Source organism: Falco biarmicus, chromosome 7 (assembly GCF_023638135.1).
Source record: "Falco biarmicus isolate bFalBia1 chromosome 7, bFalBia1.pri, whole genome shotgun sequence".
In the NCBI taxonomy this organism is placed as follows: domain Eukaryota; kingdom Metazoa; phylum Chordata; class Aves; order Falconiformes; family Falconidae; genus Falco; species Falco biarmicus.
Window position 1 is genome coordinate 490831 of NC_079294.1, and position 71669 is coordinate 562499.

General features: G+C 51.5%; 1 pseudogene; it reads right to left on the reverse strand.

Moving 5' to 3' along the window:
• Positions 1-5959: 5959 nt before the first annotated feature.
• Positions 5960-54481, reverse strand: LOC130152375 (hydrocephalus-inducing protein homolog; annotated as a pseudogene).
• Between the last annotated feature and the right edge of the window lie 17188 nt (positions 54482-71669).

Genomic DNA, 71669 nt, shown 5'->3' on the forward strand with positions numbered 1-71669 from the left:
CTTGGGATGCCAGAAACCTCAACGTTGAGGAGACAAGTGGTGTAGGGCTTGGCTGGGCTTTGCTTAGGTGTTCTTGACTTCCAAGAAGTCACGCTGCTGCACGTGCTTTTGCTTTCCAGAGCTGCGGTGCGAAGAGCAAAGTGGCCCTGCAGGCACAGCAGAGACCCAGCGTCCAGCAAAAGCCTTTCTGGATGCAGCCGCCTCTCTGCTGGACATCGACAGCGGAGCTGGGGGAGACACAGGGGCAGGGCCCAAAGCGGCAGAGGTACGGCAGCTCCACAGACGCTGGGGCAACATGTCTCAAGTGGTAACAGTAATTTCCCAGGAGGCCGAGCAGCCGCTGGGCCTCCTCCTGGCAGCCGCTCTCTTGTGCCTTTGGGGTTCCTCCTCTCCCCCCAGAGTGGTGCGTGTTAAGGAAAACTGGAAAGGCTGTTTCTGGAATGCACTTCATTAAGTATGATCTGCTTCATCAAACAAAACATACCTACAAAATACCCACAAAAGGACAGAAAGGAGTAGCTGCCACCTTGAGAGGGCTTTTGCTCAAATCCTACTCCGTCGCAGCTTCATCAAGTCTAGGCTGCGTTGGCTGGACTGTGCAAAATGTGCACGATGCAAACCAGCATCTCCTCTGTAGAGCTCATACAGCAATTTGGCAGTCAGGCCCTCACTACACCAGGCTGTCACTTGCCACCCGCTACCTCCCAAATTTCTGGTTTAGGCACCTCCAGATTTGCCTCCAGGCACCCCCGAGGGCACGGCAGAGTCCCTGGCACGCCTGCCACAACTGACCAGCCTGCCCCAGGAAACCAGGTAGGAAGAGCTCCCCTTGCCTGACCTGAGAGCTCACTGCAGGGGCTTGGGGCTTTCCCCATCTCATCACGCTGTGGGATGGAAAGGTTTGCAGGCTCCCACCAGGAGAAGAAAAAGCCAAGGAAAAGGAAGAGAAAAGAAGCCTGGGCAGAGGAGAGGGACAGCCAAGCACAAATAAAAAGGAGAAGAGAGGAAATGACTTCGTGGACCCAAACCTGAGAAAATGCAGGAAGCTGCAGCACGTCAGGAAGGCCAGGTGCGTACCACGCGCTGCTGCCCATCTGTCCCAGCTCTGAACACAGCCCTAAGTCAGCCCAGCTGGCTGGCAAGGGCCGGCGAGGGCTGGTGCTGAGCAGGGTTTGGGATGAGCCCCACGGCAGCTCCCCAGGGGCTCCCCGCCGAGCCCTGCTGAGCAGCACAGGGGCACTGTCAGCATCCCTGCGCACGCACAGCTCCCTAGGGACATCACCCCTGGGGAGAAGGCACCGGAGCCGGCCTCGAGTGGAGGCCAGCAAGAGCTGTCCCTTCTGGGCCATGAGGAATTCCTCGGAAACAGCATCCCCCAAAGAGGGGGGAACCAAATCCTGCCTCTTCCTGCCTCTGGGGGCTTATCAGAGCTTTCTGACTCTGTCCTTGCAGGTGCTGACTGATTTTCACCGGCTGAACATCTGTGACTCCTGGGCCCCCGCAGCTGCTGTTGACAATAAAAGAATCTTTTCCCTCTCCTGACTGTGTCTGCCATAGGGTCTTGTGGAGTGGGGAGCGCTTGTGCTGGGAAGGACCCTCGGGGAGGAGATTGGGATCGTCCCTTGCCCCAGCACCCTTTCCAGCGGGCATCGGGGCTGAGCTGAGGGACTTTAGGAGGAAAAGCAAAGCACAGAGCCACGTGGGAGGGTGGGGTTGGAAGGGACCCGTGGAGGTCCTCTGGGCCAAGCCCTCTGCTCCAGCACGCTCACCTCGAGCAGGTCGCAGAGAACTGTGTGCCCTTGGCCTTTGAAGATCTCCAAGGACAGAGACTCCACAACCTCCTTGGGCAACCTCTGCCAGCATTTGACCGCCCCGAGGGGGAAAATTTGCCATTTCTATCTCTCCTTTCACTGTACTGCATTCCAGAACAGCCATGACATGACCAGCTCCCTACAGCTCTGGCAAAACCAAACTGGGTGGAAATCAGAAACTGGTACTGCTGTATAAGCAGCACAGCCTTTAAACCCAAACCATGGGTTTTATTCTAAAGGTCAGCTTTTGGAGCACCATGAGGCTCTGGTGGGACAGCTCTGGAAAGAGTTAAGCCTACGCATCTTCAAAAGTTCTGCTCGCCTTGGAAGAGGCCACATATGCAGGGCTAGCGCTGCCCGTACCCTGGAAGGTTAATTTAACCCTGATTTCTAAATAGCACTGCAGATACCATTTGAAGGGCACAGCACTGTCTCCCTCTGTCTCACTATGAGCAAACACTGACCCGCTGGCTAATTATTCAGCTGCTTTGGGGGTGCGGGGTGGTGGTGGTGGTGGTGGTGGTGGTAATTTGCAGTAGATTTAAAAACCACCCTCTTGCCAATTCATGTCTGCTCCGACTTCAGTGAGAGCAGCTGGGGAGAACTGCAGTCAATGCTGACATGCTCTTCAAAGCCTTCACTGCCCGCAGACTGCACGGTTTGCTCAGAGAGCAACAGAATCGCATGTCAGCCAGAACAAGGAACAGAATCACTAAAGCAGCATCCCCTCATCAGAACTGTTTTTATTTCCTCCGTGTTTTGCTGTCTCTCCATATGGCGGTTTTGTTAATAAAGGCAGTGTCGCCAAAAGCTTGAGGTAATAAACAATTAAATTAGTAAATGAAAAAAATTGTGTGCTAGAGGGGAGAAGCCAGTATGGGAATGGGAACTGCGTGTTCTGCCCTTGCTTACATCACACCTGACCAAGAGCCTTTATACATTGCCTGAAAAATCAGTTATCTGCAGTGAATCCCAGTTACAAGACAAATAGTTACGGCTTTTTTTCTTTTTTTAAAAAACATACAAAACCTGGTCTCTTCTTCAAGGTCAGCTCCAGTTGAATGTGACAGCAGCACATCCCTGGGATCACCGAAGGGGATCTGCATTGAGCCACCAGGCACCCTCCTGAAGATGACGCAGCTGGCTGTACGACCGCTGCTGGAAACCAGGCAGCAGCGAGCTTCACCTGGAGCACAGGGCTCTGGATCAGGGAGGTCAGAGACCAGGCTGAAGGAGACAGGACCCCGCATTACGACTGTCATGAGAAGAGGAAATCCCAAGGAAGGTCTTCTGCCTCCTCCCTCATTACAAGGCACTGGGAAACCATTTGCGCCCTGTGGCAGCACATAACAGACCCAGCACGGGGGTTATGCAGGCAGAAAAAAGCTGCCACTGACTAAGAAAACTTACACCCTAGGCCTATCTTTTCTTTCCTGATCACAGAGACGTGACATGCAGCTGCCTTCTGTGATGCCAAGAGATGTCAGCCTTAGCAGCCACACAAAAGATCCCTGAGAAGACAGCATGACAAAGAACAAGTAGGAAATGATCTAAGAATGATGCTTTTTCCTTTCTGCAGGGAGAGCAAACACTTCCATCAGTCCATAACAAGCCTTTGGCACTTGTCAATATGGCAAAAATCAGGCACTTAGGGAGGCAGGAAAAGAAGATGACAGTGGAGCAAGGAGAAGACACAGCCACTTTTGTCAGCAGGTTACATCAGCCCCCAGCTAAGCTGCAACAGCTCCTTCATGTTGACCCATTGCTCCAGTCTTTTTTTACACAAGACAGACACAAATCCTCCCCTTGCTGGATCCAGAGGATTCCCTAACAGGCTGGGCTGCCTGGCAGCTGGGAAAGCAATCTGACAGGGAAAAGCACAGATTTTCCTGTCCGACAGACACAGGATTTGACAGTGTGAGCACAGAACGACACACTGGTCCCAAGGGTCGCAGATCTGCAGACACCCTGGCAAGCAGGGATAAGCCAACTGAGGACGCAGGTATGCAGTCCCTACACCCCTCTTCCAACCCAAAAAGCCCCGTCTCAACACACAGATTTGGCGGGGTTTTACTTATTTTCTTCTGGTGGCAGAGATACTCCCTCCCTGCTGCTCCCTGCAACTGAGAATAGAACAGACACAACTCACCCAGCAGAGAGGAGAGGGGTACAGAGAAGCTGGTGCCTGAGGGGTACTGCAAGTAATTCCTGAAGTCACTATCCCAAAGTGAAGTTCACCACAAATCATGCTGGCTTGCTCAGGTAATGATCTTGTCTCCCACAAAGCCAGCAGCAAGCTTGCCTTAACAGGAAGAGCAATTATCACTCGAGGGTTAAGAGTACCATCGGGGTGGCAGCACGGCCACCTGCATTACAGCATTTTCCTTTTCTGTTTCAAACAAGACACCAGCCTTTCATTTGCCCTGTTGCTGCCCCTTAAATTAACCTCATTCAGTTTGTCAAGCTGCCGGTCAGTGCGCATAACATTCCTGATGCAACGCTCCTGTGAAAATTTCAGTCAATAACTCGCTCTTTCAAGTGGAGACCATGATCTCTGAGCCTCACAGCCACCGTTTGCAGATTGGCCAACAAATGGGAGACAGGGAAATGATGGCTCACCACCCTGCAGCAACCTCCAAGCAGGAATCAGAGCAGCGGCTTTGGCGCTTTACAGGACACAAGGCTTGGGTTCAGGGACACGGGGGAATGAAGGATGCCTGTGTCACCCATCAGCTGGGTTAAGGCACAGCGCAGCCTGCTCCGCTCTCAGATGGACACGTGCACGTCACCCTGACACCCGACTGCATCTTAGGCTTTATCTCCACAATTATTCAGTCCCCTCTGCTTCCCGTCAAGGAGCTGCCAGGCAGCGTAAGGCAGCCAAGGGCAAAACTTCAACTGGGGCAGCAAAAGAGCAGCAGAGCAGGCAGCTGCTGAGGGCCAGGGCACAGCTCGGGCACATCTCGCCCATGCCCGCGCTGCTCCCATCAGGCAGCCTCAGCAGCACCGTGCCCGGAGTCTGTCTGAAGAGCCCTTGGTGAAGCGGCTGATGGAGCAGGTTCCCAGGACCTGCCTCCTGGCACGTCTCCATGAGAGCAGCAGCTGCCCTGAAAAGCAGAGATGCTCACCATGGGGGAACTCAGCCCCGTGGAGTCAGCAGGGGGGAGCATCACACACACAGAGTCACAGAGCAGCTGGGGCTGGCGAGACCTCTGGAGATCATCTGGTCCAAGCCACTGCTCAAGTTTCTTTAATGCAGGGAAAGAAACCGTCCCTGAGCCGCCTCGTATTACTGCTCTAGTGATCGATCAGCCCCAGGATTTGCAGAGATGGCGGTGAAGCACGACAGGCTTTATTGCCCAGTCCCATGGGTTAGGGCCCTGAGGCAACGGAGGGGCAGATGTACCCTGCAAGCCCCCTGGCTACACCGCGAGCTGCCCGGGGAGGAGGGAAGGCATTGCACCGGGACAGCAGGACCCAAACAGCTCTGCGGGTCACTGCCTGCTACAGGCATGCAAACCCATCATTTCAACACCAGTACCAGCCATCCCTGGTGGCTTGCTCTCACCACAGATGGAAAGTGGGTTTTCATGGTGGATTCAAAGAAAGCTGCCCTGGGAATCCCTCCCCCACTTGGAGGTTACCTTTGCCCCCCAAACAGCTGGAAAAGCAGCAAGGAGGAAATTCACCCCCCTCCTCCTTGGCCCAGGAGGCTGAGCCTGGCCTCTCGCACGCTGCCTGATGCTTTACCCGCAGACCCAACCAAGCCCACAAAGCCAGGCCTGGGTGAACCAGCTCCACAAATCCAACCCACCTAGCGTGGAGCAGAACAAACCTCCCCCCAACCCTGTTTTTAAGCCCCTCACAGATCCCACCTCCAGTGAGCGGCACATCCCACCCAGCCTCCGCACAGGAGCCCTCCCTGGCTGCACCAGCCCTGCCCCTCCTGCCAGGGCAGCGACCCAACCGCCTCCTGCCACGCAGCTTGTCAGCTGCAGCCTCCATCAGTTCAACGGCCTTTCCCTGCGGCTGGCCTCCGGAGATGCTCTGCAACGTGACGGAGCCCACACACTCTGTAGCTACACAACCCTTACTGTTATATTTTTGTGCAACACCACAGCTGGTTGGGCCCCCAGCAGGTGTGAAATTTACCTCACCACAAGCAGGCTGAGGACAAACTTCACACCCCAGACTCTGTCACAAACAGCAGTCTGACACAAAGCAAACGCAGACCTAATGGGGAAAGTGTCGGGAAATCCATGCCCTTCCAGGAGCAAAGGGCCACAGGGGCCTCTTGATCTCAGAGCTCCAAAGACACGACTCTCCGTTAGATACCGTCCCGAAAACAAAGGGAAAACCTGTAAAGATGATCCAGACTCATTTCTGCACAAACGTCTATGCAAGCTGTCTATTTTACTGAGGGGTGCCCCAGCTAAAACTGTCCCCAGAGCCAGGCTCCTCTCGCTGCGTTGGGACGGAATATCTTGCTTTCTCTCTGAGACAGCAATATGGAAATGTTGCATGTAAAAATCAGGCCACAGGCTGCTACAGACCAGTCAATTTTCATTGGGAAATAGCCCCACAGATACTTACCATCTCTACACAGAAGGATGCAGGGATGACAGCCTGATTGGAGAGGTGGAGAGTTTTGGACACATCTTGTAGAACTTCAATACTGCTGGAATTTATCTCATTCAGATGCACGTAGACAACCCGTCCTTCTCCAACGCTCGCTAAACAGATATTCTGCTCCAGGAAGCAGGTAGGAAAGAAAAAAGAAAAGCAGGGGAAGTTAAAAAATATGTGACAGCTCTAAGTGCCCTCCTCAACGGGGCGATAAGTACGGCTGTTGGAAGTTTTCAGTGTTGCAAGGCTGAAACAGAAGGCCTGGGGCAAGTGCAGGCTCGGGAGTGACCCCATCTGAAAGCCTCAAGCTCCCGTTCTCAGAGGACAGAGAAACCCTGGGTCCCACACTTTCCTTTCCAGACCTCCTCCACAGTTACCTCTCCTTTCTCTGCCTTGTGCCTGCTCCCACTCCTTCTGCCGCTCAGCCTTGCCCCAAACCACCCTGACCGCTGCTGCTGCTGCACAGTGACACTTGGACAGTTACTTCTCTGACATTCCCAAAAATGCACCTCTGAAAACCAGCAGAAGCCAGAAGCGAAGCAGGCTCTTCAGAGCAGAGATCGTGCAAGTTATGGCCTCTGATGTGTGCTTATGTGTATTCCTGGTATGACACGAATAACAGGCATTAATTATTAATTACATCATTCAAGAGGTATTTTTTCTCTTGACAGTCAGACCCAAAAGCTTTCTCCTTGCAGAACTGGCACAGACTACTGGAGGAGGAACACAGATCCCTTTGCTAAACCACCTTCCCACATCATTAAAAACAACAAGTATTTGTCCAGTCTTGCGGTGGATTTCACTGGTTCCAAACACCTCAACACTTCAACAGGATCTGAATGCATAAAACTCCCAACACTGACCAGACGCCGTATGATTCACTGGAGGGCACAGAGTACGATTTAACAGAAAAAGAAACCAGCCTCCATGATGAAAAACCTTTAATGATGTCTGGCTCAAGGAAGTGGTATTGACAGCTGTCAGAATCACCAGACCAACTCAGCCAGAAGCAGCAGCATCCAGAAATGCTCACCCCTTGACAGGGCACTGCTGCGTGCAACTAAGAGCCAAAAAACTCACCTACCAAGGCTGGGGCCTCAAAAATAAGGAACTGAAGCCACACATGATGATGCATGTCTGGGTGATGCTGCCCAAAGCTCCCAGGAAGGAGGAGCTGCAGGGAAGAGCTGTGCCTCGCCAGCCAGCTCAGCTTCCCGGTGACAGCGGGACAGCAGCAGCAAAGGCAGGGCAGAGCCCTTTGGAGATGAGCAGAACAACACCTGGAGGATGCCCAGGAGAGCTGCCTTCTGTCAGCCTGTGTACTAACACCACGCATCCTCACCACCAAGGAGAGGGCTTCAAAACCCCCAACGCCTTCATCTACAGGGTTCTAAAAGGGACAAGGAAAATGCCATTCAACAGCGTTACAGGCAACATGGCACAGGGAAAGGCAGCAAGAAGCGATGGCAGCTCTGCCATCGGCAATATTGCCACAGCTACAGACACAGCCGCCCCCCCCAGCACCGCTGGCTTTGTCAATAGGTAGGTCATGTCACATTTGATCACTTAGGAACAAAGAGCATCTGACCCTGGCGGACAGCTGTGCTCGAGTGCCCGCTTATTCTGACAGCAGCCAGCTGCCAAACCCCCTGCCCGCGGCGCCCGAGGCTGCCTTGCCACCAGTAACGCCAGCGCTGGGATTTACCAGCTCCTTCATGCAGATGCCACACGCCAAACTGGAGCGGGCACGTGGTCACCTGCAAACCAAATACCTGACAACAGAGCTGTGGAGGGACTCTGCACAACCTGGATGAAAGATCTGTACCATGTTCCGCCTGAAACGGTGGTAAAGACCAGGCATCAACACTGGGCACCGCAGCCTAAGGCAAGAACGAGCTTTGAAGTTCTATTGGAACACGCAGCAATTCCCAAGGTCAGACTTGCATCCGTACGGGTAGGATCTGCCACCAGCGCAGGACACGTAACAAGACAGCCAGCTCTTCTGCCAGCCCAGAAAGCTTTGGGTGCGTCAGCTACCAGGGAACTACTGGAACTGCACTGCAACCTGAAGACAGACCTATAGAAAATGCAACGCAGCTAGTCCTTTCTTTAGAGACAGCTACGCTTCTCCAGCTGAAATGCTCGCCCTTTGGGCAAAACACTGACACGTTCACGTCCAAATAGAAAAGATCAAGGTAAGGTCAACTTTCAATTTATAAATTGTTAGCCCAAGGGTAAAAGCTTTTCAAGGAACCTGTAGTTTAAAAACCAGCTGACATTTAAACAACTGGTTATTCCAGTGGGGAGAAACCCTCCTCTTTCAGGGAAGCATGCCTTCTGTTTGCAAGCAACTGTTTTGTCAAACCTGACACTTCCCTGCAAAGCCTGCATTGCCTGGCCTTGCTGTTGACTGGTTTACATGCACATCCCCAGCAGCCAGGGTTGAGATGATCAGTGGCATCCAGGGGATTTGGCATCATCGTTTCAATTCGGTTTATAAAAAGTTTATATCCCTGCAATTGTTTTCAAAATGTCAGCCTTCCTTTCTGTTACAGAAAGCTTCAGGTTCTCGGGAATCCTCTGATATCCCCTTCCGTGCTCAGAGAGAGGACAAGACATTTTAAAACAGCTGCTTCAAAAGTTAGTATCCTTTTAAATTAAAGTTTAATTAACTATATTTGTTCTCGATTTCAGCCAGTGGAAGCCAGGACACCACATACAACATTCTCTTGCCTACACTTTGTTGTTGCTGCTGTATATGGCTGAATGCAAATGTCTTGTAGGAGCCTTTAGTCCAGGAATGCTTTTTGCCTCACCCCTTTCCAAGCTTGGTAGGGAAAAAAAAAAAAAAAAAGGAGCAAAAAGCCTGTGCTCCAGATGCCAGCAGTGTGGAGTCTCATGCGTCTTTGGCTGGGGCTTTTGGCAAAGAAATACGATGGATATTTCTCAGGCGGGATGGACTTGACTTTCAGGAAAGCTTAAATCCAGCTTTACAGAAATCATCATTTCAGCACGGTCTCTTACACCGCTCCTGCTTTTAGCGGCATTCAGCGATGTCCCCGTGAGCTCCTGAACAAGAGTTCTAATGAAGCAGCAGTTGTTGCTCATCTCATAATACACGAGAGAGAGAGACCCAGGAATTGCTCTGGGTTTCAGACTGGGCTTGTTATCCCGCCTCACACGTCTGTAATTAAACACCATCTCAGACACTTAGATTTCCACCTAAGAGGACACTACCCTTCTCTAGGCATTAGCTGCTACTTATGCCATGAATCCCTTCTTTCCATGTCCGCACCAGCCACATATTATGACCTTCTCCTTTTCCCTGGCAGAACCCCTGTACACTTTATGCCCACCAAGATGAGTCACACAAAGGCACGCATCTCGCCTAGCACTCACCAGCGGGGATCTTTCATTCCCAAACACTGAGACACTAGCCATAGTGTCCTGCCTTCCTATCGCCTGGGCTTCCAGCGTAAACGGGATCTCCACCAAGCTGTGAGGCTGGATAATCCCACACGGCACAGGGCTGGAGTACCACACAGCAGCATCTTCCTTGTGCTCCTATAAGGGACAGAATCAAAGACAACTTCAGAGTGACCTCTGAGGAAACTTCAAGCTCCTTAACATCTACCACAACGGCAATTCGCCCACATTTTTAAAAATCCCTAGGAGAAAGCAGAAAGGTGCAACACAAAGTGCAAGATTTATATAGGTCTAATTAGCATCCTCGCAGGGTCTAAAAGCTGCTGCACTCACAAACACCCACTCTGGTGCTGGTGGCCTCCTTGCAGCAGCTTTTCACAACCCTCAAAGTTCTCCTGCATGAAAGCACCCCAAAGACTAGAACCGAAACTGCTTCCTGAAGAGTTCAAACCGCTCCTGAAGTTCATATTCAGGTACCTTCCCGTTCTCTCCAAAACTTTAGGTTTGAATATAAAACAGCAAGGTCTTATCCAAACCCTATTTTTTTTCCTAATAAACCCCTCAATAACGACGTTTGAGGGCAGGAGGCGAACACGACGCCAAGCCTGAGGAAGGACTCCATAGCAGCCTGGAAGATCACTGTCATTCACAAGGGTCAGCATCCACTCGTAAGGGAACTTCAGACAGCACCGTCCAAATGTCAGAACAGGGCTGAGCACGTGCAGCGGAGGAACGACACATCCAGGTGAAGAGATGACCAAAGGGAATTAGAGACACTGAGAGAATGTAGAAGTTGTTTACTCCCCAAACAGCATGAAACAGACACAATGCATTTGTCTCTGCCAGATAGACATTTCCTACCTCTACGGCAATCGATCACCTCTAACTTCTTTTTACTCAACAGCCTCTTGTAAAGGAGGGGCAGCCCCAGACTCCCGTGGCAGAGGCTGCCCAGTGCCCTGCCCCAGTGCTCTCTCATCAAGCTTTGCCCCTCCCTTGCCCCAGGAGGCCGGCAAGGACCCTCCCACAGTCCCAGCAAGGCACGAGCTCTGCGGGAGCCTTCCCGCTGAGGACCAGCGCTCCCCAAAGCTCAAGGAAAACAAGACTCCCGCATCTCAGTAAAAGCAACTCCCTCCTCTCCCATACCGCTCTCGCCCTGCCTGAAACCTCAGCCGCTTGCCCCCGCGATGGAGGGCACCAGCACCGCCTGCCTCTCGCAGTGGGTGACCAGCCCCTCCCAGCTCCTGCAGCTGCCTGGGTCCTCCACCCACCAGCCCACACACTGACTCTTCCCATTCCCACTCGTTTTATAAAATTGCAGCGCAGGCACCCAGTGGGTGACTCTGCCGGGGAGAGGGAACAGCGCCAGCGAACTGCATCCCTCTCGTCATTAAACTGGCACCCGCTGTGGCGCAACGGCATTGAACGACGCTGGAGCTTTTGCCTTAAGTCTGGGAACGTTCATGCTCAAGAGAACCAGAGAAACCTGAGCTCACCTGCCACACCAAGGACTAGTTTCCCCTCAGCAGTCCTGCTGTAAGCCCCTTTCCCATTTGCACATGCCTTCACTAACTGAGCCAGACCCCAGCTTTCAGCAGGCTGCTCGCCGCCTTCTAAACAAATGCTGCATTTTGGGCCAACCCAGCACAAGCCCACCGCTTGCAGGGAGAAGCAGGGGCAGCCCTTTGGAGATTTGTTACTTCTCAAGTCCCAGACAACAGGCCAACAGTGAATATAATCACTGCTCCCTTAAAAAAATATAAAATAAAAATAAGACAGAGACATGGCCCCGAGCACTGAGCACAGGTGCTTCTCATTATGGGCTGCTTTCAAAGCACGGCTGTGCTCACAGCGAGCTGGGCAGAACTAGCTCGCTAAGCAACATTTCTCATTTGGAGCTGAAGCCAGGACACCCCACGCCAGGCAGCGTGCTGGGCATGGGTATGCGGGGAAAGGTGGCCAGCTGCAAGGAAAGCGCTGGTACCTGGCTGTGAGAGGCAGCGCCAACACCTCCTGGCCAACACCATCCACGTCCACCACCAGTGCCAGCTCGTATCGCCTCACCGTGTTGGAACACAGGGTGACCTGGTAGAGGAGAAGAACGTCAAATACTTAATCACTGCCAGAAGCCATCAGCCACGCGTGGTGTCCTCTGGCTCTCACCCACGGTCAGGAAAGGGAGCGATATTTTGCCTTAGTTCTTCTGCTGGTCCACGTGTAGACCACTGTCTTTCCGAGTAACAGAACTCTTCTGGCGATATCCAATTTATTAAGTACGCCTTGCATACCAGGGCATATGTAAGCTAAATTAAAGCACAATTCATGTTCTACTTGCCACCGGGACCAATTTTTACTCTCAACTACAATAGCATAAATCCAGAGGAAATCTGTTGACTTTCACAGAATGAATCCAGCTTTACAGTGGGAAGCTGAGGGCAAAACATGGCCCAGCAGCAGCTGTGCAGTTCACGGCTGCTGGAGCTTTTCCAGTCCTCGCTGCAGTGGATGCAACCATTCTGCTCAACACGAGAGGAAAGATAAGACCGGGAAGAATAGCAAACTGCTTTATGTAATGACATCTTCCTTTTAACAGTCACCTTCTGTCCTCATCCTTCCTCAGCCCACTTTAAATCAAATTGCTCTAAGCAGCTCAGACACACACGCATGGCTTCTGTGCTTGACCGTACGGTACATGATCCTTGGCTTACAACTTTGGAAACAAAACGGTGCTCCGCCCCAGAGTACCCCAGCTCACAAAAACCTAACACGAACACTGATCTCTTACTTGCGTTATGCCCAAAGCCAGCAGCACTACAGCCCTCCTGCGCACCAGTGAAGCTTCAGCTCCACCTGTTGAAGCATGTATGGCCGGGCTCGTGCCATACCTGGATACCCAGGGTTCCTTGGGAGCAGATGGTCCCCTTGCAGGGCATTATGGTGAATTCAATTGGCTTGATGTGATGTTGGGCTCCCTTTCTCCAGGACGGGCAAGTGTTGTCTGATATCTGAGCAAAACTGGTGATGCTGCGCTGTCCTGAGCCATCGCCAGGGATGCGAAGGTTGAAAGTCATGGGAACCAAGGAGGTGTTAGTGAGGCGACACGGCAGGGTGCGAGGAAAGCCTGGAAAGGTGAGACAAATATCAGTTAAGTCCCCGGTTATCCCGTGATTCCTGGTGTGACTCTCCTGTTAGGATAGACCGGTGCTTGTTGTTTATCTCTTTTCAGTGTGAATGAGAGGTAATGGAGAAGCTCAGGGAGGAGTGAGTTGTGACTGGAGTTCTTTTTCCATGGATGGCACAGCTTGCTTCCTTGGCAATGGGCAGTGCCGTTGGTGCTGAAGAGCTGTCTCTACCTGTGAGGAGCTCTCTCACCTGCCCCCAAACCAGCCCCAACTCTTTCTCACTGATCAGTGTGCATCCAGACAGAGCATTTATTCTGAAAATTCAGTCTGTAAAATCCCCCATTAACTCCATGAACATTCCCCCAGTTTTCAATATATGAAAGTAGGGCATTGTCATGTAAGGAAAAGGAAGGATGAAACTGGGCACTACAACATGATGCATTGCACTTTAATGCAGTTTCTCTAGGCAGGACCCTTAAGGCATCTCCTCTTTTGGGGCAACCAGACTGAGCACATGACAACTCAGCCCACCTCACTGCAGGCAAACCTGATGCTTCCTTAGGAATGAGCAGGAACTGTGTCTCACCTTACCTAACAAACGGGGACATCACATCCACACTGCCTTTGATTACTGGCTACAAAGCCTGACATCACTTTAGCTCTGACACTTGCTTTCCACAATGGAAAACCAGTGGTACAACCACACTGGGTGAGGGGGTGGCTGTTCTGCAGAGGCAGGACACCAGCCCGCAGCTTGGTCTGGAGCAGACACCAGCTCTGCCAGAAGAAGACACCTCCCATGCCCTGCTTACCAAGTGCTATTTGAATAAAGACAGGGAGGAAAACCACCTGCAGACACAGCAGATAGTTTCTCTGTGCCCAGCAGCAGTGACCATTGCCCACCGCCAGCAATTACTCCGGCAGGGAGGCGGGGGTGGGGCACAGAAAGGACATGCACTGACTGACCCACTGCACAGCCCCAAATGGGACCGAAGTCACCAGATGCAGACAACAGCCAGAAGCACAGTGACAAGAAGCAAAAATACAATAGCTGCCTTCAGCTGAAAAGGCCTTGTTAATGAAATCAGATTAAAGTAGGATGAATCTCCTATTACACAACCGCATTTCTGCTGGTGCGTTTCTTGTGGGTTTATTTACTCAAAAGGAAGCAGAGAAGGGGCCGAGTGGTGACGCAGGGAGAGGGGGAAGTGGCTCAGGGAAAGTATCGAGTTTTCCTAGAAAGTCCACGAACAGCATGAAACCACAGAGGCATCCTGGGCACAGAATGGTCATGGCCCTTCAATCAATCCACAATTGATTTCACATGTAAACTTTAGATCATCTCAGTACAAAGCCTTTTCTCTGAGACTCGAGATGGAGAATCAGAATCTGCATTTCAGTGGAGATGCTCTGGGTGCTCAGCCACCAGCTCCACAGTGCTTCGGCTGGGGAAGGAGAAGGAGCCCACATCTCTGGAGACATCACTGCCCAATCCAATGCCGAGCTACTGCCCGGGCTTATTACCAGGCAGGTGATAACAAGGAGCCCTCACAGCACAAATTAACAGCTCACACTAAAGGTCAAGTGGGTAAGTGGTGTCCTCGCCTTGCAACAGGAACGTTCACCCTGAGCAGCCACAGGCTAGCGTGTGGCTCCAACTCCCTTCTCCTGCAGCCCCATCCCCTGGGCCCTTCTGGGACAAGGGCTTTCACCATCATTCTGCCGCCAAGGATTGGGAGGCTGGGGCTGAGCAGGCTCTGAGGGCACCAAAAAAATACTGACTTTCTATTCCTTTGGTCCTGTTTGATCTCACGGCAGCAAAATACCACCTGAGCAAGCGGCAGCCCTGGTTTTAACACCCTGAAGGCTGCTGTGGAGGAACACAAGCGACAGACGCTCCCAAAGCGCTTCATTTCAGTAAGGCACAGACCTCCCCACCAGCGGTCCAAGCCCAGGGCACACTCACCAAAGGAGATGTCGCCGAAGTGGAGGGAAGGTACATTGAAAGGGAAAGTCGGTCCGATGACACAGCCCCTGTAAGGACAAAGGCAGAGGAGGAACTGGCTTGGTTGAAAAGAACTGCAAAGCGTTCAGCTTTTGTTACCACCGGGACAGACAGAAGCTGGGCTCAGCAGCACAGTGGGTTTCAAACCAACCTGTCACCCTTGCGCTCGGCACAGCATCCCTGTGCACAGGAGGCAGCCAAAGCAACGTGGTCAGCAGGTGGCAGCTGCTGAGGTGGCTCAGGGCACCAGGGCAGGCAGGGTACACCCCCAGGTTGCTGCTGGCCCAGTGAAGGACCCTGAACAAGTGATGGCTCTGTGCCTCAGTTTCCCCATCTGTCATGTGGCGGGCAGAGCTGTCCATGCAGAAGCAGGTTCATTGTAACTAGCCCTCTCAGCCACAGGTTCCCTGCTTTGGTATCTCTTTGCTGGAACTGGCCTTTCCATGGGCTATATGGACATCTTCCTCAGATCTTATTCAACACTACCATTATGCGTGCAGGATTTTGAGGCACGAATCCACAGGAGCCCCAGACATCTACTGAGAAATGCAGCACAAGTTCTACACAGCGGATGGCTGAATCTTGGAGGAAAGTATCAGCTTGTCACCAGTGCACCAGCTGACACATCCAAGAGCAAGACTGTTTGCACCACCGAACATGAGTGTCCTGAAGCCACCACACCAGCTCACCCATCCCTAAATTCAGAGAGGTTCCAAACTCCAAAACTCACCAACATCCACTGAAATCAGCACTTGAAGCTGCACAACATTCATTAATTTCATGGTTGATGCCAATCAATGCCAGCTCTGCCTCTTGCTGAAAAAAACAAATACAGATCAAGGACCACAGTGACCTGTGCCTTCTAGTTTTATTCACAGGACTGCCACCGGGTCTCTCGTACACATGAACAGACCCCAGCCTCCCGCAGGAGGGAACTGCACTCACCTGTGGTGTCCCAGTTCTAGCATCCCTTTCTAAACAGCAAAAGAACAAGCGTTCAGGACCTCATCAGGTCTGTTTCCAAGTAAAGAGCGATCACCTATGGTTTGGGCATCTTCTGACTGCACAATCAAAAAGCACTCAAAATCTGACTTTCAGGAGTTTCAATCCCATGCTAATTCTCGATTCCTGGAGCTGAATCAGTTCCTGAGAACAAGTTAGGTAGCAAATCCCTTCTGACAATGAGGTTCCCTCTCCAAGGACCTCACGTAATCAGACTTAACCTCCCAAGCCCCAGCATCCTACTCTGGATGGAACAAAGGGAGCAGACACGCTTTCCGTAATAGCACTTGCCAAAAGACGATAGAAAACTGCCTCCAAACCAGCCACAACTGGGTCTCACACTGGGAAACTGCCAAGGGTGAGCCTTGCAGCGAGGGGGGAAATAACTGCCGTTTCTGCTGAGCACACAGGAGCTGTGCTCAAGGAAGTCAGACCTGAAGGACTGCCCAGACGGCTCAGCCAAGGAGCCAGCCCAGAGCCCTGTGCACTACAGCTGGTAACAGCACAGCTTGCAAGAGAACGGGGGAAGAGGGCAGTCTTTATGGCAACAGCCACATCTTCCAATAGTGCTTCTGAAGAGAGATCGGGGTCCTCGCAGAACAGGAAGGAGCGCAAGGTAGGAGAGGAACCACCTGCACTCCCACCGCTGTTCCTTCCTCTGCAGCCCCGTGTCCCACCAGCCAGCTCACCTCCACTCAAAAGAACCGGGAGTTTTTCCCTCCCTGGAGAACTAAATCCAGTGCACAACCCCCCCGAAGAGGGAGGCTCGGCTTGCCCCGGTGGGTGGGCATCTCAAAAGCATTTGAAACAAACAGCTTGAGTTGTGGGGCTGGAGAATGAGAGATAAGGGCTGGACAGGGATCCTTGAAACAAAGGCAAGACAGAAAGCAAGGAGGCAGATGCCATCTCGAGGAGAGGAGTCTGCAGTGGGAATTACTGTGGAGGCACCCACCAGGCTCCTGTAACCTTCCTCACCTGATGGTCAAGGTCAGGGGCTCAGGGGACCCATCCACACTGAACCGGAATCCTTCTGTGAACTGCCCCAGGGCGGTGGAACTGAAGGAGATCTGGATGACTTGGAGGACATCTGGTAAAACGATGCCCTCCTGGGGGAGAAAGGAGAAGCAGGAGCCCAGAGCGGTTGCTGGAGGGACCAACTTGAAGGGGGCATCGATGACTCCTTTGTTAAACAGGATCACCTGCAGCAGCAAGAAAGCAAAATGGAAATACATGAGGAATCTTCTTTCCTTACAGAAGGCTGATTTGTTTTCTAATTAAACATCTACAAAAGGCAGAAGATGCTGTGTGCTGCTGCTTGGCTGAAGCCAAAGAAAACACAACAGGACAGTTTCTGCCTTTGGGGTTTTGCATGCAAAAAAACCCAGTGGTAACTTCACATAAACAGAGTCACTCTGGGTTTATTCCACTGACACAGAGCAGTCCGCTTGGACTTGCAGGGCTGAGGATGTGCTCAGCATCACCAAGGCGATGCAGACCTGCCCCAAAGAGCAGCAAAGGGCGGTCGCAGCATTACTAGCGAATCATCACCTAACTGCTCCCGCTCCAGATGAGCCCAGTCCTGCCAAGGGCAAAACACATTCAGCTCCCATTACAGCCAGCAAGTTTATTGGATGTAGAAAATACCTCGGGACAGCCCCATAACCAGCTTCAGCAGCACTCCCCGACTCTGCTAGGGTACGTCAGTGAGGTGCATTTTATTCTTTTCTTTAATCTGAGAGTCTCTTTGTCTTTGCTCAACCAGACATGTCAAGAAAGGATGAGAGTGAGGTGCATAGCAGCTCCACCTGCTCTAAAGAATCTCTTTCATAAATATTCACAGCCATCATCTACTAATTTACCATTATTTACTGTTCCAACAAGCTACACAATCCTGCAGCATTTGCTGAGACTCAGCAAGAAATGCCCACACCTGCCTGTGAGTATCAGCACACTGGTGGTCACCAAACCTACCCAAAGCAAAGCTCTACAGTTTCCGAAGGCTGCAGGTGAAATCCTGCCATTTCTGTGGACCTATCTACCTGCTTGGCAGTTATTTTCCCTAAGTTTTGTCCTCGCAAAACCTGTCAGAAAAACTGAGACAGAAGCAGAGGTACAGCCCTTATTTTTTTAATTTTGCAGCCGCTGTTGAAAACATTCATGTATTCAAATTCTGCACTGGTAACTTGGAAACTACTCATATGTTTTACACCTTAATTACAAATGCACTTAGGGATCCTACACGGAGGTTTACCTCCAGTCTGGCTACTTATTACAGCACTTACAGTATCATCTACTTATTCGCATTTTCTCCAGTAATGAAACCAATACATTGATATATATAGAATCAATAAAGAATCAGCATTAAAAATGCATACAGTGCACAATATTTTGGCAAGAAAACACCTTAACATGTCCTTCCCTGCAACAGTCAAGCTTTTGAAAGTGTCTGGCATGATGTATTGCCTCATTTTCTACCTCTTCCAGTCACTGTATTTTTTTTTATTTTTTTTGGGGGGGGAAAACTTGCCACCATCGGTGGGGGGAGGCAAATACCCAGAAAGCTCCTTTGCTTCATTTCCAGAACTGCTCTGCTCTGTTCATAGAGCCAGAGGGGCACCAGGTCTGAAGGGTGGCAGGAGGCTGGTCAGCAGGGACAGCGCTCCCGGTGCCTGCGCGGGCAGCTGTGCGTGGGGAGACTGGCCGGCTTCCCTCCGGCGCCAGGAACCAGCAGGATGTGCTTCACTGAAAGGTGTTTGCAACGGACTCGAGTCGGAACACAACACGTTTGTTCCAGCTGCTTTTTAACCGCCAGGGTATACCAGGGTGCAGTGCATCTAGGGCTGAAACAAAAGCCTCTGGATACTGACCTTTTTGACCCGGTGTTGCTTTCATGTGTCAAGGGCTGGATTTTCTGCATGAAGCCTCCCAGCTGATCTCAAAGGGAGGTTGCCAAAATGCAGGGATCGGGGCTTTGTGGACAACATACACACCTTTCAGACCCCATCAAAACTATCCAGATTCTGCAAAAACTCCCACATTTAACTTACATCAAATAATGCGTGCACATAACTGCCTGTGTTGCCAGAAATCCAGCAGGTCCACAAAGCTCACTGCTGCCCCAGGAGCCATCAGGATCCACCCCAACCCCAGCAAACCCCACTGCTCACCTCATAGCTGTGGGCTGATGCAACAAAAACCTTCCTGATGTCCAGCTGGTCAAAGCTGAAGCGGAGCTGGGGCCCTATGCCGCTCCCTTTGATGCACAGGGGCAGCCTGGTCTCACGGCCTGGGGAGAGGTTGCCATGTCAGTACAGAATTCCTTTGGTTCGCCTGGATTTTCCAGGCAGCCTCAGAGCCAGTCCCTGACTCCAGGCTGGGTGGCACCAGCACTAGATGCTCCGCGAGAAGATACGGGACCCTTCTCTTCCCTCAGCAGATCAACTTTGCGGCTGGTTTCTAACTTCTGACGGAGCCCTTCGGCTGGTTTGTAACTTAGCAATCAGTTTGCACCCTCAGAAAGTGATGCTGCATATAAAACATGATTTCTGAATTCCTTCCCATGCACTTAAACGAGCTTTGAAATCCATTCAGAGAAGGCACAAAGCTCACAAAACAGAACCAGAGAGAAAAATCTGCTGTCTGTATTGCTGCAATCGGAGATGACTGCACAGGAGCTGAGAAGTATGAGCCCAAGCAAGGCAAAGCAGCCTGCTGACAGCGATACCCCAGCAGCCTGCTGACAGCGACGCGCGCACCCGAGCGCTGCCTCAAGCAGGCAGAGCATCTCAGCCACCACCTGCGCCTAACGTAGGGCTCTGTACCGGGGTGCTCCAGGGCTCACCGCCTGCAGCAGCGCCTTGTTAAGACAGGGCTTTACGGTCTCCAGAGAGCAGCACTCACCTGTTCCCACCATCAAACCAAGAGCTCAGCTTTGTAAAGACGCCCCACCTGAAGCATGCCGAGCAGTTACGGAAAACCAGCCTCCTCGCTACTGAAACCAGATAAGCTCTAAGTGTACTGCTAACACACATATCCCTTGCTGCAAAGGCAACTGAGACCACAAGGCTTACAGCTGAACTCCAAGATGCTGATTTTCTTCCTTAAGTCTGAGATGGCATACTGCAGGATCTTTCAGTCTGAAGGCCTTCTAGAACCACTGGAGCAGCCTAAAGTGCCTGAATTCTAGCTCAGATTTTGGCTTAGGTCACCCTGCCATCCCATTCTACTCTTGTACGGAAAGCGAGTAGCACAAGGAGCAGAAGAAAGCCCCAGAAGTTGTACACAACCGTCACTGTGGCTTTTGTGCAAAACTATGCCTCTATCCTTTGAGCTCCTTTTGTGTGACACCCAGCATTAACTAAAGCTTAGGGACTGAAAGTTGATTTCTTTTTTTATAAAAGTCTGCTGCTTAGTCATTCCAGAATGTCCAAACCAACTTCTTATTGCAAAGAGCAGCCCACGTGTGACTAGATCACAACTCGGAAAAAACCCTCCTGGAACAGCCTTTTCAGTGATCGCTGACTGGGCTTGCAACCGTGGCATGGGGATTTTTGATCACATCCAAAGCCAGAAAGGAAGAGCTAGGGTTCTTTTGCTGAATTCAGTGGTTTTTAAGTGGATCCAGCCGAAGCCCAGCTGACAGCAGAGATGAGTTACACTTCACAGCTCAGGCATGCATCAGAGGGCTGTGTACTTCTATTGCACAGACACCTGAAAAGAGGCAGTACTGGGTGCTCACTGTTCAGAAGATTTTTCCATCTTGCATCATATGTGGCTTAATTTTCATTAAAAACTTGACGTTCTAAACCATCAGAGCTCTTAGGAAATGACAAAGATTTCCAAGGGACAAGTTTTGTCCATAATCATGGGTGAGGCATGTCCATGGCCACAATCATCAAAAAAATATCAGTGGCAATTCTTTCCCTTCTGCAGCAGGCCCTCAGCCTCTCCTGGAAGGTCTGCGGAAGCTATCCTTTCTTCTACCCCTACATTGATGCTGGAACTTTAGGAAACCCTGGGAGTTTTACGCTCTCTCCTTCCAGGTGAACCTCAGAGAGTGCTCTCCTGAAAGGAGGAGGAGCAGAGTAAAATACAGACCATTCAGGACAGCCGAGAGAAAAAGAAAGAAAAAAGAGAGTACATCCTGCTCCCCGCTAGCAGCTGGGGCTTCCAGGAGCACCCAGCCGCTGGCCAAGGCCTGGGTGCCCCAGGCTGGGACTGTGTGATGCTCCCACCACAGCATGTCCCAGAGCACATGGACCAGGGCATGGAGGGGCCACAGCCTCCTTGTCCTCAGTCCCAAAGCCACACCTGGTTGTGTGGAGTGAGAATTCGGATCTCAGTCGGGTTAACACCTTGGCACATCATGGAGGGATTACAACTCGGCATTCAAAGAAATAGGGGTGTGGGTGGCCCAACAGCACAGAACTGTTTCCCAGGTCCGTAACTTCTGCTGCTTTCTGGCACTCATTTTTTTGCCCACAGAACGTCCCCAGGTTTTGAGATTGGTTTTGAATGTGATTCTCATCCAACCACATCAACACAGAGATCCAGTTTTACACGATGTAGGACGCGGCAAGGTGAAGAAGTGATCAGCATTTAGGATTTTGCTTCTCCCTGCAAAAGTGGCTTAGAAATGGGTTTTGGAAGAAATCAGATGTAACCCAGTACATTTCCATATCCAGAAAAAAACAACAAAAAAAAGAATTTTAGGTGATTGAGCCCCCCCACCATGTGCTTCCTTCCAGCACTCAAGAGCCATGGCTTTATTTGCATGAATAACTAAGAAAGTTCATTTTGAGCTTAAACAAAACAAATTTCAAACCACTTCTTAACTGCTGGCTTTGCAAGTTGCACAGTGCTGATGAGTTCTGTAAATCACCTGACCCAGAAGTGTTCGGCTAAGCAATTTATGGAGGCAACTGCAAAAAAACGTGGAGGCCAGCCACTTCCCCATGGGGCTCGAGATCCAACTGCACATTTCACAGTGCTGCACTAGGGCAAAGCTTCTAAATATTCCCTGCAAGGGGCACACACTGTCTGCAAATTGTCCTCCAAAGGGATCTGTGACTGGCATGCAAATGCACGAGGAAGGCAGTCACACTGCTCAGAGTCATCAAGAAGCAAAATTATTGACTCCCTAGTTAAATATCACTGGTTTCTTCTTTAAACTCTTTTTGCACCCTGGGACAGTTTCCACCCTGACGATACAGTGGCTCAGCTCTGTTTTGTGAGGGATGGGGGGTAGGTGACCTCCTTGAGGTCCTCTCCCAAGGGGCCCATGGAAGAGTTCAGACCTCCTGAGGGACCATGAGGGTTTTTCCAGAGCAGGCTCCTCTTTCTAAACACCGATCGCTTGCCCAGCTCTGTTTCCTGTAACTCCCAGGTTGCATGTAAGTAATTTTCCTTTTTCTCTGCCACAACAACAACAACAACAAAAGCTCTCCAGGCACAACCCCTGGAGATCCCTGCAGCAAAGTGATGGACAGCCCCACCACCGGAGCAAAAATCCCAGGGCCAGGAGCACAGCGCTGAGCCAGGATTCCCTTGGGAGCAACTTTTTAAATCAATCCTTTCCTTCCACAGCTCTAACAACTGCAGCTGGTGGCCAGGAAGGCGGTTTGTTAACATGAGCCCTGGTTAATTACTGTAGGTGGCATTTGCCAAGTAAACCCTGCGCAATTACCGTATAAATAAAAAGCTGTTTCACGGCCTTTGTATCTGTCAGCTTGGAGCAGTAAGGAATGGCTCGAAGCAGCTGGGTTAGTGATCTCAGCACCCTCCAGAACAGGAGCCTGGCTGCTGGGGACCACGGGCCTCGCACCTCCTTCCTCTTAGATGGGGAAAACCAGAGTGTTCCCTGGATGGAAATCTGACAGGGACCTCCCACTCTTGAAAAACACCTCAAACAGCACCACACAGACGGAGAGGAAGGACAAGGTAACCTGAACCACGGAGCTTGCTGCAAGCATTCCCTGCCCCGTGCCAGCACAGCAAGGCCATCACCTCTATAAGGGCAAAGGCGGCATAACTCGGTGGGTCAGTGATAACCGCTCCCAGAAAAAGATGTGACAGCACTTCTGTAAGTCGGGAGGAGCATAAAGCTTGTCTAGCAGACTGCTCACACTCTGACTTCTGGGGAGGGTACTCACCCTGCTGAGGACAGCGAGCCCTGTAACACGCGACCCAGATGAAGCATAGACTTGAGCCACGAGGTGACGATTCCCACGCAGGGACAGCAGCACACGTGTGGTACTTTCACAGACACCCTGCGCTCAGCAGGGCTCAGCCACCTACGGTCTGGCAGTGCCTGGAGAGCGGGAGGTGACCCAGGGGCAGGGAGCACGATTCACTCAGCTCCTACCACCTCAGGAGCCCGATGGTGCATCCACGTAATAAAGGCTCATCCTGGAGGTCTATAGGGGCTTAGTGCTCGTCCACCAAAGCTCTTCTGCTGTGTACCTCTCTGCCTTTACAAACACCTTGCAGCACAACGAAATGCATGGTATGAAAGCTCGTTGCTTTGGCTGCTCTGGGATCAGCGGTCGGAGCCCTGGCTCTGCACAGACCAGCTGGAAGCCACAGGGACAGCAGGAAGGTGCTGGCACTGCCCTGCTGACCACCGGCCCTGACTAGAAATTCCACGGGAACCAACTGGGCTGGAAGAGTATTTGTGCCTCACCTTTGCTGTGGGTAGCAGAAGGAGGAAAAAGGAGCTGTACCTGAAATGTCGCAGTAGATTGTTTGTTGATACACTCTGGCTTCTCGGGGTTTGAAGATCACGTAAATTTCAACTGAAGAATCTGGCCAGACATCTCTCTCCTGACAGGAGACAACAAACCATTTATCTTCAAACATTACATTTCTTGTTTTCAACCACAGCCCTGTAAGCCTTTATTTAGAGCATCAATGACAAGCAAGGAGCAAACAACACTTACAAAATTTGTAAGACTTTGGAGGCAGCTGTGAAAAAATGTAAGTCCCTTACCTTTACTAGCACCTGGTAAAGGCTTGGTTTTTGGTTTTTTTTTTAATTAGGGCTATAATAAAGGACCTAAACTGGCTGGCTTCAGCATATCAAGGATCTCTTCAGAAGTGCCAGCTGACCTAAAGAAAAGATACGGTTTCCCTCCAAACCTTCCCTTATATCCCTGTGTCACTACAGCCATGTGAACACGTTTACTCAGACCAAAAGAGATTTAGCAAGTCAAATGGATTTTTCCATTCTTAGTTACAAAGAAAGAAAGAAAGAAAACCATGCCTGCCTTCATCATTGCAGAAGAGATCTGTAAACCAGCTCACAAACAAAGGCAAGGTCCCATCAGAGCTGGCTACCCCGGCCAGGGCCCACTGTCCAAGCCTCCCTCTGCTTGCAGGCAACAACTGGCAGAAGAGGAATATCAGGGCTTTGCAATCTGCTCCGGCTGCCTGCGGGTCTCCACAGGGGGTATGAGACATCGCCCATGACACAAAGCCCTAGTTGTCCTGGCCTCCTCCCGTTCCTGCATCACCGCTGCTGTCGGAAGCAGAACCGGAGCTGGGTCAGTGCCCACGTGGCATTTCTCTGACACTAGAATGTGATCCTGGCTCAAAATAACCCAAACCGAACACCAAAATGGTGAACTTCCACCGCACAAAAAAAATCCAGCTTCAGCAAGAACCTGGGAGAACCCTGCAAGTGTAAATCTTCAAACAGCGAGGGAGTGGCGATGGGTCCCTGCAGGTGTTATTCCCAGCAGCCAAGGCCCCAGCGGGATGATTTGCCCAACACCACCAAGACCACGGTGATTGCTGCACTGTTGCTGGGATCTCTCTGTACGCTGTATAATTCACCAGATGTCCTGCCATGCTCCAGGAAGCCAGTCAGTGATGCAATAAGATCCTGGTAAGGGACATATCTCCCTACATCCAGGGTGCTGCTGGATCCCAAGGCACAGTCAGATGAGACTGCTCTAAGGCATCAGAGGAAACAAGCCTACAGACGAGCAACACAACCCATCCATTCACATGCATCCGCACAGCTCTCTGCAACAATCCTGATGCAGCATTATTGATGGAGCCTTGCACTCATATCCTCACTCCCAAGAAAACCTGCACCAGCAGTTAATAGACTCAAATCTCTGACATGAAATCACCGTTCTCCAGGATTCAATGTATTTGGACAGAAACTTCGGTCAGTACATCCACAATCAGCTTCCCTGTATTGTCAGTGAAGCTACACACCAGACTGACTCAAAGGGAGAGGGCAAGAAGAAATCATCAGTTACACATTATTATACTATTCTGTGGCTAAAAAATAATTGTTAAGGACATGACTGTTTTGGGAAACCTTTGTCATTTCTCCCTTCATTACTGCTGTATGTCAGACCATAAAACTGGAAAATATTGTGAGTTATTTCTCCTGGGAAATGAAAATAGGCTGTTGGAAAGGTTCCTCACATTCCTGCTACCCCACGGGGAAGAAAGAATTGCTGGTTAAAAGGATACACTTCACTACTCACCCTTGCGGGCTACTGCTACATACGTGTACCAGCCCTAGAACACGGCAGGAGCCAGCGGTCTGCCACGGCTAGCATATTCTCCATAAGATGGCAGTTGAGTCAGATCATGGAAAACTACCATGGATGCTTGCCAGGACAGAAATGCAACTATGCAGTGCTGTGAACACGATATTGCAACACTTCTGGCTTAATGTCAGCCTCAGGCAGGCTGCAGCTGGCAGGTGGCATAAAATACCTGTGGATGTATGATGATCCAGCACAAAAACTCCTGCTGTTGCGGCTTGGCTTTGCTACAGCATACGGCAACGTGATACAGGAGGGGACGGCACACCATGACTCACCACTACAGAAGTGATCTCAATAAGGAGACCAACCATAAATAGATGCAGATCCTATTTCCCCTCCCTCAGCCCCTAAATAATGAGAATCTCCTCCATCTCCACCAGCCTGAAAAGGAAAAAGCTGGTCTTGGAAAGCGGGGCACCACCAACTGTCGGCCTGCTTTGTTTGGTGGAGGGAGAAGGTGATCCATGGAAAGGAAATCACTGCTCAAAGCACAACAAAACCCCCAAAGACAGAGCTGGCAACACAAGTACTGAAGTGACTCCCCAAAGTGCATCCTGTTAGTTCAGGGCACTCAGGGAAAAGGCAACGCCAAAACCAATATCTGCCCCTTCCCATAAATAACCGAACCCGCAGCGAGTGGGGGGATGGACCATAGCTCCCACTGGAGATGGCGCCCTCTGCCAGAAACCAAAGTGCTCCGCAGTCCCCTCTCATTTGGATGGGGACCAGCTGGGCACCTCAGCTGAGGTGGAGGTTTGCAGGAACAAATATCGCTGTTATCTCCTGGCCCAACCTCTGCACCAACAGCAGCAGCACTTTCGTAACCTGCACATCTTGAAGACCACCTCCATTGGCTCAGAGCTGACACGTGGCACTGAGGAGTCGCTACCAGGCAATGACAAGACAGTGATGACTTGTCAAGGTAAGAGCAATGATTACAAATCCTTTTCCTCCCTTTCCTCTGGTTTCCATTTCCAAGGAGTCAGCTCCCATGTGTCTGTACTGTGACTTACAGCTAAGCTGTGGTGGGGAAGGGGCAGCAAAGGACTTTGTCCTTTGAGAGCCACCTGGGCTTCTACCACAGATGCTTCTGCTGACATACCATGTGTCTTTGCAAAAATAAATCAAATCTGAGACGCACTCAGAAAGTCAGAGTTACAGAACAGCTTGTTTCCCACAGGCTTGGACGACTGCTCAAAATGTTCATGGTCACAGGCTGACTGCAAAACCGCTCCTCCTCTTTTTTCTTATTATTTTCATCAGCAAGTTAACCTTATACAGGCTGAAATAGCCTGCTGCAGCTTCCACTGAGAGCAACACCTGGCAGCTAACAGCCCGCTTACACAGCAAAGCTGCTGCACAAACCCTGCAAAGCCACCCTGCCCAGAGAGCCTTTCCAAGGCTATCATCCCTCCAGCGGCCTCCTAACCTCTGGAAACCTCCAGCCACTTGTTCCAAGGGTTTGATTCTTTCTATAGGGTGCTCCCAGGCACCACAGGTGATAGGTGGGAAGAGCAGCCACCACTTTTGGCCAGGAGGTCTGAGGCAGCAAGGTCTCAGCTCTGGTGGGGCCCCTCCAGCAGATTTACACGGCGCTGCAAGAAGGGTCTCTGTCCACGCCTAGAAGTTACGGGACTCTCACGGGGAGAAGGTTGTGGAAGTCAGCAGCAGTGGATTTTTAGATTTTACATTTGATAGGAAAAAACCCTAACATTTGATGTGAAAACACCCGTACGCCAGGGAGGAAGACAAACATCAGCAAAACTATGAATTTGAAACCCATTGTTCCATAAATCATGGATTTAATGGAAATCTAAAGACTGATAATGCTGAACAGGACAGGAGGGGAACGACTCCTGTAGTACCGCACTTACACCCAGTCCTAAGCAAACTGTAACATCAACACAGCCCTTTAGGAAAGGTTTCCACTCAAGACTTGAGGCCAGGCTACACTCTGGGTCCGTACAGTGCTACACGGAGCACCAGGACTCGGCGGGCAGCCAGGCTGCTGGACCTCACCCTAATGCACTTCAGGAGCCCAAGAGCAGGTTAAGCTCGTTATGGAGACCTAGCCCAGTTGTAATGAAGCAGGAGCCCTGGGACATGTTCCAAAACCAGCTGGCACAGCTCAGGCGATCGGCTCCCGCTCTCTGCAATACCCCTGCTGCTCTGACACAGGCTCTTGGTCCCATCATGCTGCTCTCAGCTGCAGTGGTGTGAAACTGCAGCTGTGCTGACATGGGGGGCTCTCAGCCTCATTCGGGCTATAGGAGTAACAAAGAAGAGAACAAGATCCCCTTCCTTAAAAAAAAAATAAATAGTTTCACCTACTATAAAAGAAAGAAGAGGCTCAGATTATTCTAGGGTTTGCAACAAGATGAGAAGGGATTTTGCATTGCTCAGGCAGCAGGCATTCTTCATCTCAGACCATGCAAATACTCAGAGTCAGGGCTCTGTTTCATTGAAGGACATGAGGTTTTGATTGCACAACGCTGCGGTCCCTGAGCAGCTGAAACACTGCTTTTGGCCCACGGGGAAAAACAGGGCAGGAACCTTCATTCTGATTGCCTGGCAAAGGCATGCTTAATACGCCACTTCATAAATCAATCACCCTTCAAGCTACTCTTCTGCTTCTCAGCAGACATTGATTGATCCATGAGGAAAGGAGACTAATGAATGGTCAGTTCTGCCCCGAAATGCATCCAGGGTTCATGGCACCTAAGAACATACTAGTGATTTCCACTGATGATAGAAGAGACAAGCTGCAGTCCAGGATGCCCCGCAAAGAGCTGAAAACTACATTCTTCCAGAAATCCTTCACAGGCTAAGAACAGGATAGGCAGCGTCACATGGAAGTCTGCTTCTGGGGATGAACAAAACATCCAAAAGGAGACTTTTAACTCCAAATAACCCTCCTAGCACCCACCCCACAGCCGTGCTCATGCAGTCAACTCCACGGGTTGCTTTAGCAGCATTTTTGTCAGAAGGGGTGTTACATAGTTTGGGAGATATAAAGCCATGAAAAACAAACAAACAAAAAAAGATCGAGCAAATGAAGCAAAAACCTAATTTCTCTTCTACCCTCAAAGCGACAGACCATTGGCTTTGAAACAGAAGGCCCTAGAGTGGGGCGAAGGCCATACTCTGTTTGCAAGAAATTTAACAACCTTATCTAAAACAGTATATATAAAGAAAAATCATTGTTACAAGCAGTTGTGGAAAAGGGGAACAAAGACAGGAAACGGTTGTTAACTGTTAGCTGATCTGACATAAAGGAACACTTTGGAGACCAATTATACTCACCCATCAATCTAATTGATTCGAACTATAAAAGCCTATATAACCAATTATTTGTATAAAGTATTAGTTACCAATCCTCAGTCCATTGCAGCGCTGCTACAATTAAGATGCAAAGTCATATAATCGCACAAACTCCTATTTACACCTTTTTTGCCTACAGTATATGCCACCCTGCACTCACTTTGAAGCAGATGTACAAGAACATAAAAGTCCAACAGAAACTAGCCAATCCTGCTGGGAATTCTCACAAGTGAAGGAAGAAAAGCACAACATGCACTCACGACCTGAGGCAAGCAGAAAGGAAAATCCCTTTGCAAAATTCTTAAATGCCTGGCAGTCCAAGGAAAAGCTAGAGCAGCCTCTTGTAATAACCACGGCATCAGAGCCTGGCTTACACCTTTGGATAACATGGGAAACAAGATCTTTAAAAACTCACCAAACAAAACAAGTTTGTCTGCATCTGCTAGCACTAAACACAAACAGAAATAATTACATCAGTTCACACACTACAGTAAAGCTCTGGAGCCAAGAGAGGCTGCTGCTTAGGGAAGCAGAAGGTTTCCTCACCTCTCAGCACTGGTAAGAAGCCACTACAAGCCTGCCTGCTGTTGAAGGATCGGAGAATTGTGCGACGATGAAGAGCTACAGACCTGACCAGCAGTGGCACACAGCGGTGGCCACCAGAAGCTATGGGGCTGTTGCTGTGAATTTAGCTCAATAGGAACCGAACACACTGCGACATCAGAGCCCCCGTGAACGCTCACACCAGACTATGGTTAAAACCAGAAATGGTTTTGGCATTCCCACCCTGGTATCCTGCACGACACAGGCACAGCTCAGGTCAAGATGCAGCGAGGCAGAGGGTTTGCTCAGGCAAGTCCTGAGCCTCCTCCGCTCCGGCTAGAGTCAGTACAAACTGCGAGGGCTCAGCAACCTGAGTGATCTCAGGAATGTGAAACACAACAGAGCGAGGGCTGAACCTCAGCTAAACCCTGCTGCCTATCCACATTCATCAGTGGGTTTGCAGAGAAAAAAGACAAAGAAAAAGGCTTGATCTAGAGGCTAAGTCAATAGGATTTTAATTTTGTTTTCAAACAAGTTCCTGGAAGCTACCGATGGCAGTGCCAGCCTGGCAAGATGACAGGACCTTCGGTAGAAAGGGGGTTCTTAAAGGACAGAGAAGAGAGGCATGCAGAGGTGGTTGTCTTCTCCAAAGTCTGCACAAAACCACAGACTAATATCACAGCGAGGTAATGTTTTACTCTTGCGAGTAGCTGAGATGCCCAGAGGTGATGGCACATCCGTGCTGCCGTTACTTGTTCAGCCTCAAACATCAATAAACACGTAGGGCTGGGATTTAATGAGCTTCCTGCGTGTGTACAGTGGCCACTAACACACCGCCAAGCCCTTGCAGAGGTGGCCTCATTTACCAAAGTAAGCTGATTCAGCTAAGCCCAGCATCAATTTCAGCTGAAGAAAGGGATTCAGCATCCCAACACATCGACATTCCCGGCTGGGAACCCCATGCTGATCTGTGCAGGAGCTGAGCAGTCAGTAACGCCCCTGACAATTCCCCTCGGCCCATATGCAACGCGATGCAGCCCCTACCACAGTTTCCCACCGCGGCCGAGATGCACAGGCTGTGCTTGCCCTGCTGCCAGCCGAGCACACCCGGTTCTGTAGTTACCGTCATCTTCACCAAACCCAAATGGTTCTAACACACCACATCAAACTCTCTGTCGTGCCACAGGTGGCTGAAGAGCTCCACATCAGCTCCCTAATTAATCGTGTTTCATATGCCTTGATTTTTCCTGTGATCTCATGCCTCATTTTCCCCCATTTGTGATGAAACCTCGGTGTTTTCTCAAGCTGGCGGTTATCACTTACAGCTCCAGAGGCTGCTGCAGCACAGAGAAGCTGCCTGTGGTTAGACCGAGAAGGGCAGAGGCACCTCAGGGCAGTGGCTCAGGCCATCCTGCATAGGGCAAAAGACCCAGATCTTCTTCTGACATCCCCTGCCACCCTGAGCATTGCTGCCGCACTAAATACAGTGATCCCCAGCCAGTTCTTCCAGATCTACCCAAGAAATTCTTTTGTTATTATTTTTTATGCTTACGTTGCCCTAAGGAGATCTTGTCTATCGTGCAAGTGTTGGTGCTGGCTTAGAGGAAGGGGAAGATCTGAGGCCAGCTCATCACGCTTACTGACCAACCCAAACCACACATCCCAGTAGCTCTCCGGTGCTCAGTACCAAACCCCCCTGCAGCAGCCCGCCGAGTGCGGGCAGCCTAAGCAGCAGCTGCTGGCCAGCCTTTGGGACTGGGGGGCTGGCGGGACCCTGCCAGGGAGGAGACGGCTCCGGCAGGGCTTGCTTCTCCACGCTGCAGGCTGGAATCACCACCCCTGATGTGTTTGACAAACACACAGATGTGGTGCTTCGGGACACGGTTTAGTGGTGGGCTTGGCAATCCGGGGTTAAGTTGGACTTGGTCATCTTCAAGGTCTTTTCCAACCTCCATCATTCTATGATCCTACGAGGCTGATGGCATTTGCCCCACACCTAGCAAGCAGCAATGGGGAGGAAACGGTGCTGGGGACCCCCTGCTTTCAGGGCCAGGCAGCAAAGCTCAGCGGCTGGGGAACAAGGCAGCCAGACCCCTCCCTGACCCAGGGCAAGGCAAGCTCTGCTCCACATCATCTCCAGCTCCCAGCGTGCTGCACTCAAGAAGCCTGTTTAGCTGCTCTCTCCTGCCATACAGGAATAACCTGAATCTGGCACAGAGCAAGTTTTGCTGCCCAGGGCTCAGGAGGGGAGACATGACTTCACCCACTTCCTATGGGGACAGGAACTGAGCCAGCGCAGGAAAACTCACTCTGATTAACAACCACAGAGCCAGAATCAGACCCTGCTCACACTTTCTACCTGCCCTTGAAGTAAGCAATTGAGGAGCCGAGGCTGAACTCCCCCAACTGTGCCCTGGGCGTGCAGAACCACAAAGGATGCTCTGAGCCTGGGTCTGCCATCCACAGCAGAAAAGCCAAGATTTGCTTTAGCACAGCTCTTGCTCAGCAGCTGTCAGCCCTCCTGCAAGCTGTGTGGGAAGCTGAGGGAAAACAGGGTATTCATCTGCCAAACACCTAGATGGTTCCTCAGCAGGCTTCTAGCACAAGGCTGGAGGCTTCCAGCAGGACTAAAACCACCGAGAACTACTCCTGAGCCACACACGTTACCTCTCTTCTGGGGAAACTGCTTTTTGGGGCTCCGAACCAAGGGGAGACAGAAGAGTAATGGAATAGGCAGTTCTGCTTGAGGGCTGCCTCCTCTTGGGTATGCTGTCTCCTAAAATACTCCTATGGGTATGGGTTCTGATCCCCCCCTCAAAGAGGGTGAGATCCTGCCCCCAGGCTTTTGTTTCTGCATTAGACTCACAGAGCTACTGAAAGAGAGCCATCTGCATCGTTACTTTTATTACTGACAGCAATAAAAGCATCTCAATATATAGCGCCTGTCAGCCATGCACAAGCTCAGTGGTGCTTTGCTAATTACTGAAGTTTTCTGTGCTGACAAAGAGATGCCAAGGGATGCAGCAACCGATGGGGAAAAACTGCACAGAGGAATTTCAATACCGCACCACAGATCCCCTGGGCTAGAAGCGTGTTGTAGCGCCTTGCCACAAGGGCCAGTGGGCACTGGAGGCACCCACATACAGGCACAGGATCTGGTCCTACACCTTGAAGACCACCCATCATACTATACTAGTACTCGTTGGAGACAGGAGCCTGATGTGAGTCAGCATTTAGGGAGCTCTGAGTAGAGAAGCAATTCTCCTTCCACAACTCCAAGCATCTCTCCGGCACCTCCTGTCTCTGGCAGCCTTCTTCACCTGCATGGAGCACCTGCCGTAGACGTTATTGTTTCTGGATGGCATTGGACTGGTGGTTTTGCTTTGCACCTCTGGCACACCTCTGGGAACCTGTCATGCATCTCCTCAGCCACGTGTCCCTGAGCAAAGCTCACCTTCCCACACCAAGCTGGTGCTATGCTGCCAGGTTGCAATAAATGTTGTTACTGCAGCAAACTGTGTTTGGTGTACAATCAGCAGCACTCAGGGCAAGCAGCTTGGGCATCATCTCACTTGAGCAGGACTTGACAGCTGAAAGAATATCTAAACTTTATGAATACTGGCTTGGCTGAGACTAGGACTTACCTCCATAAACTTATTTTCCCACATCCACACGGTCCACGCAGGGTGGGCTGAACGTCATCTGGGAAAGGCCAACTGACCGACAGGACTTTCAGTGGTATTGAAACCTTTTCCAAAGCTGTACGAGTGCTTCGCATACAGGTTTCAGAAACCCTTTCAAGTACCATAACCTGATGTTAAGGTGCTGGACAGGGATATGCTGGAGCCCAGAACATCCCAAGTCACCCTCATTTCAGTACGAGCTGGGATTTTTCACACCCAGACACATGTACACAGGTGAAAAGGAGGAGTTTAGGCATGTAAAGCACTGAAGGACAAGTTTTCATTGTAAATCATTACGCTCATAGCAGCAAACATTTTCTCCACGCTCATCCATAAATGTGTAGCAACAGAACTGCCACCACACACACAGTCTATCCAGGGGACAGTACCTGTGCTCCTAACCAGCCCAAAGGACACACAATTTAAATCAACCAAATCATACGCTAAGGGAAAAACTGTGACTTGTTCACATGGAAGAGCTCCATGCTTGCTTAAGCAATGCTAGGGACAGATCTGACCCTGCTTCAGCAGAAATTTAAGCAATGTTCACCTGATCCTGCGTAAGTCACCCTAAGAAGGGTGTGATCCATTGAGAACTACTGCTGCCTGCGAGCAAGTCAGTACTGATACACAGCCAAGCGAGGGAAACGCCTCCCAACACCTTAAACTGCTGTTTTGCTCTTAGCACTTCTGCTTCTTAATAAACACTCTGTTGGTGGCTCTGAAAGAGCAACCCAGCTGCTTTCTGTACGCGTGTCACAGGGAGCCTGCCGTGGTGCCGGACACATTAGCCAGGGCTCGCCGCGCGAGGTCAGGTAACACTGTCTGGTGCTCTGTGCTACTCCTGCAATAAGCTCTGCACCACACCTTTTAAGACTGATGGATTAAACGTTTCTGCTTCACATTAGCAATTAATCTCAGCAGCCTTTCACTTACCTGTATGCTTCAAAGCTAGAGAGATAATCCCTTCATTATCCCCTTGCTCTCCTTTGCAATTCGTAGTTTATTTCAAAATAACTGCAACATTGTACTGGCAGGCAGGAATGAAATCCTGGGTTCATCTCCCAGGGAGCTGCACGTGTTCCTGGGAAAACACCCATCTCAGAGCCAGCAGAGGGTTTATCTCCATGGCCTACCCACACAAATCACTTTTGCAAAGATCGACTATGGAGGAACCAGCTGTTTCAGTAAGAACAAGACTCTCAGGTTTTTCAAAGCAAGCCACAAAGATCCTGGCCCTAATTATTCACTCATTCTGTTCCGTCACAAAGTATAAACCCTACGGCCCTAATCTCCACTGTCACTGCTCATCTGCCCCAGAGAAATTCTAGCCCTCTGAATTTTATCCTATAGATTCTGTATAGGCATACAAATAAGGCACTTTTTTGTGCTTCCCTAGCTGATATTTCAGTCACTCTTCCTAGAAACTGTTACCCAAAACAATAAGCTCCTCTGAGTGAGCATAAACCATTCTCCGTGAATATGTCAATAACTGAAAAACGTTAGACAAAGCTGAAATAAGTCGTAAGGCTACATAAGCATTTGGAAGATACAGGAGCATTTGTAACTTCCACAAACCCAAGACAACTAAAATGCTCTTTGCCGGGCTAAAGCAGCACACAGCATCACCTCGGTTAGGACACCACACTTCCAAGGACCAACGCTGAGGAACAGGGACAAACCAAACCTCCCTCTCAGGCGAGAGGAAACACACGCCAAGTGCCTTCATGCAACTGAGGAAGCGTCTCGTTCGGCACCACAACATACCCCTGCTGAGCCAAGGCCGACAGAAGCATTTTAACATGACGCCTTTTCCTAAAGATATTCCCCACTTACTCTTAAGTGAAGCTTAAAGCTGATGGTGTTTCTGTGGCCTGATCTCAGCTTCTCCTAGCCTAACATAAATTTTACACCTATCTCGGGAGGCAGCGAGCTCTTCCTGCCAAATCCCAAGAGCCCTCAAGTCCTGGCTGCATTAGTCCTGATGTCGTGAGCTGTGGGACGCAGGTGGGTAGAGGGCAAAAAGAAAGAACAAGGGTCTGCGGCAAAACAACGTAGAAGCAGTGCAGGGGACAGATGTGTAAGAGACAGCGGCATTGGAGCGAGTCTGACAGAGGCACGCATTCCCACGTTGTGCTTCAAACATAGCACCGTCAAGGAATGAAGCTTCACACGTGCATATGCACACCGTAACGGAGAATCAAGGTTCCTCCCGCATCTGAATCAGCAACTCCCAGCAAAACCCGATTCCAAAAAACCTCATTCCTGCTTGAGGGGATGCACTTTAAAAGCCCCCTAAACACCAACTATTTGTCACTTTTCTTTGAGGCAAAGCCGGGACAGGGGAGATACACCTGGAGAGGGAATTAAGGTGACTGGGACAACAGGGAATGATGGCAGATGACAGTCATGGGCGGTGCTGGGTGGAGAGCACCCAGCCGACACCAGCATCCCCCAGGGAGAGACCGGCACACAGCCACACAGAACAAGGGCACAGGCAGTCTTTGCCCCTTACCTGCTCACTTAAGCACCGAAACATACAGAGGTTTTGAAATAAAAGGTTTTAGAAGTAGTCTGCAAAGCAAGCTTAACATTTTTCTGCTTTGAAAGGTCTCTGTTTTGAAGGACACAGAGACTGGGCACCATGCAGTGCCCAGACCTTACCTGTGTCATAGTGAACTGTCAGGGGTCTAGAATAATCACCAGTCTTCTCTGGGTGGAAGTCCACGTTACTTGCATGGCATTGCCAATCCCAAGAGTCCCAACAGAGGGATCAACAGAGAAAGGGCTGCAACACAGAGAGGCACATCAGGATTATTGTGGGACATTTGGGGACTACGTTCCTTCTGCCGTCTAGCTCACTCCAGCTCACCTGTATTAGCAAGGGGCCAAGAAACCACAGTCAGCAGCAGAAAAAGAGAACATACAGGGCCAGGAACTGAGCCACCGACCCAACTCCTGAAGAGCTCCAGCCCTCAGAAGATCCTAAGCTATAAAATGACCTCGTCTCCCCCATACCCTGCATCCAGTTTTCTGCAGCAAGGCTCAAGAGTCTGACTGCTAGCGATACGATCGGAGGAGGGTTTTTGAAGGGCACGGAGATGGCAAGAGTTATTTGCATGCACAACTTGACACTGAGTTGAATTCGTCTTTTCCTGCCACCTATAAACCTCAAGAGATGCAAATGTCAAGGCGATACCTGTCCCAGTGAGATTACACCCTGGAAATCAGACAGGGAGAACAGAAGTTTATTCTTGAATGACCAGAGAATAATTAAGAGTTTAATTGGCAGAATTAATCTATCTATTTTTTTATTTATTTTTTTTTACCTTGAAAGCATCCTGGTTTTGCCTCAGAAAGGGCACATTTTATCAGCATTTCAATGAAAGCTGTTCTAAGCAAAGAAAAATCTGTATGAGTGCAAAGGCAGATTAGAGTGATACAGAAACAAGAAAACAAGACACAAAAGGAGTATCCCATTTACAGCCTGAACAATTAAATCTCTAGCTAAATGAAGCACCATTACCAGGAGCATTTCAAGGCACCTTTAACAGGAGGTTTTCTGCATATTCACAAGCAATGCAGTCTGGGGCTCTGGGTTGTAATCCAGGCTTGGTAACTGTTTGCTTGGCCTACTAGAGAAATTCTTTGCAATGTGTGGGAAATATTATGAAAAAGTGTCAGTGTACTTTAGATTTAACAAGAGCAATTATGATTTCTCACCAGATAAACAGCTCTCAGCTGACAGACATAATTCAGTCCTTTAATGCTCAGGGAAAAGTCAGATGCAACATGTTTCTGCACAACAGCAGCTGGGCTTTGCGGCTCTTGTACAGCCTCACTTAGAAAGCAAAAGTTATTTGATTTAGTGCTTTGCTGCTGGTCAATTTGTCACCTTAAAAATATGTTCTGCAGAGTTTTACAGGGATTGGGGAATGCAGCCCACAAAAATAATGAGAAAAATCGGAGCCATGCGCAAGCTGAGCTTCGTTCATGTAAGCAGTGACAGCTGATGAAATTGCTGGACTTCCTGCTCATTAAGGAGACACTGATGCAATTGGGGGCCTGACCTGCTCCCATCACGACTAGCAAGAACATCGCCAGTGACTAATGGGGAAGCATTGGGCCTGCAATGTTCACGTGCTGGACCTGAGACTTTTGGGAGGGAGGAGGAAAGCCAAGGCGCCGCCAGCCTCAGAACCGGACTGCTCTACATGGCCCTGCACCTGCACTGGGGGTTGTGCCTGGTTATACTGGGCAGGGCTCTACTGGTGCTTGGCTGGGATCACTGCCTGCTGTGGGAAAGGCACAGAGAAATCCCCCCCCCCCCCCCCCCCCCCCCTTTTATTTTATTATTTTTACCAGAAACATTGCCGGAACCGAAAAGCTGCTGGTTAAAGGCCACACTTCAGCCCTACCTCCCATCCCATCCCCTTCCTACTCCGTCCCCATGTCTGCATACCCCTGCCCTCAGATAGCTGGGATGGGAATGACACTCCTGAGGATGACTTCAGGGGATGCCTGAGAAAGTAGAAACCTTCATATCTTCAAATTACCAGAGAAGAGGATCCCACCGAGGTCAGGACTCATTCTCAGGACTGAGAAACAGAGCACAAGTCAGACACTGCACCTCCTGCCTCCCACCCCACGCTGTACCCACAGGACAACTTGGTTCCTGCTGTAGCAGGAGCTTGGTATCCCTCACGTAGACCTGGTTCTCCAAGACCCAGAGGGATGTAAGGTCCATGCTTAACCTGAACTCTGAACTTCAGTCCACATCACTAAGCTGTTCCCTGCAGCCTACAGATAAGAGATGCTAAGGAAACGTCCCTGACACACTAATAGCCACATGAAAACCACTGCCAACAGACAAAGCTGGCAGGCTAAACTTTGGCCTTTTAGCCATTAATTGTGAGCTGTTCTTTAAGATAATTCTTGTCCTGTTAGATCTACCCTTGTAATGAGTAACTACTGCTCCTGACAAAACAGGAAAGATAAGGTTTGGAGGTTTATTAATAGCTCTTCTTCTGACATGCTTTTTAACTATGTCCATTTGTACGTTTGCTTTGCTGTACATCTGAACTTTCACAGGTCCAGATCTCCCAGCGGTGCCTTGCAGTCCCCAGCTTGTATAAACTCATCTAGCCGCACCAATCTGAGGGAGACCTTCCCAGCAGAACCTGCTGAGATCTTGCCCGTAATTGCCCTTCAGAAAGGGAACAACACCAGATTAGTAAGCAATTTCATTGTGATCTGTCTTGGTGTTTACATCTTGCTTGCTTTCACCAGGCATCAGCTCCCCATCTTGACAAAGCTGGGCAAAAGTTAAATCCCATGAGGATACCACGGGCAAAATACTCCTGGCAATTTAGCAACCAACTGACAAGTGAACAACGCTGACAATTCTGTGGCTCAGGCTTTCCCGACTACCGCGCTGCCTTTTCTCCTGCAACCGTACGTTTAGTCAGTGCAGTGTGCAACGAGGCTGCAACATACTTCGTCCCATGGTATGTTTCTCTTCTACAACCAAAACCCCTTTACTCCACTGGTGCCTTAATTTGCATTATAAAATCATCTGAGTTTGTGAGAATTGATTTCATTAAAAGCTGCCTCCAACCGCAAGACCGACAGTAAAATTACTGGTGATTGAATTGCCTCATCTGTCAACTAAGACCTATTGCAGGAGAAAAACCCAAAGATCATCTAATCTTGGCATATATAATGTTTTGGTAATGGTATAAAAGCCAAAGTCAAGCACTGTAACCACTCCGGTAAAGACAGTCTGTTAGGTCAAAGCATCCAAGACTCCATCTCCATACTGAAAAAATCCTGCACAGAGCCAGCATCTCACAAGCTCTCTCTTTCCCTCTTTCCCTGCACATAGGCTCTGTTGTCACATCCCTGTACATCCCATGGTAACTCTCCAGTCCCACACCTCCATGTAGTATAATGGGTACTGCAGGGAGGGATGCAAGGCGGCTCCTAGCACTGTGCCATGTAGGATCATTTCCTGAGCTTCCAGAGCTTGATGGGACATTCCTAAATGGACCTTCTCAGACAGATCCTCTCTAACCCATAGCACAGCATAGCACAATGTAATGTCAGCAAAAGGCAGTGCTGCACTGAGATCTGCTTCCAGGCACCATTTTCAACTGAAATGTACTGGAATGACATTTATCTCCATGAATGCCGTGGAGAAGAAACTCACTATCCAGCCTTAACAATGAGAACAGCAGGAAGAGATTTTTTTATATTTATACTATTATTATTTTGTTATTACTACGCTATGCAGTGAAGAGCTGGGTATGGACATGCAGGGGGAGGACAGGCACAAAGCCAAGCTGCGTAATGGGGAGTGCTTCGGTGTTAGGGTCCCTGTGCCCCCCCACCCTTATTAAAGAGGAGTCAAAATGTGGCCATGTTTTCTGGTAGATACCATGGCAAGGCAGAGTTCTGAACAAGCAACAGCAGAAGGATGCTGAATTGGCCCCATGGATTCATTTGAGAGCTCTGCCGTGGAGTGAAATACACTACACAAGTCCTTAGATAAAGTTGTAAGAGGCAAGGAATGTCCTTGTGAAGTGACCCGCTGCAAGAGCAGAGCTCGCAGTACTGACCGAGAGGAAAGGTTAGCATTGGAGATGGGCTGAAAAATGCACTGAAGGTGAAAGCTGGTAGGTTACACTTGATGCCATAGAGAAGGGAATCTTGAGAAAGGAGGCAGAGAGAAGTGACAGGAGCAGCGCATTGGACTAGGAAACTGTGGCACCTGCAGCTGCCTTGCAAAGGGGCAAGAGCCTGAATTCGCCCAGGCCAGACGACAGAAGTTGCAGCAACTAAGAAGTCTCAGTTGTGCAGAGAGAGAATAAAGGACACTGAGGCCAGCTGATGGTCTACAAACTTTGATCTCTCATTCCCTTCTACTCCACTAAGCCTCCTCCCCCTCTCACGTGCACACATGCTTACACATAGCGGCACACAAAACTATTATGTGATATTAATATTGGCTTTAACACAACACTACATCTGTACTCAGCAGAAGTTAAGCACACACTAAAGCTGCTTCAGTTCTCCACTAAATAGGAAGAAGCTAAAACAGTCCTGAATTTAAGTCTGTAAGGCTGGCACTCCTACCACCTATGCCATAACTCTTAAATACTGCGTCTCGTATCTACACATTAAGCTCTCCAGGACAGGAAACATCACTCGTTAGTGTCCAAAGCACAGGTTTAAGTGTTTGTGATGCTGAACAATCATTATGGGAGTCATTCAAAAGAATGCATGACATTAAACTAAAAACTTCCCCTGTCGTTAATAATGATGCAGCCTTGGTTACAGCCTCTAACGCAGGGAAATTAATCCCCTGACATGAGGAGGAAAGCGGTCTCTCCCGCAAAAGCCTCTGTAAGTAGAGTTGTTCAAAGACAATTAACAGCTAATGACCTAATCGCCTGTGGAGCAGTGTATTGGTGTGACTCTCCAGCCAACTTGTCACGCCAGCCGGGAGGCCAGTTCTTTTCTGCTGGGGTTGCTGGAGCCACTGAGCTCACCTGGGACCTCGGGGCAGGCACCTGAGCAACTTCTCACAGCACAAGCAGCAGGGAACCCACTGTCACCTGGTGCAGTCCCCAGCACTGGCTGGAAAAACCACTCCTGGCACACTATGGCCTCATCGCACAGGGAGAACGTGGTTGTTCTGCTCCCAGGCTGCAAGGGGACGTGGTGACCTGGTCAGGAGTGGGGAGCACTCGGATTTTGAGTGGAGGATACAAGCTTGGGGGAGTACAGTCGAGATGCTGGAGGGCTGGGCTGCTATTCAGGGGACACAGCAGAACTGCATGCAGCCGAGGGATGGAAAATGCAAAAACCTGTATTTGGGATGAAAGAATCCCTGGCAGTACAGGCTGGTGGGCACGAAAGCCTTTCTACAGAAGAGGAGCTTAGGGGCTGGAGCACAGCACATACAGGGAGATGCTGGGATATAAATGGCTTTGCACAGCCTTGAGAAGGAAAGACGAAGGCTGGTATCACTTGGTCTTACTTTTCGTGTTGAGTGCACACCTGATCAAACTTTGACACTGGTCTTGCTTTGAGCACTGTGTTTGCTCAGATGATCTCCAGAGGTCTCTTCCAAAGTTATTCTAGGATTTTATCTTCTCCAGCAGCCCAATTCCATTTCACATGTTCCCCAAATTTCTCATATTATTTCCTATACATCTGTGCATATATATAGGCAGATGGTAGAAAGACAGGCATTAGAGGAACTCAACCTTTAAGAACGTTCCCAATGAGGAATTCATTATGACATATCGCTGAACACTTAAAGCAAAAAAAAAAATAAAAGAGCAAAAAGACAGGAACCTCAGAGTATTTAAAAAGAAATCTGAATGAAAGTGGGGGCGACCTAATTAGAATAAAACACTGCTTATATTCAAAGATCATCAGCCTGAAATTTCAAACTGGCTTTCAAAAGTTCATAACGAAATGGAAGAGATGACTGATGCCTTTGGCTGACATGGGAAATCTTACCAGCTTTTGATCTCTGCGCACACGCAATCCAGTTATTCAGAATTGTACTTTCTTGTGTAGTTTGAAATAAAGCTTTCGTAACGCTTCCCATCCCTTTGTTGCAAATCAGGACTGAAACATTCAATTGATGAAGTTCAGCATAAAATCCGTATCAAGCAGGATTCAACATACGCTGGATCACTCAATAGAACAGTTGGCAAGGACATTGTCAAGAGATGCTACACACGACTGGGTACTTGTTTTGGTGGTGACGACTAGATCTGGAAATCCCAGAGGGAAGCTGTACAGGGATTTACAAGTTCCTGCCTATGTATTTCCACAGTGAAAAGAAGCAGCCTGCTTGAATAGCATCCTGGAAGCCTGCTTCAACAGCCTTGCCAGGCTTTGGTAGAAGCCTTTTGGACCTTTGCATTTCCCAGGAGAAAGAGCAAAGAGCCTTCTCTTGACCCCTGTCTTCCTGGGGAAGAAACCGAAGCAACTCAGGTGCACTAAGGCAGGCAGCAGGTCTTTGCTGCATTCTGGACCTCAGCTCCTACACCAAAACCTCTGGGACCAAGTAACACGGAGCTAACTACCAGCCAGCTGAACTGGTTTCCTTGCAAGTGCAGTTTCCAAAACGCATTACCCTCTCCAGTTCAGCAAACTGGAAAACCAGTGACTGTCTTCTCAGACCAAGAGGAACAGTACAGGCTGTCCACGACACAGCACACATCAGGCGCTTGACCAGGAGACTGCTGAAATGCCACGTGCTTGTGGCCTCCCAGGGAATGGGTATATTTGGCCAATAGGGCCACATAACCATTTCAGAAGGTACTGAAGATCAAGGAGGTTGCTGGTAGCTACTACAGCATGCTGAGCACTTTCCAGGAGATCTGAGAGAGACAAAGCTCTAGAAAAGGCTCCCAACCCACGCACCAGGTATTTGCTGCACCTTTTGCCTGTGCGCCCATTGGCATTCTGCTTTGGGGCTAAAGTGCAGGTTTGAAGCCACTGCCAGCTCATCTCCACTTAAGAGCTCATTCTAATGAAGAATATTGGATCCCAGGGACCAGATCAAACCTACTGGAAAACCAGGTTCTGGACCCCACAGGGTTTTTGTCAGGGTCTCAATACCAATTGCTTTGATCTATCATCTCTGATTGCACTTGCTACTATAGACAAACTGCTGATAAAGCTGACGATAAATTCTTAAATGTCCCTTCCACCAGCTCAGAGCTTGCCCATTTCTTAACACTGCCTTTGGTCTTCAGGAGCTGAGCTCCTAGAGCTGTTGTCTGCCACGCAGGATCTTATACAGCCCAAGGGCAGTCCAGCTGCCTTCCTACATTTGCTCGTTCAATCTAATAGAATCAGTCATGCATGACTGTGCACTGAAGACACTGTTGCACTACAAAACTCCACTCTGCAGCTTGCAGAGTTTTAGCAGAGGTTGTGCCATGCTTCAAACACTATAATCAACAGCAAAACCCACGTGCCTTGCCCATTTCCAGCCACGGCAGCAGTACAGCAGCTCACATGCTCTGGCTCCTTTTTGTCGCTGTTTACCAACTGTATTATTACACAACAGTGTTTTGCGCAAAAAGAGATGAGCTCCCTACCTCTGAGTGCTGATGCAGTAGCGGGCCGCCCCGTTACCGATGTTGCGAACCAGCAGTGTTTTCTGGGTGCTGTACTTGACTGGACAGGCTGAGAAATTCACCTGGTCGGGGAAGTCCAGGATAGCTCGGGCACCTGTAGCTCGGAGAGGCACAACAAACTTCTCCCTTTCTGTGATGCAGATGAGCTCGTGGAAATAATCCTGCAGGGAAAGAAACAATCTCAGCACAATGCTTTTAGTACTTTCCCCGTGGCAGAAGGAAAACTGCTGTTTTCTATGACTGTAGCAGTATCATTCAGTAACACAACAGTACTTTTTACCTTCATGAGCTTTCATTCCAGTAGCATGACTTGCACAGGGTTGTTAACTTGCAAAGAAGAAACAACCCCATTGATTCACCTGCTTTTGCAGCAAGCTGGCAGCACCACAATTATCTGATGCTTTGATTCTGAGACACCAGAACAGTCTCTTCATGCAAGGGATCACAGCACTAACGCAACCTGCTTCGATCACCACTGCAGACTATTGGAAGCACCACTGAGAACCCAGCTGTGCCACAGCACTAACTCCAGTGCCAGCAACGCGGCGACCTTGTTGAAGCTTGGCAGGGGATGCTCAGGTACACTTTCAAAAGGACTTCACCACATGCATAGTCAACGGTCAGTCTTTGGTGAAATACTTCACAAGCTGGACACGGTAATTGCGGCAGTGTCAGGGCAGTGTAGGGTACGGCTGTATTTCCTGCCCCTTCTCACAGCGTTACAGGGCCAAGGCTGGGGACACGCACCCTTCAAAAGCCACCTGATCCATCTCCCCACACCAGAGCTGGCTCAGCTCCAGACCCAAACTGTTTTTGCGAGAGGTTTCACAAGTACCTAAAAGCGCTGCCCTCAGCAGCCTATGCCACCTCTGCGCTAGAATTAAAGGGTGTTAGTTCTTCCTGTGTCTGAACTCCGTTTCCCTTTACATCTCACCCCAGCCTCAGGGGACACAGGAGACAGCTCTGGCTGATGCCTTAATCACACCCCTTTGTAAGGTCTGTTCTAGAGGAGTAAGTGACGGCGTGCCTGGTTAGCACACCCACCCCAGGCAGGCAGCATTGGGAGCTGCACACGGGGGACACTCAGACACCCCACCAGAGCAAAGCCGGCTGTGCAGTCCCAGCCACTGCCTTCTGCAGAACAGAGCCAGGCAATCCCCCCCGCGCCCCGGCTGTCTGGCGTTTAGCAGCAGGAAGGCAAATCAAATTACCAAAATCATGTTACTGTAGAGATGAGCAGAGCAGTCTCCAGATGTATGGCGTGGCATCGCTGCGCTGGAACTATCACCTTGCCCCCACTGAAACCAGCGGTAAAACTGCTGCCATAGGGCCAGGAGCCATTACCCCCAGCAGCGCTCTTATTGATGAGCTGATAAAAGCTCTGCTTCTCGTCACTCACTGGCTGCCCTGATTTTTTCCTCAGTGCTTTTAATTAATTTGATATTTTTATCATTGTTGAAGCAGCAAGCGCTTTAGGATTTTAATGATTTAGGAATTGCATACAGCAGCAAACTCCCTTCAGCAGAACCGATCCAGACTCCCCCACAGCTGGGATTTCCTGCTCCTGTCCCCATCCCCTCCTGGAAGGGCCCTAAGGCAGCCAGCCCAGGCACAGACACGTACCTATTGCTCTAACACAAGCGCTGACAGCCAGCGCCTCACCCAGCACCTCGCCTACCACCTGCTCAGCTGGGGTTTAAGCTTGTCAATACAGATGCTGCCCCATCCAAGAAAAAAAGGAATAATCTCTTTTTCTAGACATCTCAAATATTCACCCTAGAAACTGCAGAAGGGCTTTTGCTTTTCCTATTTGGAAGGTAAAATACTAGGAAGGGAACTGCAGCAAGCAACCTGCATGATTTAATACCGCATTTCAGGAAAGCGTTACATCTTCAGCAAGTCGTTCTGAATTGGCAATTTTGTACTCAATCTTGCAGCCTAAGCCCTCTAAAATAAAAGCTATGGGCAGCCCATATGAATTTAAAGCACCTGTTATCTGGGTACTTCACGTCCTGCACTGTTTCGATCCTCAGAAACTCATTAGCAAATGAAGAATGTTATTTGCTTTTGTTGTTGTTCTTTTGGCCACACTACTGTAACAAAGGCATTGCAAAGCCAGTTGAAAGCTACCTGCCTTATTAAGTCTTGTCATGCCATATTTACTTAGCTCCCTCTTTCAGGTGCCAGGTAGGCAGAGGAGGATGCAAGTTCAGATCAGCAGGAGGATAAAGAAAAAAGGAACTTCAACAACTGGAGCTACTTGGAGCAAGTAAAAGGAAGTAATTGTCATTGCTAAGGAGCAAATGGATCAACAGCAATGCAATTAAGAGCCCAAGAAATAAATCCCCCCCAAAAGCAAGCACAGGCAGCCTTCCCAGCTCCGTTGCTGGTGAGGGGCGCTGGGACCACCTGCACAGCAATGCACAAGGGATTTCTCCAGGGACCTGAGGGCAAGGCTAAAGCAACAAGGATTTGGTTTCACAGAGACAACCACGACCTTGAGAGAGAAAGATGCCTCTCGTCATTCACGCAGATGCACATTATACTCCAGATGCCTCTCGTCATTCACGCAGATGCACATTATGCTCCAAGCCCCCTCTCCAGGGACACCGTGGGACATGGCATCCCGTGCAAGGCTTGACTCAGCACTTCAGAGTGGGCTGACCCTTCAGCCACGCTCTACCACCCCACCAAAGTGGGACCTTGCACCAAGCTGAATGCAGCATCAGCCCAAACAGGGGGAAACCCAAGGCAAGAGGGGTGCTAGGCAGAAGCTGGCTGTTTGTGCCACTGTGAACCTATGGTCCCTTAAGCTTTTGAAAGCTGAATTGCCCTCCCTTGGGGGCCACAGGTTGCAAAGTCTCTACTGCAGCACTGCCTCGTGTTACCAGGGCGCTAACTCTGCTACGCACTTGCTTGCAGCCTAGGGGCACAGTTGAGACCAGTTCAAAATGTTGTTCTACTTTGCAACTGCAAACCCTTAGCAGACTGTTTAAGACGAGGTTTCTAAATAAACGTGCCTGGATGACAGAGGGGTTGCATCCCATCTATGCATTAAAGTTTGCTGTGTTTAGACACAGCTTCAGGCTATAGGTTTTCATGAAAATACGACTTCATCCTGCATACAACTCCCCTCTCAATTTCAAGGAAGATACAGACAGTTGTACGATGGTTCCCCTTCTCGTGCTCCCCTGTGACAAGCAGTAAATTACAAGCTCTGGCCTTCCAGGTATCACCACTGGCACCTGAACTGGCACCCACTGAGACTGAAGCAGCTGCTCGTCTTGGGTGTTGTTTCAGGCTCTTTGTAAACTCAGGCTAACAGTAATTACTGTCACAGCAATATCAACCCTAACTGCCCAGAACCCCAAACTCAGATGTCAGTTTCCCTGCATAACCTATCCCAAATGCTTCACTGAAGTCCTTGCAGCAGCCAACTTGCAAAGAAAAGATCCTTGTAGCATGAGGTAACACGGCAAGCCAAGCAGGGAAAGCTCCCGCTGAAACCCTGATATCAGAAAGGCTGGAAAATAAGGGCCGTGACAACAGAGGAGAGACCTGAGGATGAAGGTCCGTTCGCAGCAGAGGGGGTGCCCCTGCGCCTGCCCCCCTCGGCCGCCGGTTCGCAGGAGTCTTTGAAATGAGTCACTTGGCTTCAGGTTCCTGTGGCGCCGTGCCATTTGCCTTGGTCCTCTGCCCCTTTCCTCCTCACAAGAGTCATCTTAAAAGTATTCTTGGAATAGCTTCTGTGCACAGCAAAACATCTAACAGGGCTGGGCTGAATTTTAAAGGACTTCATTTCAGTAACGCAATAACTCACTGTCCTATTTCAGAGTAATCAATGTGCATTAATTCAGTCTCCACTGAGCATCAGCAATGAATTTCACAAACCTCACAGACTGAACTTGCATTGCCTGAAAACAGTGCACTGCTACAGTGAAAAGAGCAAGAGGACAACACAGAATAAGCTGTGCTATGTTTTTATGTGCTTCTTACTTCCTTCTTCCTTTACAATAAACTATTAATAAGCCTGAAGGACGCACAAATGGAAGTATTTCTGTCTGTTGTTTATCTGCCAGTCAGTGCCACAATGGTTTCCAATTCAGCAGAGGCCGTCAGACCATAATGCAAGAACGCACGGGAACAGGGGCTGGCACGAGAACATCCGCACTGTACAACTGGAGCCATAAAACAGAAACGTGCAAATCAGAAGCAGCAAGAGTAACAAACTGGAAATGTTGCCCAGCAGAAAAATTAGCAGTTCATTTATAACACAAGTGCCAATAAACCAAAAGGCACACCAGCTATTTCTTTTCTGACAGTCCAAGCACGTGGCACATTCCCAAATGACTGCGAGACAGTAGGAAACTGCTCATTTTCCAAGAAAGGGCTATGTGGCATTTCAGCCACTAACAACTCACATGGCCCTATTACTTAGGGCTGAGGCACAATTTTACTCCTTTCAATCAGGACTGACTTCACTGAAGTCAGACTTACTCCAGGGAAGAACAGATTCAAAGCAAGAGAATGACATAAACCAACTCCTCATCAGGAAGACCCAGACCCCAGTTCACTGGGTTATCCACAGTCCCTGTGGATCATGCAGTATCAGAGATGTAGGGGTTATTCAAAGGTAGCACTCCTGAGCCTTCCACAACTAACACATAGATATTCTGCAGGCAAGCAACTGCAAGCCCAACACAGGTGGCTTTACAGAACCATTTCCCAAAGCCTGCCTCTTGGCTAAGGGCTTTTCAAGGTGCTCTGCACATCCTGACCATGCTACTGATGCATTTCTAGCTGAGTGACAGCACTCCAGCACTTTGCTGACTCACACTCCATCAAGTATGAGACAAAAAGTCCGATTTGTACAACATTCTGGTTCTGCTGTAGAGTCCCCATGTGCTCCTCACCAAGCAGCCCACATCCCTCTCCCAATGCCCTGCAAGGAGCACAAAACCCAGGTCGGCAGAAACCGCCAGGGTGTCGCTCAAGCTGTGCGGAGGACCTCGCTGGCACAGCTCCCTAATGCCACACACTCACCAGTTCAAGGGCAAGACAAGGGACAAAGTACTGGACATGAGTGCTCCTAGGAGTTATCTCACCCTACTTCTGTTTGGGGTGATGTTCATGTGTTGCTCTGCTGCTTCTCTGTAGTTGAAGAGCAGCTCTTTGCCCCTCATGGGAACCAATTTACTTCCATCCCAAAAATGAATGCTCATGAATACTAATAAATCACATTTTAAAGGAAGCAGTGTCCTCTGCAAAGCCTACCTTGGTGAGATTAAGCTCTTATGTCACTTGGGCAGTATGGAGAACTGCCCTAGGCCAACATCATTTTAACCTTCCATACGAATGACGTAAAATAATTTCTCAGTCCCTCCCCAAAGCAACAGATCATTTCACAAGCATGGGGAGCCAGGCACCACAGGGCATTTCCTCTCTAGTTTGCTACAGCCATGCTGTTTGAGGATAGGACAGGGTGTTAAACTACATCTAAGCAGCAAACAGAAGATGAGAGACTAGCTGTGCCCAAAGGGAGCCTGCACCTCTGGCCTGGTGCAGAAACACCAGCTGGCTCAGAGCAACCCCCTCACCTTGCATCACCCACAAAGTCACGCAAAGAACTGTGCCAAGAGGCAGCAGAGTGCTGATGCAAAGAGTCAGCCTGTCTGTCTGTGTTCCCCTGCAGGGCTTCCTCCCTTCCATGCCAGGTACTAAACCCTTTTGCGTTAACAAGCCTCCAGATAACACCGTCGCCCCTTCACATCACAGCACAGTGCCAGACTTGCCAGGGCCACAGCACCGATGTTCCAACCTCCAAGCAAAAGCATGGCACACGGGGCAGGGAATAGGTGCCAGCTGACACAGCAACCACAGCCCCATGCACGCAGGCACAGCCACACCAGCGTGACTGCCCAAAGGCTCCAGGCTAACACTCTGCCTGCAGATTCTACCTGCCCCTTCATTCCTGTGTGCGCTCCAGATGCCTCAGTCCTCTGCAGCACACCAGCCTCCTGCTGGTTAAAGACATCTGGAGCTCAGCGTGTCTGTGCCAGGCTGGCTCCCTGCCACGAGCACAGCGCATCTTCTCCCCTAGAATCACAGCTGGAGCACAGGTGGGCAAGTATCCTCAGGGGCAGCACAGCGGCAAGGCTGGAACACAGAGGGTATGAAAAAGCATCACCTTCGCTCCAGCCCAGGCTGAGGCAGGGAACTGGTTGCCAGATGGAAAAGGGGAAAGCTCTCTGGATCTAGCCATTCCCCTAGCGTTTTCCATCATAATTAAGCCCCTAACATTGAGTAGAGAGGTGTGATGGCTAAACACCTTATCAGCACCCCTCCCTGCCATTTTCCTACTGTCCCACGTGCACCTTCCCCTGAAAACGCTCAGGAAAGCACAGGGAGGGAACGCACAGCTCGTCAGTCCCTGCTGCGGTGGCATTGCATGGTGCTGCCAGCCAGGATGTGACCAGCTGCAGGCTGCCTGACCACAGCCTAGAGCAAACCTCGCAGCACGGCACGGGCTATAACCGGTGTGCAAGAAAAGTGCCGGCTTCAGACAGAGCGTTCCGCTGTCTCACTACTGCGTCCAACACGATACGCATTCAAGAAGCGACTCCAGTTTTCAAAGGTGGTGGTCCTCACTCTGATCAGGCTCAGCTTTGGGTCCTCCAAACAACAGGTTTGTATTTATGCAAACAGGCTTTTGTATTTATAATTATCAGAGCAAACCCGTAATTATGCAGCAATGGTCAGATACTAGAAACCAACACCATGAGAGGCCACCCCACCACACAGTGCACTCTTATCCCTGAAGCCAACAGACATGGCATTAAATGTTCCAGCACTGAAGGATAATCACAGTCTGAAGCATAGAAGAGCCTCCAGCCTATGACAGCATCATCTTCACCACAGGAAAAGTTTCCCCCAGCTGTAGATCCAGTGCAATGCCACTGAAACCAGGACAGTGCCTCAAAACCCACAGCAGATGCCCTGTTCTGAACCCAGCCCCGCAGGATCACCTCCCACTGAAGGCACACATCTCTCGGGACCTCCAGTCTCACCTTGTTCTCATCAGGGGAGAAAACGATGCGGAAAGTCGCAAGCATGCCAGGCAGTACCTTGCGGCACACAGCATGGTGGCTGATCAGCTTGAAATAAGGTGAGCTCTCCAAGATGACCTTCACCAGCCAAGGAACCTGCAGAAAAGAGAGGAAAGTATGATCTTGCCGCTTGTGGAAACAGGAGGAGAAGAGACCTGGTGATACCACCTTCACAAAGCACTTTTAGCTCTGGAGGTACATGCACATAACACATAAGAGTGAACATTAATCCCTTCTGCCTGGGCTAAACAGCTCGAGGCCAGAGGTAGCAGGGCAATGAAGGAAGGGCACTTTACTCTGAACATGCTGTGGCTCTCCAAAGGGGAAGCAGAGCATCACGTTGTCTCAGGAAAACCTGAGCAGAACCCAACTAAGCTTAGCAGGAGCCTGAAGGGGCACCTAAAGGCCTCCCGGTGCTGCTGCTAAATCAGCCTGCTTCCACTGCTGTTTCAAAACACCTTTCCTGAAGCGCTGTTACCACTAATAATAACTTACTCCAGCATAAAGTGGAGAAGACCCCACCCCGAGCTCTGACAGCCCGTTCAGCTCTCTGTGCAGCTCACCCAGAGGCAGAGGTGCCCTGTGGAAACTGAGATTAACCATGGAGCCACCAGGACGCGGTGCACACTCGAGGGAAAGCACGAGGGCAGGGAAGAACTGTACAGCCCTCAACATTCCCATCCGTGCAGGGCTTCCACGGGGAAAGGTGCTGACTAGAAAAGCTCCTTTCAGTGAGGTACTACCAACACACAGCCAAAACCAGGGGGAGAAACCTCAGCATGGGAAGATTTCCACCGTCTTGCAAAATAAAGGCAGTGAGACCTTTTATTCTGGATGCGCTGTGCTGCAGCAGGTGACTGGCTATGCTGTGCACCGCGCGGATGACACTGCTCTCCAGTTCCAGCACAGAGTTAAACTTCCACATCCCAGCACTTACCTTGTCCACGTTCCTCAGAATCAGTGGCACTTCATAGACCTCATCGGGGACGTAGTTCTGAAATACCACCTCTGATGGGAAAGGCTGGAACAAGCTCTGTTCCGGGGCAACTGCCGAGAACTGGAGATGCAAAAGAGAGCAGAGAGTTTCAGCCGCGGGGAGAAAGACTCATCAGTGAGAGAATACAACACTGGCCTCCAGTGAAGGACAGTCCCTTGGTGAGTACGCCTGCCCAGCTCACGCTAGGGGAACAGAAGCTCACCCACCTGTGTTCTGAGCAGATCAAAAGTTTCTGGGCCACACTGAGCAGGCTCAAGCGAGCAGCTCTTTTAGCAGGTGTTTCTCCAGGTCTCCTTCTCCAACAGGCAAGGCAGCACTTACCTCCGGCAGAGCCCTGGGCTAACACAGTCACACAGCTCCAGAGCACTCACTGCAAGATCTGTAAGCACTCGTGGAGCAAGGGAAAGCCAAGAATTTACAGGAGACCCCATGGGAAACAATTTGGGGATCATCTTTACTTTGAGACACAGAGACGGAGCCCTACACATCCTCAAATCTCTTTTTTGACACACAGCCCAGAAACCAGGAAGAAGAGAAGACAGGCCAAAAAGGAACACCGCTGTTAAGAAAGCGACAGATGAGGTGGTAAGTTCCAGGTACTTTCCCAGCATCACTGGGCAATTTGAGTAAGGCTGGACTTGGCATCTCCTTTTCCCACAAGCTTTAAATGGATGCTTCGTTATATTCTATTATTGCCATTTTATTTAATACCACTACAGAAGCAGGTGTGAAAACATACAGAAACAGCAAATGCTTACAGCGCCGAGGCGTTACTTTGAGAAAACTCCTCCCTGCTCTGCCTCCCCCCTTCCAGCTGAACTCTTCACACTCACAAGACACAGGCACGTCTCCTGCTTCTCCACAGGAGTCAGGGTCGTGCTGAAGCCAGCAGCCACAGCACACGGCCAGTTCTGTGTGTGCTCATCCGAGGCGTTCCCAACCTCACACGCTGTCTAGGGCAATCCTTAACCAATTTGCTACAGGTCTCTTGCTGGCAGTTTTCCACTCAACAGCCTACCTCAGTCATCTACCCCTTTGGAACGTGTGTTATACTAAGCAGATCTGTAAGAAAAGCAGCTTTAAACACACGTGTAAATAAACATTGATCCAGATAAAGCACACCCACTCCCCTCTGCCCAGGGCCATTCCCCTGTGTACCTGGCAGCCTGAAAAATCTAACACCCTGTACGGGTCCCACTCGATGTTCCAACCCAAAGCATTCATGCAATTGCTTTAGCTACACCTTGAGTAGTTACCGTAGGCCCTCAGCCCTCAAAGACCAACGCAGCCACCACTGAGGGCATCCTATGACCCCAAGCGTTTGATAGAGACTACACCAAACCAAACGCTGGCTATTTCAGCAGGAAGGTGGGAAATTGCAAGCTTGCATCCTTGTGGCCCGCCCCAGCCTTCCCCCAGTATCGTGCTTTAGCCACAGTAGCTCATCTCCAGCAAAAGCCACCAACTTCAACAGAGGTTGTTTATATGGGCTTAGCGCAGGTCAGGACTTCAACATCTCACTGGGGAAAAATGTTTCACCTTTCCCCCAGCAGAAGGAACTCCACACCGGCAGCAGTTTGAAACAACAACAGGACTTAGTCACCAAGGCATTTAGATAAGCTGGAGGCAAGCCTGTCACAAGCACGCGCTCTCTTCAAATGTCACATCAAACAGCAAGGAAAAGGGCAAGAAAAGGCTACCTTATGATGGGAGGCTTCGCTCATGTCTAGAATCTGGATAATCTGGGGTCGCCGCATCTCCTGAGTGCTGGCCAGCCTCTGCTTGGTGGTAAGAGACATCTCCTTCAGGAAGGCAGAGGGAGTCAGCTGAAATGCAAAACACCAGCAAGAGCTACAGAACTGCCTTTATTCAGAAAGGCTTTTCTTCTTCAAGAGCCACCGATGAATAATTTGTGATCATAGCCGCTAGGATAGTCCTGGAAGTTCCATAATTACCTGTTGAAATATTTACCATTAGTAAATTAATGATAGAGAGCGCAATACACATGCTCCAAACAAGTAGCTTTGTCCCGTTAGCTTCTCCTTCGTGATTTGATGTGACATGTTGGGGGATTTTGCTCTTCGGGCATTTGTTTCCTTTCCAGTTTGGCCGGAGTGAGCCAGTGACCTTTGGAAAAGGTTGGGAGGAGTTACCAGAAATCCCTTAACTCCATCCTTGTACAACGCTCACAACCACCACACATGTGGAGATGTCTGCTGGGTGAGTCAGGAAAGCAGAAAATAAGTGTTGTGCCAAGACTGAGGTGGAGAGGAATGGCTCCAAGTTTTAGTTATCTCTTTTGAATTAGCACTTGTTTTCTCTGTTTGGGCCTCCGAGACTCCTCCACAGCAGTATGCAAAGGTATCTCCTCAACAGAGGTTCAGCACCAGGTCATCTTCAGCCAAGTGAGCTCTGGTCAGCAAAAGGGCCATCTGAGGATGGGGAGGAGGAATTGCCCTGACTCCGCTGCTGTCTGCAGCGCTGGATCTGTGCTCCACATGGGATACGGGACAGAACAACTGTTTTGGAACCTGTTCCATCTAGGACCAGCCATACCTCTCGAAACCTTCAGGCAGAGTTTGAGCAGCCCACCACATGCGCAGCTGCCTGGAGGGCAGGTATGGTCAGAGCAGCGCTGGCAAGCATCCCGACGTGACAAAACGTTACTGCCCACACAAAGGGGACGGAAAGAAGCACACGCTCACGCTTCAGCTATTCCGGTGCAATGCCCGGTACGTTCATTTAAACTGGCTCCAGTGGCACATCCAGACACAACGCTGGACTTTCCCTGAAGCAGCACACAGTCCATCCCCTACTGCACCATGGTCACCACCTCCGACAGAAGCATGGCAGCAGAGAGACGGGGAGGTGGTGTCCAGCTTCACAGTGCTGCCAGACAACAGGAGGGGCAGGTAGAGGAAGGACGCGGGGGCAGTTTCCAGCCTTACACAGCTCCTACCTGGCCGCAGCAGGTACTTACAGTTGCAGGCTTCTCTGTCCCTCTGGCTAGCTTCAGATTACGAGGCACTACCACTTGGCTCGGGAATCTACCAGCCATCCTGGAGGACCCCGTGAACCAGCGGGGCTTTCCAGTGGCCATGCCTCAGTTGACCTGCAAGGAACAGCAACGGGACTTGGAAAATCCAGCATCCCCTTCCATGGCAGACCCAAAGGAGACAGCTGTGTCTCCGGGCTGTGGCATCCTTCATAACTGGGGAGCAGCCGGCATCCCCACCCTGTTTCATAATTAGACCATATTTCAGTGGCAGAGTTAAGACTGATAGAAGTAAAAGCCCAGAACAAACACTCCAAAACAGCCTTTTGCTGTGGGCTCAGTCCCACAAGCCACAAACACACATCAAAGACTGCTGGCACTTCTCATCTTCTCCCCCTCTTCCATGTATTTTGGAACTATTTGCTGGAATTATTATCCAAATCTCTATTAATACCCAAACTGTCCTTTATTACTCTTTAAAAGTTTTTTGGTGGGAACAAAGGATAAATGTCACTTCACTGCTTCATTTTGCAAAAACAGCTGACCCGATGTGACTTTGTGCCTGACCCTACTAAGTGCTCAGAGTATTATGAACAACCTTAAACCCAGGGATCGCTGCTGCCCCAAGCATCAAAATCAGACTGCTCTCCTACTTTGCAAACCAAACGCCCATCCTTTGTGCAAGGAGGTTGGTGATGTTTTTAACTAAGGGACCATAGAGTTCAATACTCTGATTAACAACTATGGTTTCTCAAAGCTAATTTGGTTAGGTTACAAAAATTATCCAGCAAATATGACTCCTTCCAGGCATGAAATTACCATGCCCAAGAGCCTTTCTCCATGGAGAATGAGGGCCTTGTTTTTCACTTACTAACACCCAAACTCTAGGCTCCCTACAGGCATTAAAAGCTGTAGCAGCAGAAATAAAAGCATGAAACCATTAAAGTCGCATGAGCAATTAGCTCAAATATAAATACAACATATGTGAAAGCTTGGCCACTTCAGGCTATCCTAATGGCAGTTCCTCTCAAGCATCCTTATCCTGCAGGCAGCATGGCTTAACAGGTCCATGGGCCATCCTTCTTCTATCACCAGCCTGCTGACAACCTCCCCATCTGTGTCTCAAAAAGTGGGTGTGCAAGAAAGGGAAAGAAAACTCCCCCAGAAAGTGGGTCTCAAGCACCGACAAAAGTCAAAGGTGAGTATGTACAGCATTTACTAAGCACTACTTTGGACGAGAAATCATTTCCCCTCCCTTTCTGGCTAACTGGGCCAAGGAACAGATGGATGTCCCCACCTCTTTTTTTCTGGGACTTGAAAGACCAGTGGCCTCAAACCCAGCTCTACCCTAAAATTATTTTACATCCTGACGATAAGTAAAAAATCACAGATCCTACCACCTCCTGCTTCCTCCTGTTCCGCATCATTTTTCTTCATGTGGACTTGCTGTACAGCCAGACACCATTCTGTGCAAAGACCACCATTCCCTTCCCCTCAAGTTTGACCCACATCCTGCAAGCAAGGCAATACTTTCAGCTCATTACTCCCGAAACAGCTACAGCATTGCGCATGTTCACGGTACCAGGCCCTTCATAGTTTCAGGGAACAACAGGGTTGCCATTTCCTTTTGTCCTTGCCAGAAACATGAGAGAACAGCACGGTCCTACGGACACAAGGGCATGCTGCAGCTGGAGCTCGGATTGAAAGCTAGAAATAACTATTAGTTAAGAGAGAAATCTAATGGGGATGATACAACACTAATCTGGGTATCAGTGCTTTATTACTGGGTCTTGAGAGTAACTGGATTATTTGTTCCAATTTTCTAACTATAATTTCACTTCACTTGAAACTAATCCTGCTCATCATGCCCACACCAGTTATTTCCAGAGGGCTTCCAGTCTGTATGCCCCCATACCAGTCCAGCAGCTTCCCCTACCGTCTAGCCCCAGAGTCAGGTACTTCCAGAGCCCCACTTCCCTGGAGCCTGCAGGGATCAGCCTCCTGCATTAGGAGGAAAGCAGCAGAACTAAGAAAGCAGCCACATTCTCCTGCAGGGGCAGGACAAAACAGCAACCGCAACACAGCCCACCTCCAGCCACCACCCCTGGCTGCTGTGCAGAGAGCTCCATCTTCCCCACCTCAGAGAGCCCTTTACCCCCCCCCCCCCCCAGAAATTAAGGACAGACTGCAACTGCCCCTCTGCTCCAGGCTCAGGGCACAGATGGCTTGGGCACCTCGACTGTGGGTTCAGAGCATGAACACCCCAAGCCTGGACAGGGGAACTAGCTGCGCCAGGACACAACAGCTACCATCACCTCAGAAAAGCAATGAGGAAATATACCCAGGGCTGGGGTACAATTCCTGACGTGTCTCAGGAAACCCAGATGTGCCAGAGCAGGGTGCCAAGCTCCAGCCTCCTCCCCCACACTCCCTTTACTCCAGTACCTACTACTACGTACTGCTGTGCTTTTGTGCTGTGCCTCACATGGCTGCCAGGGCAGGGTGAGAAGCAGCAAGAGAATTCCTTCCTGGCACCTTCTCCAGGGGAGCCGTGCTGCACTTTGCCAAGGTGAGGTTTTTTGGCTCTGCATGATTTCAAATGTGAGGGGTCTGTTTTCTCACCACAGAAAGCAGGGAGCAGAAATTTTGTGCTGAACCTCATATGGCTGCCAGAGCACGGTGAGAAGCAGCAAAAGAATTCCTTCCTGGCATCTTCTCCAGGGGAGCAGCGCTGCGCTTTCCCAAGGTGATTTTTTTGTTCTGTGAATGATTCCAAGTATGAGAGGTCAAATTTCTCAGAACAGAATGCATGGAGCAGAACTTTTGTGCTGTTCCTCTCATGGCTGCCAGGGCACGGTGGGAAACAGCAAGAGAATTCCTACCTGGAATCTTCTCACCATGTCCTTGCAGCCATGTCAGGCACAGCAGAAAAGTTCAGCACCCTTCTCTCTGTGGTAAGAAATTGGACGCCTATACATTGGCAATCATGCAGAGCCCCAAAGAGTCACCTTGGCAAAGTGCTGCACTCCCCCCTGGAGAAGGTGCCAGGCAGGAATTCTTTTGCTGCTTCTCACCCTGCCCTGGCAGCCATGTGAGGCACAGCACTAAAGTTCTGCTCCCTGCTTTCCGTGGTGATAAAATTGACCCAAAAATTTTGCACTCATACAGAACCAGAGCTGACCTTGACATAAGTGCAGCACTGTTCCCCCCTGGAGAAGGTTCCAGGCAGGAATTCTCTTGCTGCTTCTCACCCTGCCCTGGCAGCCATGTGAGGCACAGCACAAAAGTTCTGCTCCCTCTTTCTGTGGTGAGCAAAACTGACCCTTCAAAGTTGCAACCGTTAAGAGCCCAAAAAAGTCACCTTGGGGGTGCAGCACTTCCTCCCATAAAGAAGGTACCAGGACAAAATTTTCTTGCTGTTCTGACCCTGCCCTGGCAGCCATGTGAGGCACAGCACAAAAGTTCTGCTCCCTGCTTTCTGTGGTGAGAAAATGGAACCAAAGTTTTTGCACTCCTGTAGAGCCAAAAAAAAAATATATCTTGGGAAAGTGCAGCACTGCCCCCCTGGAGAAGGTGCCAGGCAGGAATTCTCTTGCTGCTTCTCACCCTGCCCTAACAGCCATGTGAGGAACAGCACAAAAGTTCTGCTCCCTGCTTTCTGTGGTGAGAAAACTGACCTCTTTTCATTGGCAATCATGCAGAGAAAAAAAAAAATCACCTTAAAGCGCAGCGCTGCTCCCCTGGAGAAGATGCTAGGAAGGAATTCTCTTGCTGCTTCTCACCCTGCCCTGGCAGCCATGTGAGGCACAGCACAAAAGTTCTGCTCCCTGCTTTCTGTGGTGAGAAAATGGACCCAAAGTTTTTGCATTCCTGCAGAGCCAAAAGAAAAAATATATTTTGGGAAAGTGCAGCACTGCTCCCCTGGGGAAGGTGACAGGAAGGAATTCTCTTGCTGCTTCTCACCCTGCCCTGGCAGCCATGTGAGGCACAGCACAAAAGTTCTGCTCCCCGCTTTCAGTGGTAAGAAATTTGACCCAAGCATTTTGCACTCATACAGAACCAGAGCTCACCTCGGCAAAGTGCAGCACGGCTCCCCTGCAGAAGGTGCCAGGAAGGAATTCTCTTGCTGCTTCTCACCCTGCCCTGGCAGCCATGTGAGGAACAGCACAAAAGTGCTGCTCCCTGCTTCCTGTGGTGAGAACATTGACCCTTCAGAGTTGCAGTCGTTAAGAGCCAATAAAAATCATCTTGGGGAAAGTGCAGCCCTGCCCCCCTGGAGAACATGCCAGAAAGGAATTCTCTTGCTGCTTCTCACCCTGCCCTGGCAGCCATGTGAGTCAGCACTAAAGTTCTGCTCCCTGCTTTCTGTGGTGAGAAAATTGACCAAAACCTTCTGCAGTCATGCAGAACCAGAGCTCACCTTGTGAAAGTGCAGCACTGCTCCCCTGGGGAAGGTGACAGGAAGGAATTCTCTTGCTGTTTCTCACCCTGCCCTGGCAGCCATGTGAGGCACAGCACAAAAGTGCTGCTCCCTGCTTTCTAAAGTTAGCAAAATTGACTGTCCACAGTTGCACTCATGTAGAGATAAGACTTTCTTACTCAAAAGCAAACCCCAAGAAGCCACGTAGCCTTGGGAACCCCTTTGTCCTCCCGTGTGGCTGGTGACTTCCCATAGCTCTTCCACAAGGCAGGAGAAAGAACCATGAATTTGGAAGCCCACGTAAATTCAAGTACACTTAGTCCTCTGACAGTCACTACTTATGGGCCAGCGGTCCTCTCACCCCTCCACAGAACTGCCTCTTAGTCCTCTAGCAGTCATTCTCCATGGAGGGACCACAAGTCCTCCATACCTAACCACCAGCTCATCAGAAATGAGTCAGACCACGCCAGAAGTGACACTGCCTGACCTGCAGGAGATATATTAGACCAGCAACGATGGTTTCAAGACAGAAAAAACACCACCATCCACCAGCACAGCAGAAAAACAACCAGAAGAAACTTCGTACACAAACCAAAGGCACCCATCCATACTGTATAAAGGAAAAAAAAGCTCAAAAAGGCACTCTCCACAAAAAAACCCACCACACAGATCACAAGATAAGATAAAAATGCCATAACCCCAGGAACGCAGGGCCAACAAACACAGATTCTGTCCATAACAGTAACACACTTTGACACTAACTCGCTTGACCTCTGGCATACTTGACCTTGTTGCCCCCAAACCCCAGCACACTGTAGCCCTAAGGCAACACAAAATGGAACACAAAGTCCCTGGAGATCTCTGCCAGGGCCTTCAGGTGGTCCCTGACCTCAGGCATCACAACCTTCAGGTGAGAACAAGATGGAGGCACCAGGACAACACCGGCATGCGTCTTCACACCCTGGAAAAGGGCCTGAGATAAACGCTCCTGGGCAGAGAGGCTGAGGCACTCGGAGGCTTTGAGCCAGCCCTCCACCATCACAGGGCTTCAGCTCATCATTTCTGTGTCAGAGCCACCAGGCAGGTGGCCCCATCCTCCCTGAGAGACCGCTCAGAGCACCTGTACCCAGCTCCAGGGGGCTGGATACACAGCCTCGGATCCATGAGGGGAGGGGTGCTTTAATCCTGGGAGCAGGATTTCTGACAGTGCCCCTGAGGAGGAAAGCCTCCTCAGGCCTGGAAGCCTGAGAGACATCCCTGCGCTGCTCCACGTGTCACCAAAAGCAGGGGCTGAGGAAGGCTGCTTTGGGGCCCGTCAAGGGAACCAGCTCCCCTGGGCTGCTCTGTGGCCACCGGCTGCTGTTGCTGTCGCGCGGGTCTCAGTGCTGCTCTGCAGTCAGCCGTCACCTCCCCGTGGGACACTCTCCAGCGCAGCACACGTCTGCACTGGCTCTCCCTGGGGACAAAGATCACAAGCGAGGGATGGGCTTGGCTTTGCCCCCAGTCCCAGGCTGCCACCAGAGAGACCTGCCACCCCCCTCCCCAGCTGTGCGATGTGGGCACCACCTACAGCTGCAGATGTGGGTCAGGGCAGCTGTGGGCAGGGGGCAAGCCCCGTGGCGGTGCCCCCGGCGCTGGCAGCAGGCAGAGCTGGGGAGAGCGAGGGGCAGCCCAGGGCAGCCGGCAGCCGGCGGCGGGGCCCGGCAGGGTGCAGCACCCTCAGCAATGCCCGGCTCCTTGCACCTCGGCCCCAGGGCTGCAGCGCAGGGCTGGCCCCAGCCGGGGCTGGGCTGGGAACAGCCAGGCAGGGCCCCCTGGCACCCCGGCACGCACCTGCTCCCTGCATGGGGCGGCCGGGTCCTTTGCAATCGACCCCGTGGCATCCAGAGAAGAGCCCTGCGGGCCCTGCCCTGGGCCTGAGCCATCGCTGCAGGGATGAGGCCTTCCTCGGCGTCTGTCCCTCAAATCCCTCCCTCCGGCCCCCACGGTCCGTCCCTAAAGCACTTCCCCTCGCCCCCAGTCCCTGCTGGCCCTGAAGGCCGGCCACAGCACTGGCTTTCAAGCCTGAGCTGGTCATGTCATGGCTGTTCTGGAATGCGGTACAGTGAAAGGAGAGATAGAAATGGCAAATTTTCCCCCTCGGGGCGGTCAAATGCTGGCAGAGGTTGCCCAAGGAGGTTGTGGAGTCTCTGTCCTTGGAGATCTTCAAAGGCCAAGGGCACACAGTTCTCTGCGACCTGCTCGAGGTGAGCGTGCTGGAGCAGAGGGCTTGGCCCAGAGGACCTCCACGGGTCCCTTCCAACCCCACCCTCCCACGTGGCTCTGTGCTTTGCTTTTCCTCCTAAAGTCCCTCAGCTCAGCCCCGATGCCCGCTGGAAAGGGTGCTGGGGCAAGGGACGATCCCAATCTCCTCCCCGAGGGTCCTTCCCAGCACAAGCGCTCCCCACTCCACAAGACCCTATGGCAGACACAGTCAGGAGAGGGAAAAGATTCTTTTATTGTCAACAGCAGCTGCGGGGGCCCAGGAGTCACAGATGTTCAGCCGGTGAAAATCAGTCAGCACCTGCAAGGACAGAGTCAGAAAGCTCTGATAAGCCCCCAGAGGCAGGAAGAGGCAGGATTTGGTTCCCCCCTCTTTGGGGGATGCTGTTTCCGAGGAATTCCTCATGGCCCAGAAGGGACAGCTCTTGCTGGCCTCCACTCGAGGCCGGCTCCGGTGCCTTCTCCCCAGGGGTGATGTCCCTAGGGAGCTGTGCGTGCGCAGGGATGCTGACAGTGCCCCTGTGCTGCTCAGCAGGGCTCGGCGGGGAGCCCCTGGGGAGCTGCCGTGGGGCTCATCCCAAACCCTGCTCAGCACCAGCCCTCGCCGGCCCTTGCCAGCCAGCTGGGCTGACTTAGGGCTGTGTTCAGAGCTGGGACAGATGGGCAGCAGCGCGTGGTACGCACCTGGCCTTCCTGACGTGCTGCAGCTTCCTGCATTTTCTCAGGTTTGGGTCCACGAAGTCATTTCCTCTCTTCTCCTTTTTATTTGTGCTTGGCTGTCCCTCTCCTCTGCCCAGGCTTCTTTTCTCTTCCTTTTCCTTGGCTTTTTCTTCTCCTGGTGGGAGCCTGCAAACCTTTCCATCCCACAGCGTGATGAGATGGGGAAAGCCCCAAGCCCCTGCAGTGAGCTCTCAGGTCAGGCAAGGGGAGCTCTTCCTACCTGGTTTCCTGGGGCAGGCTGGTCAGTTGTGGCAGGCGTGCCAGGGACTCTGCCGTGCCCTCGGGGGTGCCTGGAGGCAAATCTGGAGGTGCCTAAACCAGAAATTTGGGAGGTAGCGGGTGGCAAGTGACAGCCTGGTGTAGTGAGGGCCTGACTGCCAAATTGCTGTATGAGCTCTACAGAGGAGATGCTGGTTTGCATCGTGCACATTTTGCACAGTCCAGCCAACGCAGCCTAGACTTGATGAAGCTGCGACGGAGTAGGATTTGAGCAAAAGCCCTCTCAAGGTGGCAGCTACTCCTTTCTGTCCTTTTGTGGGTATTTTGTAGGTATGTTTTGTTTGATGAAGCAGATCATACTTAATGAAGTGCATTCCAGAAACAGCCTTTCCAGTTTTCCTTAACACGCACCACTCTGGGGGGAGAGGAGGAACCCCAAAGGCACAAGAGAGCGGCTGCCAGGAGGAGGCCCAGCGGCTGCTCGGCCTCCTGGGAAATTACTGTTACCACTTGAGACATGTTGCCCCAGTGTCTGTGGAGCTGCCGTACCTCTGCCACTTTGGGCCCTGCCCCTGTGTCTCCCCCAGCTCCTCTGTCGATGTCCAGCAGAGAGGCGGCTGCATCCAGAAAGGCTTTTGCTGGACGCTGGGTCTCTGCTGTGCCTGCAGGGCCACTTTGCTCTTCGCACCGCAGCTCTGGAAAGCAAAAGCACGTGCAGCAGCGTGACTTCTTGGAAGTCAAGAACACCTAAGCAAAGCCCAGCCAAGCCCTACACCACTTGTCTCGTCAGCGTTGAGGTTTCTGGCATCCCAAGCCCCAGTGTCTGTGACAAGCCTCAGTCCCGCCTCCTACCTGTGCCCCGGTCCATGGGTGCTGGCACCTCCTCGGCTGATGGAGGGGAGAGGCCGGCCACCTCCTCCCCAAAGATGTCCCCGCAGTTTTCAATGAGGAACTCCACCAGCACGTTCACCTGCAGACATCAAAGCCTTGGTCTCAAGCCAGGTGCCTGCAGACGTGTCAAGCAGCCTTTCCCACTGCTGACCCTTCGTCTGCGCAGGCGGCTGCGGCTGGGGGGTTGCTCTTCCAGGCACCCAGCCCACCAGCACTGGCCCAAGGGAGGAGGCAGCCAGGGACCTCTCAACAGCCAAGCTCCGATGGGCCGGGAAGGCAGCACTGGCTGCTGGGTAGGGCGTACCTTCTCGGTCACCGCCAGCATGGCCTGCAGCGAGAGCAGGTCCTCGTTGGGTGGGCTCAGCAGGTTGGGCCCGACGCAGATGGCCAGGTTGCTGCAGCTCATTCTGCTGGTGGCTGCGTTGTGGCCGATGTGCTGCAGGAGGGCCATCAGCCGCTTCAGGAGGAGGAGGTTGGCCGCAGGCAACTTGTTGGCCACCCTGAGGGAAGAGGAAGACAAGGCTGATGAAGCAGAGGGTGCCCACAGCCGTCCCCGCAGCTGGCCCCAGGCGGGTGGGAGCCAGCGGCCGTGTTGCACAGCTTTGCAGCTGCCCGGAAAGACAGCTTTCTGAGGAGCCCGTGCCTTTGCAGGCAGGTCCCAGAACTCTCCTGGTCCCTGCTCACCAGGCAGGCTGCTGCCCACACTTACGCTTTCAGCTCCTCCACCTTGGTCTGCTTGCTGGCCCTCTCCATGGCTGCCATCCAGTCCTCGTAGAGGTCGATGATGAGGAGCTTGGTGGGGATGCTTCGCAGGAAGTCCTGCAATGCCAAGGGCTGCAGGTCAGCCTTTGAACGCTGCAGGCCAGCCAGGAGCTCCTCCAGCTGCAGGTCTGAAGCGCTCACCTTCAAGATGACGGCCAGCAGCAGCGCAGGCTGACTTCCCATGTCAATGTCCTTGCCGCGGTCCAGGGCCTCGCGTAGCTGCCGAAGTTCTGTGCCGCCGGCAGCTCTGCGGAATACCCCTCCATCGTCGGTCCTCGCTGGCGCAGGACAGCCAGCAGCTCCTGCAGGAGAGGCAGGAGGCCACTTGCTTGGCTGAAGAACCAAGCGGTGGCAAGGACCAGAGCTCTGCCCCAGACGTGGTTGCCTAAGCGCCACAAAGGGTCTGGGACCAGAAGCAGGTTCTGGGGGGGCAGAGTCCAGTGCCCTGTCCCCGCAGCTGCTGGGGACACGCAGGCCCTCTCCAGAGCAGCCGGAGGGAGTCCAGGCTGGCTTACCTGGATGGGCCGGGGCAGCGTGTTGTCCTCCCCACAGAGGGCTGCCAGGGGCTGCCCAAAGAGCGCCCTGCTGCAGCTGGCGCCTGCCTGCCCTGGCGCCTGGGCAGCGGCCGGGGTGCGCCACAGGGCGAAGGGCCAGGGCAGCCCCATCCTCCTCCTGCTGGTGCTGCTCCCGCTGCTGCTCCCTCCTGCTGCAAAAGAAAACAGAGTAAGACACCACCAATGGAGACCCCAGGCCAGCGGTCCCAGCGCCTGCCCTGCCCTGCGCTGCCCCGCCTGTAGCACGGTGCTGTGTGGTGCGGCAGGATGGGCAGGGAGGCAGCAGCTGGAACCGCGGCTGTGGCTCGGAGGTGTTGACTTAGAGGCTCTTGAGAGCCATCGTGCCACGGGGTCAGCCTGTGCCAGCCTTCGCCCTGCCCTCCTGCAAGCTGCAGGCTGCAGCAGAGTCTCCGTGTCCCTGCAGAAGCATATCCAGCAGCCGCGGCCCAGCAATTGTCCTTGTCCGTCCAGGTGACATCCTTCTGTGGGCTGCCCAACCTGCATGGTGACACTCGGGACAAGTGAGCACAGCATTGCAGGAGGTTGCCTTGCTTTCCCAAACTCACCTGGTGCGGGGCAAAATCCCCCTGCGTTTGCAGATGGGGCCGTCGCAGGCCCTTGCTTGGGATGAGCCTGCAAGAACCAAGAATCAGGCTGTGCTTGCAGAGCAGCCCCGCAGCAGAAAGGGCCACCAGCAGCCTGAGCGCGGCAGAGCTGGGACCCTCTGCCCTCCTGGGCTTTCTTCCCCATGTGGCAGGGTTCCTCCCAGTGTCACCAGTCAGAACGTGCTGGCCTGCTGCTGGCTTCCCAAAACTCTCTGCTCCCTGAGTGGCACCATCAGACCCTCTGTCCCTCCCGCACAAGGTCACCCCAGTCCCTGCGCATCCCGGCGCAGCCAGAGGCAGGTGCAAGGCAGCCATTCTCACCTCTGCCTATGCCTCCATCAGCGTCTCCAGGCTCCTGGCGCGCAGTGTCCTCCACTGGGCAGGAGAGAAGGAGGGGAAGAAGGTGAGCAGCCATGGCTCTGCTGCTCGGCTGCAGGAGCAGTGCTCGGGGACAGGGCCCAGAGCAGAGAGACACTCACGGCGTGGCGGCGGCTCAGCTCCTTCTCCAGGAGCTTGATGGATGTCAGGTGGGTGACGCGGGCTCCCTTGCATCCTTCTGGTGTCCTGTGCACCGGGAAGGGAGAGGGAGAGAGCTGGGTGAGCCCCAAGCCATCTCTTGTCTCTTGTCAGGCAGCTGTGCCCAAGAGCTGCTCGCAGCCATGGGGGCACCTTCCCCAGCTGGGGGCTGTGTTCCCCCGTCCGTCCAGCTTCTCCTGGAGCATCCCCCCGTCTTACCCCAGCAGTGTGGCCACCCACAGCTCCTTCAGTGCCTGGGAGCTGCAGAAAGAGAGGAGAGAGAGCGTCAGGCCCTGCTGCCCCCAGCCCTGGGCAAAGGTGGGGGCCTGCACAGCCCTGTCCTGTGGGGCAGGATAGAGGCGCTGTCCAAGCCCTGGGTCGCTCTGTCCTGCCTGAGCGGCTGCATTTGCCCTTCCCTTCTGGGGACCAAAAGGTGGCCAGGGGATGCAGGATGAGGAAACATCCCCCGTCCCTCCCTCCCTGCCACCGAGCTGCCTGCTCCCTGCCCAGCTCTGCACGCAAGGCAGAGGCCTGTGTTCATGGGATGGCATGGGCACGGCTGGGAACCTCTGCTGCCCGAGCACGACTCACCCAAAAGTGGCGATGCAGGAGCCGGTGGGCCAGGCGAGGATGACAGAGGTGCTGTCCTCATCGGTGCTTTCCTCCTCCTCCTCCTCCTCCTGTCCATCCTGCCCCGCAGCCTCCTTCCCACTGCTGAGCACTCACAGCTGGTCCAGCGCCAGGCGGAGCTGTGGGTGCAGGCTGGTGCCATGTCTGCAGAGAGCAGAGGCGGGAACTGAGCTGGAGGGGGGCTCCTTGGGCTGGGTCCCCACGCGCAGAGCCCTGTCCCCCACCTGCCCTTGGGACGGACATGGTGCCTCCAGCACCGAGGGGCCGGGGCCTGGGGCTGGTGCCAGGGTGCCCCTGGGCTGGGGCTGGGGGCAAGGATCTGGGCTCTGAGGGTCTTACTGCAACTTGGCGACCACCAGTTCCTCGTGGAGGAGCAGAAGGCGCCTCTCGCTCCTCTTGCGGCCCCGGGTCAGCCACACATCCGTGCTCAGCACCGGCTCGGCGTCGCTGAGAGCCTCCCTGCAGAGCAGAGAGCGGCGGGCATGAGCAATGCCAGTGCTGCGTGGCCCAGCTGTGCCCGCGTGTCCCCAAGCCCGGGGGGAGCCCACCTGGAGCCGCAGCAGCAGCCGGCCTGGCCCATCCTGCCCGGGAGAGGAGGGCCCTGGCCATGCACCGGGAGGGGGCCCAGCCGGTGACGGTGAGGCTGGGAAGCGGGGTGCTGATGCTGTGGCAGCGCTGCTGGGCCAGAGGCTGCCTCCTGCCAGCGCCGCTGCGTGCCAGCACGGCTCTGCCCTGCTGCCTGTGGTGGCCGTGGGCTCCCCGTGACCAATGGAAAGTGGGCGGGGCCTGCGGGGCGGGGCTGGGGCCCTCTCCAGTATGGCCGGGCCTGCCTTGCCAGGGGGAGCCCCGCGCAGGACAGGGCAGGGGGCAAGGGCCACCTCCCTGCACCTGCGGCCAGCGCTTTCACCTGGGGTTTTGACAGGGTCCTGGTCAATAAAAGAAGCTGTTTTTCCTAGAGATGACCATTGTGGCCTGAGGCAGACTCCTATTGGTGGAGGCCAGCCTAGCGGTCGGAAGGCCTCTGGCACACAGGCCGTGCCAGGCCTCAGGCCCCAAGGCGCTGGAACTGGAGCAGGCCCAGCAGGAGGAAAAACTTCCATTTTTACCAAAAGACGGGGGGACTAGCAGCAGTCAAGAGCCGCTCATGTCCTGCCAGGCGCCACAGGTAAATGAAATGTGTGGTGAACTTCGGCAGGAATTGTGGTGCCCCTGGAGCACCACCCTTGCTTGTGAAGGCTTTATTCCACCTGGGTGCTAAGGCTTCACCCTTGGCAATCAGGGCTGGATGAGCGCCACAGGAGCCCCTGCCCTGTTAGCCATGACCTTCACCCAGCTGGTGGCCGACACGGCCGGGGCGAGTTTGTGGGGTAGGCCATGACCATGGCAAAGAAGGGGAAAAGTAGTCAGCTTTTGATGGCCCGTGTCTCGTTTCACTGTTGACCCTAAGCAATGCCTTGCTTCAAATAGAAGCGATTCAGAGAGTTACACACCCGCCCTTTCAGGAAAAATGCAGGAAATCAGAGGCATCTAGCGAATTCTCTTGTGGCTGTTGTACACTGCAGCAAGAAGCAGCGTGGGTCCAGTGGCTAATGCTGGAAGGGGAATTAGGACTTCTGGGAAAGGGATATAAAGGCACTCTTGTGGGCCAGGCTGGGATTGGAGAGCCTGGGTGGGTGTCTGGGGTCCCAGCTTTCCCGCAGTGCTGACTGTGGTGCCTGCTGCTTGTTCTTCCCTGCAACGCCGGTTGCATCCACCTGCTGGGGCTGTGCTTGGGAAGGGCACCGGGGGTGGGCAAGCCCATGGGAGCAGGCTGGGGGGAAGCTCTTCTCCAGAGATCTACCAGAAACTGTGCAGAGCATCCGAGAGGATGCACTGTGTGACAAGGGAAGGTGCCCGTTGGTCCAATGTATGGAGCCTGCAGGGCTCCCATCAGGGTCCTTTGACCTACCCATCCTCCAGCCAGCAATCCAGGTGCTGGGGGGTCCCATGTAGGTCTCCTGAGGTACCCTTTAGCCCCAGGCAAGGTGTCGTGGCTCAGTGTGTGCTTGCAGGGCATGTTTCCTTCCCGCTGACAAGGGTGGGATTGCAGTTAAATACCCCTGGGCGATCCCGAGCTAAGCAAAGTTTTTTTCTATGGGTCACACTGCTTTGCAGTCCATGTGTGTGGTTCAGCTCCTGTATAGGAGCTGAGGACACGAGGTGACCTAGCTTAGAAGCTGGCCACTCGTGCTCCAGGCAACTCCAGTTGCTTGCGTTTTCCTTCAGCTTCCCCAGCCTGATCATCTCCACTGTCACCTCCTCCCTGTCCTACAAGAAGTATCCCTATCCCAGCCATTAGGACAGTGGCACAGCACTCAGAATCCAGATCACTGGTAGAGAAGAAGGACAGAGGAAAAGAGAAGTTCTCCTTTGAAAGAAATCCTTCTTTGTCCTCCTTTAGCTACTAGTGGATGAAAAAAAGGGGGACAGAATTTCAGGCCAACCACAGCACTGGCTTTCAAGCCTGAGCTTGTCATGTCATGGCTGTTCTGGAATGTGGTACAGTGAAAGGAGAGATAGAAATGGCAAATTTTCCCCCTCGGGGCGGTCAAATGCTGGCAGAGGTTGCCCAAGGAGGTTGTGGAGTCTCTGTCCTTGGAGATCTTCAAAGGCCAAGGGCACACAGTTCTCTGCGACCTGCTCGAGGTGAGCGTGCTGGAGCAGAGGGCTGGGCCCAGAGGACCTCCACGGGTCCCTTCCAACCCCACCCTCCTGTGTGGCTCTGTGCTTTGCTTTTGCCCTGGCAGAGATCTCCAGGGACTTTGTGCTCCATTTTGTGTTGCCTTAGGGCTACAATGTGCTGTGGTTTGGGGGCAACAAGGTCAAGTATGCCAGAGGTCAAGCGAGTTAGTGTCAAAGTGTGTTACTGTTATGGTCAGAATCTGTGTTTGTTGGCCCTGCGTTCCTGGGGTTATGGAACCAGGGGTATTTTTATCTTATCTTGTGATCTGTGTGGTGGGTTTTTTTGTGGAGAGTGCCTTTTTGAGCTTTTTTTTCCTTTATACAGTATGGATGGGTGCCTTTGGTTTGTGTACGAAGTTTCTTCTGGTTGTTTTTCTGCTGTGCTGGTGGATGGTGGTGTTTTTTCTGTCTTGAAACCATTGTTACTGGTCTAATATATCTCCTGCAGGTCAGGCAGTGTCACTTCTGGCGTGGTCTGACTCATTTCTGATGAGCTGGTGGGTAGGTATGGAGGACTTGTGGTCCCTCCATGGAGAATGACTGCTAGAGGACTAAGAGGCAGTTCTGTGGAGGGGTGAGAGGACCGCTGGCCCATAAGTAGTGACTGTCAGAGGACTAAGTGTACTTGAATTTACGTGGGCTTCCAAATACATGGTTCTTTCTCCTGCCTTGCAGAAAAGCCATGGGAAGTCACCAGCCACACGGAAGGACAAAGGGGTTCCCAAGGCTACGTGGCTTCTTGGGGTTTGCTTTTGAGTAAGAAAGTCTTATCTCTACATGAGTGCAACTGTGGACAGTCAGTTTTGCTAACTTTAGAAAGCAGGGAGTAGCACTTTTGTGCTGTGCCTCACATGGCTGCCAGGGCAGGGTGAGAAACAGCAAGAGAATTCCTTCCTGTCACCTTCCCCAGGGGAGCAGTGCTGCACTTTCACAAGGTGAGGGGTTTTTTGGCTCTATACGATTGAAAATGTGAGGGGTTAATTTTCAGATCAGAGAAATTAGGGAGCAGAACATTTGTGCTGTGCCTCACATGGCTGCCAGGGCAGGGTGAGAAGCAGCAAGAGAATTCCTTCCTGTCACCTTCTCCAGGGAAGCCGTGCTGCACTTTCCCCAAGACTTTCTTTTTTCTTTTAGCTCTGCATGAGTGCAAAAGGTTTGGATCAATGTTCTCAGCACAGAAAGCAGGGAGCAGCACTTTTGTGCTGTTCCTCACATGGCTGCCAGTGCAGGGTGAGAACAGCCAGAGAAATTTTTCTTGGTACCTTCTTTATGGGAGGAGTGTTGTACTTTCCCAAGGTGACTTTTTTGGGCTCTTAACGACTGCAACTCTGAAGGGTTAATTTTGCTCACCACAGGAAGCAGGGAGCAGCACTTTTCTGCTGTGCCTCACATGGCTGCCAGGGCAGGGATAGAAAGAGCAAGAGAATTCCTTCCTGGAACCTTCTCCAGGAGAGCAGTGCTGCACTTGTCAAGGTGAGGGGTTTTTTGGCTCTATAAGATTGCAAATGTGAGGGGTTAATTTTCAGATCACAGAAATTAGGGAGCAGAACATTTGTGCTGTGCCTCACGTGCCTGCAAGGACAGAGCGAGAAACAGCAAGAGAATTCCTTCCCGTCACCTTCTCCAGGGAGCAGTGCTGCACTTTCACAAGGTGAGCTCTGGTTCTGCATGAGTGCAGAAGGTTTTGGTCAACGTTCTCACCACAGAAAGCAGGGAGCAGAACTTTTCTGCTGTGCCTCACATGGCTGCCAGGGCAGGGTGAGAAGCAGCAAGAGAATTCCTGCCTGGAACTCTCTCCAGGGGAGCAGCACTACACTTTCCTAAGCCATGTTTTTTGCTTCTGTATGAGTTCAAAAGTGCTGTGTCAATATTCTCAACCCCGGAAGGCAGGGAGCAGAACTCTTGCGCTGTGCCTCACATGGCTACCATGCATAGTGGGAAGCAGCAAGAGAATTCCTTCCTGGTACCTTCTCCAGGGGAATTTCCCAGTTCCCGAGAGACTCCTGGCACCAGCTGCAAGGGGGCTCCCAGCTGAAGGGTGGGCCTGGGTGTTGTTGGGGTGGGAATTGGCGATGTCTCCTTTCCTTAGTCACGTTGTTAACACTTTGGAATAACAATTGGATGCTTCGCTCCTATTGCTCTTTTATCATATTGCTCACAGTAACTGCTACTGGTTCCTTTTATCATATTGCATGCTATTTTCTTTTATTGTAATATAAGAAACTGCATGTGATATATTCCATTATTTGATATATTTGATAGATTTGACTATATTTGATCTGGAGTTCAGCTTTGCTGTGAATCCAGTCAGTCAGCAAAACATAATTCGGCGTAGTCGGCATTGTACGAAGTAAAACTCTCTCTATTTAGGAAAACAAAAAAGTTCCTCGACTTGCTATTGGCAGGTGGGAACCATTGCCTTACGGTGTTTGGGCCAGAGTGGTCTGGTGGTGCTGGGCAGTTGGGCCATGCCAGGGACAGAGGGACGGGGGCAGAGGAGGGGGGCGGGGGGAAGGGGTTTAGGGACGGATGGGTGGGAATGGATGAAGGTGTTTAGGGATGGAGCGGGGTGTGTGGGGGTGGGGCAAGGATGTGTGTTTGTGGGAGTGGGGTGTGGGAGGTGGGGGGTGGGGGGAGGTGGGGGTGTGTGTATTGATAAACCGGTGGGGGGGGTGGGCGGGTGGGGGGGGGTTGAGGGTGTGTGTGTTATTTAGAGAACAGATTGAGGAGCCTGGGGGAAGGGTTTTAGGGACGGACGGGGGGTTGATGGAGGCCTTTAGGGAAGGACCGGGTAGTTGGGGGAAGGCCTTTAGGGATGGACCAAGGGTGGGGGAGGGACTTGAGGGCTGGACCAAGGTCTGGGGGAAAGGTTTTAGGGACAGGGCGGGGAGGTGGAGGTGGGGGACGATTTCAGGAACAGCCAGAGTGGAGGAGGGGGTCAAGGGAAGTCCTTCAGGGTTGTTTGGGGGGAAGGATTTTAGGGACGGATGTGGTGTCTGG